A 71,667-nucleotide genomic window follows, 5' to 3' on the forward strand; every position below is an offset into this window, starting at 1 on the left:
CAGCAACTGTTACCTTTTAAGTGACCTTGAAGAGGGACCTTGAGACTCTTGTAGTTTCATTAGCTTCCTGAGCCCTGTAAGTGTCACTTACTTCCTGGATCTTTTATGTTTCATTTACTTCCTGCATGGTATGAGTTTCCCTCCTCTCTCCAAGTAGGAATGTATCAGAAAACAGCTATACAGCATGAGATAGTGACAGCACCAGCAGCCTGGATTCTTGCTGATGTTCTACCACAAATAACCTTTGTACCCTTGAGCAGGACAAGAGCAGAGAACTCTGAAGCTCTGAGTAGCTTCAGCCACCATGTGATGCAACTTTCTAAGCAGAGATTACACTTAGAGGAGAGATAGAACTCGCTTCAAGACTTGCGGTTGGTTGATGGCACAGTTGGCTGTGATGCACAGGATTTTCCTACAGATGCTGTCTCTACGGTCCCACGCCCAGAGCCTCCGTTTCCTCACCACACAAGAGCACTGCAAGGTTTATAGAAAAAGTCAAATGTGTTAATAGTGAAGAAGGCTGTTTGAAAACAGAAAATATCATCCAAACGAGAGCTTATTGGCTCCCCTGGCAATCCCACTGGAAATGGATGCTCTGTCCTGTCCCAGTGGAAGGTCATAGCTCACAGGAAGTCTGTGTTCACTCGTCCACCTCTCCTGGGGCCTGAAAACTTTTAATGGCAGTGTTGAATGGGAGCCAAGCCTGCTGTTGCTAATAAGGCTCGCTGGAACCACTTTAAAAGTTGTTCTACTAAACAGCTGGCAGTGAATGCCAGATCTGACAGTACCTGTGTTAAGGGATGTGGGTTATAGATCATCTATCTTCCTTTCTCTGTTTCACAGACTGATGAGCGTGTCATTAGTGGACCTAGCATATCTTACTTGGTCTATCATGGGGATTTAGAAAATTTTTGTTAAAGATAGAAGTAATAATTTACAATAAAATTTCTTGAAGGGTAGGAGAGAAGTGAGAGGCATTTCTGAGCTACACCTCTGTGTTCAGTGTTGGTCAGTTTTGGTTTGGTTTGTTTTGTTCGGTTTTTTTTTTCTGAGTCAGGGCTTCTTTGTGTAGCCCTGGCTGCCCTGGAACTCACTCTGTAGACCAGGCTGGCCTCCAACTCACAGAGATCTGCCTGCCTCTGCCTCCCCAGTGCTCGGATTAAAGGTGTGCAACACCATGCCTGGCTGCTGGTCAAGTTTTTTTTTAAACTTTATTTTTATCTTTATCTCTGCGCACGAGTGTGTAATGTGCATGTTCTTGGAGGGCAGAAGAGGGCATTGGATCACTTGAAGCTAGAGTTACTGGCAGTTGTAAGCCACACATGGGTGCTAGGAACTGAACTCTGGTTCTCTGCAAGAACAGTACACAGCTCTTAACCACTGAGCAATCTCTCCAGCCCCTAACAGTTTTAATATTATTCAAAAGCCCACGTTCAAAGTCTCCTCTGAGACTCAAGGCAAATTCTTAGCTGTGAGCCCCTGTAAAATCAAAACAAAGTTCCATTCTTCCAAATACAGTAGTATTCATTTCCACTTGAAAATGAGAATAGAAAGGAAAGATATGATCAAAATGTCTCGTGACAACATGTGAGCCCAAATCTACTACAGCGGCAATCCACACAGCCTCTCTCAGGCTGGCGGTGCCCACTCTCTGAAGTTTTCCCTGGTGGAAACCCCATGTCCCTGACTTTTCTAACTCCCTGAGATTTCCGTTGTGGCTTTGGCTCCACCCTAAGCATTGCCTTCCCTGGGGTCTGTCTGCCATTAATTGTTAACCATTAACTGCCCATATCTGCTTGGGGGGAGGGGTGTAGGGCGTGTGGCCTCGTGAGCCCCTCCCCCATCCGGGTCAATTTGTGCAGGTGACGTCAGCTGCTGAGTTCACATATGTGGCAGCCATGCTGTTCCGTAAGACAGCATTGCAAAGCACTCCTCATCCTCTTGGTTCTTACTTTTTTTTCCCACCCACCCCCTCTTTGGTGATGTGTCCTGGCTTTGGAAGGTCTGATATAGATGTCCCATTTGATAGTCACTTTTTCTCAGCACTTTGACCAGCTAGTCTCGACATTAACTGCTGCCCACGGCAAAAAGAAATTTCTCTGAGAAAAACAGAGCAGCCCTAGTCTATGGGTATAAAGTCCTTTAAAGACTGCTGAAAAAGCAAAAATACAATACCATTTCATTATTGGTTACTACAGCTAGCACAGTGGAGACCCTGGCAGCAAAAGTAGCTACCACAGTTAGTTAATCTTTCATTCTATTGGGCATGATAAATTTAATTCAATAGTTATATACATTTCAATTGGCTTTGAAAATTATAAATTTATAAACTCAGGTTCCATTTGCTGTTGGGATACCATCTTACAAGGACTCCAATTTTCAGTAAGGCTCATTAAGGAAGGGAATGGCTCAGTTGCCTTTAGCCTACTGGCTATGGGTGGGTTAGAACTTCTGTTGGTCTTATCTGTGTCAAACACACAGATTGCAAGCCCAGAGCCACTTTGAGATCTTTGGCAGCAGTTAACTCTGCAGCTCACACACGATTGAGCCTGTATGATAATGAGTATTCAGAGATGGGTAATGCCTGGGGGGCACTCACCAACCTAAGACAGAGCGCCTGTGTGGCCTGGGCAGGCGTCTCCATGACGGGTAAGCTGACCTGCTGACATCCCATGCAACCTAAGTCAGAAGCTCATTTTTTTAGTCAAAGGGGTACCTGTAGGTCCCTGGCCCCCGTTTTGGGTAACTGTTGCCTTGCTTGCTGACCTTGACCTTGATATCCTCCCTATGCTAATTCCCTGCCAGGTTCCACCCTCCTGAATGCTTAAGGGAAGTTCCTTGTCTGTGTATCCTGCATAATGGGTGTTAACAGCTTAGATGCAAGATTGTAAAACATCGGTAGTGAACTTCTGCCCTCCAGGGTTCTCCCATTGTGCTGCAAGCCTGTATTTATTTAAGACCTCCTCCCTCCTTCAATAAATGGCATTCAGAAAAAAAAAAAAAAAGAGTTTATAAAAAAAAAAGAAGAAAAAACAATGAGATTCTGTCACCAAAAAAAAAAAAAAAAGACAGGCATTATGGCCTATACCTTTAACACTAGAGGCAGTGGTGGTCAAATATCTGTGAGTTCCAGGCCAGCCTGATTTACTTTGTATAAATAAATAAATAAATAAATAAATAAATAAATAAATAAATAAATAAATAAAACAATCTGATTGAAAAAAAACTTGGCTATAAAACTAGGCGTGGTGGTGCACACCTTGAATCCTAGCACTTAGGAGGCAGGCAGATCTCTGTGAGCTTGAGTATGGATCCCCAGCACCCACGTAACCACCCAGAGGACAGAGCACTCAGCCTGTAATGCCAGCACTTGGCAGATGAAGACAGGGCAAGCTGGCTGGCTAGACTAGCTGTCTCCATGAGTTTGACTGAAAGACCCTGCCTCAGTGAATAAGGAGAGAGCAATTGAGGAAAACTGATTCCAACCTCAGGCCTCTAAGTGTCCATTCTTGCACACACACACACCCCAGAACATGCATGCACACCACACACAGACACATGGCAAAAATGTTCAACATCGTTAGCCACCAAGAAATGCAAATTAAAACTACTTTGAGATTCTGCCTCATTATTCCATCCGTAGTCAGAATGGCTATTAACAAGAAAACAAACCAGAGGCTGGAAGTGGCACGTGCCTTGAATCCCGGCACTCTAGAGGCAGAGGCTGGCCGATCTCTGAGTTCAAGACAAGCATGGTGTGCATAGTGAGTTCCAGGACAGCCAGGGTCACACAGGGAGATGAAGTCTCAAAAACATCAATAAAATAAAAATAAATATAAATTCTCAAAGAAAACAAATCACCCCAAGAAGTGCTGGTGAGACTTGAGGAAAGCAGGACATTTATTGACTATTTGTGGGTGTGTCGAGTGGTGCAGCCCCTGTGGAAATCAGTCTGGAGCTTTCTCAGAAAGTTCATCTCCAGGCCATCCGACACTCTCTGGCCTCTGGGGGCACCTACATACATGTGGCGCACATAAACTTATACAGGCACACACACACACACACACACACACACACACACACACACACACGAATAAAAGTAAATAAATCCTTAAGTGTTGCCGGGCAGCAGTGGCGCACACCTTTAATCCCAGCACTCGGGAGGCAGAGCCAGGCAGATCTCTGTGAGTTCGAGGCCAGTCTGGTCTACAGAGCGAGATCCAGGACAGGCACCAAAACTACACAAAGAAACCCTGTCTCGAAAAACCAAAAAAAAAAAACAAAAACAAAAATCCTTAAGCGTTCTGTGCCCTGTGGTGATTCAATGAATAATTCTCACGGAGATCCCATTACCATACAGTGAAAAAGTCAACTTTATTGTATGTTCATTTAAATTTAAAAGAAACAACCGTGGAGCTATAGATACAATCCCCACAGCTCCGAAGATTGGATATAGCACCTCTCCAAAAGTTACTGAAAGATGACATCATGTTGAAGGCAATAAATGATGATAAAGGACACAGCCATTGCGCCAACCCACTCCGGCTTCTCCCCGTGCCCAGGTTTATTTCACCTCTTCTTGACTTGTTTCCTCCCGACCACTCTCCTCTGCAGTCACATTGGACTCCAGGAACAACATGACCCGGATAAACATCTTCCTAACAGGACCGTTCATTCCCCAATAAAGACCATTGCCCTCAGTGGTGATGCCCCTGGAACAGGAGCGATCGTTATCGTGGGCACCAGACTACATCCTTCAAGCCATCACGGAGACAGGGTCTCCGGAGCCCCTGCAGAACTGAGCGGAGATAACAGCCAGTCAGACAGCCAGTCAGACAGCCAGTCAGACCAGAGCCTCAGCTCTGCCTGCTGTGCGCACCACAGCCCCCTCCTTTGTTTCCCTTTTCTGTAAAATTTCAAAGTCCATGCCGTGCTCTGAAAATGGGCTCGGGCGTCACTGACCCAGTGCTGTGTTGACTAAATCTCCTTTCTCTGCCCTTCATGGATTCTTGTCTCTTTGATTGACACATTGGGAAAGGAAGCCATGCCCAATTTTTTGGAGCCCCCAGACTGAATTTTTTTTTAGACAGCGCCTCACTATGAGCCCTAGCTGTCCTGGAACTTGCTATGTAGACCAGGCTCACCTTGATCTCACAGACATCCCTCTGTCTTTGCCTCCCAAGGCCTGGGATTAAAAGTATATGCTTCCATGCCTGGCTAGAGGTGAGGCTTTTGCCCTAAACTCCAGGATCAGTAAGAGAAAAACATGAGCTCCAGACACGGAAATCTCCATAAGGGGAAAAGGGAGGCATGCTCACACAGGATGGTGAGAACAATCCTCCCCAAGCATGCATGTGGTCGGGGAGCCTCACTATGGCTGACTCCAAAACAGTAATGAAGCCTACTAAAGTCAGTCTGACCTCTGTTACCAAATTCTGTCAGGTGTATAATAAAAACACCCATGATTTTTTTTTTCTTTGCTGGAACCTGGAAACACTTCAGTCATCTATGACACTCTCATAAAACCATCAACTGGCCCAGTTCATACTTATTCCAAATGCCATTTTTAAAAAAGTCTTGAAGTGGAGCACCCACATTAGAAAAACAATATTGGCCGGGCGGTGGTGGCCCACACCTTTAATCCCAGCACTCGGGAGGCAGAGGCAGGCGGATCTCTGTGAGTTCGAGGCCAGCCTGGGCTACCAAGTGAGTTCCAGGAAAGGCGCAAAACTACACAGAGAAACCCTGTCTCGAAAAACCAAAAAAAAAAAAAAGAAAAACAATATTGTCTGGCAGAATCCAATAAGGAAGGCATATTTTTAAAACAATAAATGAATCTACTTTGAAATGTATCTTCACCATTAAATTTAATATAAAAAAATCTAAAGAAATATGAGCTTGCATATAAATACCCTCTCGAGAAACAGTGCAGGATTATGGGGATTGTTTTCCCCTCTTCACACTGCGGAATCTCTTTATTTATTCATGTACTGGTGTTATTATATGTACACAGTTCAATGAGTGACAGTTTTCTGTTTCTTTTTGGATAGTGAGTGTTGATTGTTTGGTTTCCTGACTACTTCTGAAAATAAATATGTCATCTAGAACAGAGATTAGAGCACAACCCAATCCTGGCGTCAGAGGTAATAATAACGTTTGGAGATGTAATGAGATGCAGTTGCTTGGCTGCAAGAGTGTGTTAGGGGTGTGGCCCAGGCAATTGTCTACGGCCTGCACTACCAAAGCAGGTCAACTGCCTTGAGAGAGTGAACACGGGAGGATTGTAGGAGGAGGAGTCGCAGAAAGCTAACACATTCATCAGAGCTAAGCACTGTATTTCTAAGCAACAATTAGGAAAGAAACGAGAGGGGGGAAATAAAAGATACCACAAGACAAACAAAAATTGCAGCACAATGTAATAGACTTTAAGGTTAAAAAATTAAAAGCAAGAGAAATTCTAAAAGCATAGTGTACAGTGTGCTTACATTATCAAAGATCCTAGATAAACAGTGTCACTCTGTGAGGGTCTGTAGAAAGGATGCCATCTAGGGATCAGAAATGGTTTTGTTTTCTCCATCAATTAAAAAGAAGAAGAGTTATGGGAGATCTTGGGGAGTGGGCCTGGCAAAGCCACCGTATCATAATGGTGAAATCAGGGTCCCCTCTTGGGATTCTTAGTGTCATTAATGAGCACAATAACAGACTCAAACGGAAGTTCAAGGACAGTTTTTTAGAGTCGGAAAAGAAAAACTCCAGGGCAAACAAACTGTAAATCTCACAGCTGTGGCGAGGAGAATGAAGAAGATAAGCCAGCATGGAGGTCAGCCACATGGCAGAGAGGGGAACTTTAGGGAAAAAAAAAATCGGGAGTGTAGAAGAAATGCTTCAGCAATTGAGAGCACTGGCTGCTCTTCCAAACGACCCAGGTTCAATTCCCAGCACCCACATGGCAGCTCACAACTGTCTGTAATTCCATTTCTGGGGATCCAACATCGTCCACCAGCACCAAGCTCCCAAGTGGAGGATGGACATACATACACCTGTACATATAAAAGAAAACAAAACTGTAAAGAAAAAAAGCGAAGAAACCCAAAGCATTAGGGAGTTTTGAATAGCCTGTGGCTACTCGTGACTTTTACCATAAACAGAATGGGCTGAACTGGAGCACCAAGAGGACAGTGGCATCAGAGGTGGTACCGGTGGCCACTGCAGGGGCAGTTGTAGCAGCGGCCTTGGGGGACAGCAGAGTTCCCGAGAGCAATCAGAAGCAGAAGCAGTGATGGAGGAGAAGGAGCAGAGATGATGAGAGGTGCACAGAAGAAGGAGAGAAGAGGCAGAATCGAGACTCCAGAAGGCCAGGGGGCCAGTGGGTGACAGACTGTGGCCCTGGCCACTAGAAGAGGTGCCGAGAACTTCCAAGCCTTGAAGTCAAGGGTACGCACATCTGAGTCTCAAAAACTCCCACCCCAGCCACTGTTAGGGGCAAAGGTCCTCAAAGCTGAGCCCTGAGAGATCCAACACTTTAGCGACTGTAAAGACGGAGGATTCCAACACCGAGGCTTAGAGCCGTACCACTCCGGGCGGCTGCTTGCCTTAGCGGATGCAAGTGCCAAGCTGCAGGCGTTCGGAACCCAGAGCAGTAAGCCGGCAACCCGAGTGTCTGGAGCTGTGAGTCTGGTTTCCAAAGCCTGGAACCGTGAGTCTAGCTATCAGGCCTTGGCTCTGGAGTCCCCGAGTCTGTCAGCCCTTAATGCTTTGGCACTCGAGGGCCAGGACTACTCGCACTAGGGACTCACTCCTTAGTACTCATGATTTCCATCTGCATACAGCAAATGACCCAGCCAGCGCACCGGTAACTGTGGACTTCTCACCCCAAAATACACAAGCAGTGACAGCAAAAATAGACAAATGACGGGCTGGAGAAGTGGCTAAGGGGTTAAGAGCTCTAGCTGCTCTTCCAGAGGACCTGGGTTTGACTCCTAACATCCTCATCACAACCATCTGTAACTCCAGTTCCAGGGGATCCAATGCCCTCTTCTGGTCTCTGTAGGTACTGCACACACACTGCACAGACATACATGCAAACAAAACACTCATACACAGAAAATAATAAAAAAAGTAAACAAGTGAGATTACTCCAATTTAAGACACCTCTGCACAGCAAAAAAAAAAAAGTAATTAAAACAGCCATAGAATGAAAATATTTATAAGTCATACTCTAAGATAGGGGCTGTTTTCCCCAATACATAGAAACTTCAATTGCTCAAAAACCAAGAGCACAAATGACTATTTTTAAAATGAACAAGAGACTTGAATAAATATATATTTCTCAACATAAGACCTATGACCAGCCAATCAATAGATGAAACAGTTCCCTGTCACTAAAGAAATGCAAATTAAAGCCACAGGCTGTCACCTAACGTGTGTATACAAGTGTTACTTAGGAAAGCAAGTGATGGCGCACGCCTGGAATCCCAGATCTCCAGAGCTTGAGGCAGGAGGACTGCAAATTCCAGGCCTGACTGGGGTAGCAAGACTCTGTCTTCAAAAGGGATGGAGATTAAGACTGGATGTACCAGGCTTTCTTTCAGGCTACCAACCAGCTCCCAAATCCTGACATGGAGACTTCTTATTAGTTATGAATGCTCAGCCTTAGCTTAGGCTTGTTACTTGCTTGCTAGCTCTTATAACTTCATCTGTTTCTCTTCATCTATGTTTTGCCTTGGAGCTTTTTACCTTTCTTTCTTTCTTTCTTTCTTTCTTTCTTTCTTTCTTTCTTTCTGTATATCTTACTTTCCTGCTGTCTCCATGGCTAGCTGGCATGTCCCTCTCTTTCTCCCTAGTTCTCTTCTTCTTCTCCTCTCTAGAGCCTAGCTTTCTCCTCCTACTTATTCTCTCTCCCCACCAGCCCCACCTATCCCTCTTCTGCCTAGCTATTGGCCATTCAGCTTTTTATTAGACCAATCAGGTGCCTTAGGCAGGCAAGGTGAAACAAATGCAACATAACTTTACATCATTAAACAAATTCAGCAGAAACAAATGTAACACATCTTTACATCATTAAACAAATGCAGCATAAAAAATGTAACACATCTTTACATAGTTATAATATTCCACAACAACTGGGGTTTTTTTGTTTTGTTTTGTTTTTGTGCCAGGGCTGGAGATCAAGCACGCTACCTAGACAAGAGCCCCACTACTGATCCCAGTCCAAGACGGAAGACAAATGGGGTGGGGATATGGAGCAAAGTGAGCCCTTATACACTGTTAGTGGTGATGTAAACTAAAACAGCTAATTTGGAAAATTGTTTTAAATTCTTCAGAAATATAAATGTGATCCAGTAACCTTATCACTGGGTCTATCTATACCCAAAGAAATTAAAACCTAAATATCAAAGACATATCTGTACTCCCATGCTCATTGCAGTAGACAAGATATGGAAACGATCAAAATGCCCATCAACAGAGGAATAGATTTTTAATGTATTGTATATACTCTGTGGAATATTATGCAGTCTTAAAGGGAAAAAGGAGGACACTATCTCATTTAAAACAACACAAATGAGCCTGGAAGACATTATGCTGTTGAATAAGCCAAACACAGGGAGACAAATACAGTACGATTTCTTCACTTGCATTTCAAATCTTAAAAAAAAAAAAATCAAACTTGGAGCTGGGCAGTGGTTGGTGCATGCCTCTAATCTCAGCACTCAGGAGGCAGAAGCAGGTGGATCTCTGAGTTCGAGGCCAGCCTGGTCTATAGAGTGAGTTCCAGGACAGCCAGAGCTGTTACATAGAGAAACCCTGTCTTGGAAAAAAAAATCAAACTCAGCCAGGCACAGTGGCACACACCTTTAATCCCAGCACTCAGGAGGCTGAGGCAGGCAGATCTCTGAGTTCAAGGCCAGCCTGGTCTACAAATCAAGTTTCAGGACAGCCAGAGCTATACAAAGAAACCCAGTCTCAAAAACCATAAAAAGATCAAAATCAGCCCAGCGGTGGTGGCACACGCCTTTAATCCCAGGTGGATCTCTATGAGTTCAAGCCCAGCCTGGTCTACAGAGCAAGTTCCAGGACAGCCAGGGCTGTTACACAGAGAAACTCTGTCTAGAAAAACAAACCAAACAAACAAAATCAAACTCATAGAAACAATAACTAGTGGCTACCAGAGCTATGAAGGGTGTTTAGACAAGGAAAGGGGAGAGATTGGTCAACAGATTCAATTAGAAAGATGTTCTGGTGCTCTGCTATACACTATATTGATGAGAAGTTGTGTGGCCGGCCAGCCCTGCAGAGACTATTCACCCAGACAGACAGAGCACGGACAGGCCAAAGAAAAGAGTCTGCCTAGTCCAGCTTGAGAAGACAGTGAGTGTACTGGGTCACCTCTGGAGCATAGGTCACTCACCTCTGGAACATAGGTGACTCAGAGGCAACAACACTACCAGGAAGTCCCCTGGGCACCTTACAGGCAGCTACACCACCAATGAGTCTCATCCTAGTCTTTGCTTATCTCTTATTGAGCCCTGGGGAAGGGCAAGGCCTCGTGAGACTCTTTGAGGACTTATGAAGGCTCATGGGTTCTGGGAGCCTCCCCCTCCATGACGGAATAGTAATAGGTCAGATCTCAAGCAGGTCCTCTGAGGACGGTCCCAGGAGCTCTGACTCACGATTGTAACAGTCATGTCTGACCCAGGTTGGATGACAATAAATGACCAACATGTAGATTTCAAAATATCTGAAAGGGAAGATTTAGGTGCTTTAAACACAAATAAGCAGTAAATATTAAGGTAATAGATATGCTAATTGGCCTGGTTTTACAAAGTGTGCATGTTTCCAAACTTCACACTGTATTTCATAATATATAATTATCATCTCTTTTTAAAAATAATTTATTTATTTTTGTTTTATGTGCATTGGTGGGTTTTTTTTGTTTTTTTTTTTTGGTTTTTCTTTTTTTTTTTTGGTTTTTCTTTTTTTTTTTTTTTTTTGGTTTTTCGAGACAGGGTTTCTCTGTGTAGCTTTGCGCCTTTCCTGGATCTCACTTGGTAGCCCAGGCTGGCCTCGAACTCACAGAGATCCGCCTGGCTCTGCCTCCTGAGTGCTGGGATTAAAGGCGTGCGCCACCACTGCCCGGCCGTGCATGGGTGTTTTGCCTGCATATATGTCTGTGTGAGAACGCCAGATCCACTGGAACTGGAGTTACAGACAGTTGTGAGCTGCCACATGGGTGCTGGGAATTGAACCTGGGTCCTCTGGAAGAGTAGCCAGTACTCTTAACCACTGAGCCATCTCTCCAACCCCATAATTACCATTTCTTGATTAAAAATAGAATGTCAGGCTGAATGTGGATGGACATGCCTGTAATTCCAACACTTGAGAAAGGGAGGCAGGGCTAAGAATTCAAGGCTAGCCTCAGCTACATGGCAAGTTGAGGCCAGCCTAGGCTACATAAGATCCTGTCTCAAAAAAAAATGAACAGGTAAATAAATAAATAGAATAAAATAAGACTTTTTTAAAAAAAAAAAAAAAAACTTCAAAGTTGCAGTGACAGAAAGGTCAGTCAGTCGCCAGAAGACAGGAAGGGTAAGCTGCCAAGGAGTGCAGGGAATGGATGTTTGGAGGTGATGAGCGATCTTAGGTGTGATCGTGGGGGTGCTTACATGCCTGGAGACATTTGTCAAAAGTCAGAAAACTGTGCACTCACATTAGTAAATCCTACTGTATATGAACTTACTTCAATACAACTGGTTTTTTAAATGAATACTATACTCTGGTTTCTCTTCAGTCATATAAATCTTTCACCTTTTGAAAGTGAAAGCACTTCCTGAAATTAAAACATGAGCCTGAGAACCGAGGCCTCCAGCTTCCTCGTGGTCTTATGGTTCTCATCCCTTTTACTTAAGCTTGTGGAGATCTCTTGGAGTTCATGTCTCCTGAGAGAGAAAAGTTAGTGAAGGGTTAGTCATCTCATTCAGCTTTACTTCAGTGCGTGTGTGTGTGTGTGTGTGTGTGTGTGTGTGTGTGTGTGTCTGTGTCTGTGTGTGTCTGTGTGTGTGGTGTAGTATATGTGTCTCTGTATGTGTTGTGCATGTGTGGTATGCAGTATGTGTGTGTCTATGTGTGGTACGGTGTGTGTGTCTGTGTGTCTGTGTGTGGTGTAGTATACATATTTCTGTGTGTGTTGAGTGTGTGTAGGTGTGGTGTGTCTGTGTGTGTCTGTGTGTGTGGTGTAGTATATGTGTCTCTGTGTGTGTTGTGCATGTGTGGTATGTAGTATGTGTGTGTCTGTGTGTGGTATGGTGTGTGTGTCTGTGTGTCTGTGTGTGGTGTAGTATACGTATTTCTGTGTGTGTTGTGTGTGTGTGTATGTGTGGTATGTAGTGTGTGTGTCTCTGTGTGGTGTGTGTGTGTGTGCATGCACAGGTGCATCTATTTGTGTATATGGCATGTGGAGGCCAGAGCACTGGGTGTGTTCTTCAAGAGCTGTCAACATTGTTTTTTTGAGACAGGGTCTCTCATTGGCCAGCACGCCCCAGGAATCTGGTTGTAATTGCCTCAGAGATGAGATTACAAACACACACCGCCATGCCCAGCTTTGTATGTAGATTCTGGGGATCGAACCTAGGTTCTGGTACTTGCTAGGCAAATGCTCCAGCCTCTTGGATTTCTTTTTCTTCTGTTAAAATTGAGTAAGATAAAGTTTCGCTTGCATGTTTAGTAAAATGTGGAGCAAGATCAATTTGTACGTGGTCATTTTTTTTTCTAATCTTACCTGTTAATACTCCTCCTACACTCTCTTCATTTTGCACACAAGCAAAGAAACATACTTGAAAACACGTCAACTGGACTTACTGTTTTCGTCTGATCTAAAATGTGAGTTTTTCTAACGTATGAGCAACTGAGATCTGGTGACCACACTAGCTGTGGGGCCAGTGGAAGTCATGAAGTAGTTGTCACTGCTGACACCTTCTGGCAAAACAATGCCAATGCCAGCATCAGAACTACCTGCTTACATTGAAAGTCCAGAGACAAGGATTGAATAGTCTTTCAAAAGATGCTGTATTGCTCGCAGTCTTTATGCACTAAGGAGCCTACTGTGTTCACACAGACAAACACAGACAAACACAGGCAGAGATGGCTGAGGCAAAATGTGATTCAGGGCAGGCATAGTGATGCCTGTCTGTAATTCCAGTACATAGGAGAGTGAGGCAGGAGAATCCAGTGAGTGCATGGCCAACCTGGGCTACATGGTGAGTTCAAGTCAACCTGAGCTACAGAATTATACCTACTTTCAAAAGAAAGTGAGTTCGGAGAATTAAACCCTAAATGTGAGAATGCCTCAGAGCTATAGTAACCAACTTCATTTTTATGCCTGCATATAATATGTTAGAGAGATATATTTAGAGAAGTCAGGGGTTGCAGTTGCTAACCCCAGTTGCCAACATGATAAGATTTAGAATCGCCCAGGAGATGGGCTTCTGGGTATGCCGGTTGGGGTTGTCTTAGGTTAATTGACATGTGAAAACTCATCTATTATAGATGGCACCACTCCCTGGACTAGGATCCTGGACTGTACGGAAAAAGAGAAAGTGAACACAACCCAAGCATTCTGTTTCTTAACTGTGGATGTAGCGTGACCAGCACCCTCAAGCTCCCTCCCCACCATGATGGAATGTGACCATGAACTGTGAGCCAAAACAAACCCTTCCTGTTTTTCTCAGGGTTTTTTTTTTTTTTATCACAACAGCAGGAAAAGAAACTAAAATGCAGAAAAATTCTCTGGGATATGAGAGTACCTCAGCGGCAGTGGACCTGCTAAACATGTAAGATGTCCTGGGTTCCATCCTCAGTGTGGAAGAAGGATTGATTGATAATTTGGGTTACAGTCCAAACCTAGAATTGATCAAATTTGGTATTTATGGGAAATAGAGGTGGATAGTTTGTTGCATTCCTCTTTAAACGTTTCTCTATGGTTAACTTCTGTAATGAGCACAAGAACATTATATTTAATATTGTGTAATTATATGTAGTAGGCTATTAATATGTGTGACATCTAAAAGACATGACTTTTTAAAAAGACATAATTTGTATATGTCCATGGATATCACATAACCGATGTGTAACTTTTTCTATGTAATACGGGCTCTTTGGTATTATGACTGTGCTTTCCATCACTCTCTCAGCCTTATCCATACTCACCCACCTTAGCTTAGCCCCACATATTTCTCCACAGTCCTCAAATTTTCAGTATTTAGGCACTGACCTAGATTTTGGCGGTTCATTTCATAATGGAAATGAACATTTCAAAACCATTCTGGTGCTATCTTGAGGATTTGTCTCTCTAACACCTTCTATTTTTTCTCTCTACCTCATCCCACCCAACCATCCATCTCTTCCACTTTCTCCTCTCTCTTCTTCCTTACCTATTTCAGGATCTCTGAAAGATGAGCCTGTAGCATGAATCTTAAAAGTTCTTATTAATAAAATCAAACCTGAGGCTAGTTATTGGGGTGAATGCTGGAAGATCAGAGAAGCACAACCAGCCACAGCTACCTCACCTCGCCAGTTCCTCAGCTGGTCCTGTTTCCTCAGACTGGAAGCCTCTGTGTCCTCATATCTGAATGGCTCTCAGCTGAACTGTGCTGCTCAAAACCTAAAAGCTTAACCAGCCAAATGCTTCTAGTTCCTTGTCTTCATGCCTTATATATCTTTCCTTTCTGCCATCACTCCCTGGGATTAAAGGCTCACTTCTTGGGATTAAAGGTGTGTGTCACCATGCCTGGCTGTTTCCAATGTGGCCTTGAACTCACAGAGATCCAGAGGGATTTCTCCTCTGGAATGCTAGGATTAAAGATGTGAGTGCCACCATTTTCTAGCCTTTGTATCTAGTGGCTGTTCTGTCTCTGACCCCAGATAAGTTTATTAGGGTGCACAATATTTTGAGGAACACAATACCACCACATGAGCCCTGTGCTTCTGCCATGGAAAACAGTCCCAGCCTAAAGAGCAATTCAGGACCACGGACAGTGGCACACAGCTTCCTAGTTACAGCTGACAGTGCACGCCTTGCAAGCTAAGCCCAAGGTCTTTCTCCGAAGTGGGTAGGTAGCTTGGATGTGAGTGGCTCCCATGGGCTCATACGTTTGAATACTTGGTCCCCAGCTGGTGGAACTGTTTGGAAAAGATTATGAAGTGTGGCCTTGTTGGAGGTGGTGTGTCACTTTCAGCTTTCAGAAGCCCAAGCCAAGCTAGTGTCTCTCTCGGCCTGCCTGTGGATCAGGATGTAAATAAGCTGGCAGCCCCGTGTCTGCCTGCCTGTGGCCATGCTTCCTGCCATGATGATAATGGACTAATCCTCTGAAACTGTAAACAAGCCCCCAGTTAAATGCTTTATTTTAGAAGAGTTGCCTTGGTCATGGTGTCTCTCCGCAGCAATAAAACAGTAACTAAAACACAAAGCCAGATTACAAAATCCTCCCCCAGCAAGATACCATGGCATTGGTACTCAAAAGCATTTTGCAAATGAACGCATTGATTAAAAGTTTATTCCAGCAAAGAGCTACAGCTACAACCTAAATGCATTCAAGGAGTATCTGTCTGAGCACCTATCACGTGACATGCAGGACTCCTTCAGACAATCTTTGTGCCTGTGTTAGGTGAGATTCTCTAGATGATGAACAAAACAGATGAAATGACTCTATATACATTAAAAGAGAATTGATGGAGAGTTGGCTCAGTGGTTAAGAGCACTGACTGCCCTTCCAGAGGTCCTGAGTTCAATTCCCAGCAACCACATGGTGGCTCATGAGATCTGGTGCCCTCTTCTCTCGTGCAGGTAGAACACTGTATACGAGAGAGAGAGAGAGAGAGAGAGAGAGAGAGAGAGAGAACTGATTAGAGTGGCTTACAAGTGGTGGTCCAGCTAGTCCAATAATGGCTGTCTCCCAATAGAAAGGCCAAGAATAGGATTCTTATTTGGGCCAGGTGGTGGTGGCGCACACCTTTGATCCCAGCACTCGGGAGGCAGAGGCAGGCAGATCTCTGTGAGTTCGAGGCCAGTCTGGGCTACAGAGTGAGTTCCAGGACAGGCCCCAAAGCTACACAGAGAAACCCTGTCAAAAAAAAAAGGTTGAATGTTTCATCAGCTGGTCTTCAGTCTAGGCTGGAATTCCCAAAAAGCATGTTCTACTGTCTTTGAAGGACAGGAAATTTAAGTCGTTTTACTGGTTGTTTTTTGTCAACTTGACACAAACTAGAATCACTGGGAAGAGAGAACCTAATCTGAGAAAATACCTCTATCAGTTTGACCTGTGGCCATGTCTGGGGACCCTGGCTTGATTGTTGATTGACATGGAAGGCCCAACCCACTGTGGGTGTGCCACCCTGGAGAGGTGCCATCCTGGAGAGGTGGTCTTGGGTTGTAAACATGCTCACACACTGTGCAGGCTGAGCAAGCCAGGGGAAGCAAGCCGGTAAGCAGCATCCTTCCGTGGCCTCTGCTTCAATTCCTGCCTCCAGGTTCCTGCCCTGGCTTCCCTCAAGGACGGACTTTAAAATGGAAGTGTAAACCAAATGAACTCCTCCTTCCCTCGTTAGCATGCTCTGTGTTTATCAAAGCAACAGAAAGAAAACCAGGAGAGGATTAAATCTTGAGATCAAAGGAAGCACTCTAAGGAAAAGGCAGGAAGAAACAGGTGGTAAGGTGGCTAAGGCTAGAGAGATGCTTGGCATTATAGAGCCACATGTGCATTGCTCTTACAGAGGACCCAAGTTCAATCCCAGTTCCCACATCAGGTGACTCACAACCATCTGTAACTTCAGCTCCAGGAGATCTAGCATACTTCTCTGGCCTCTACAGGTGCTTATACTCACATACACATGTCTCAACACAACACACACACACACACACACACACACACACACACACACACTTAAAATTACATATTTTAGAAAGTCATAAATAAACATGGTTATTTCAAATGCTGTGGTCTGAAAAGGTTTCTCTGAAAGAGAGGATCTGGGCACAGTGAGCGAATGGCTAAGACACAAATCTAGGGGAGAGGCTCCCAGAGAAAATGCAGAGCAAAGGCCCTGATGTGAGAACAACATGAACCCAGTGTGGCTGTGGTGGTTCAGAATGGGGACGAGTAGCACAAGATGGATTTGAGTTGGTGTGGTTATGCAAGCCTACGAGTCCAGAAGGTAAGACAGGAGGACCGTAAGTTCAATCCCCTCCAAAAAAGAAAGAAAAAGAAAGAAAGAAAGAAAGAAAGAAAGAAAGAAAGAAAGAAAGAAAGAAAGAAAGAAAGAAGGAAGGAAGGAAGGAAGGAAGGAAGGAAGAAAGAAAGAAAGAAAGAAAGAAAGAAAGAAAGGAAGAAAGAAAGGAAGAAAGAAAGAAAAGGGGGAAAATAAATCTTTTTTTGCCATGCTGATTGAATATATATTAATCACAGGCCAACTGTGAATCACAAGGAAAAAGATGAAGACTCTTAAGGAGTATCTGGTCTGGTCCCCCTCTTGCCCAAGTCCCAGCCACTTCGTTCCCTTCCCGAGTGGTACCCACTGGCTTCTTGTGTGGTCTCCACTTGGCTGCACCGAGCCCCTCCTCTGTAGAGATGGTATTGTCTATGCACTGTCTTACCCTGTGTCCTTGCCTCCCTGCAGTGTCCGGTGGGGAGCTGCTGTGAAGAGAACCAGCTCTCAGCAGCTCAGGAACTAAAGGAGGCTGGAGTCCGTGACTGATCACACAACTGACTTTTTTATCTGAGGGGCTGGCAAAAAAGAAAACACACACACACACACACATACACATCTTCAACATGTCAAGGTCTCTCTATTTTTCTCTTTACCTCTTCCCTGATGTTTCCCTTCACATCTTTCCTAATGGTTTCCTTCTAAGTCTTTTTATTTCTTTTTCCCTTACAGCTTGTATACCCCAGCAAAATCTTTCAAGCAGTATAAAAAATTACAATGTGGTTACATTCCATTTTTCAAGTGAATGATTACAGTAAATGCAAGTAAAAAAAAAAACCAGCATGTTTCTCATTTCCCTTACATGATTAAACAGTTTATGTATTACAGGTGAAAAATAAATTATTCCCAAGGACCCACATACATTCATGTCTAAGCAAACTGTTACAGATTAAAGTGTAAGCAAGCAAGGTCTTTTTCTCAGCCAGTTCTTTTACTGGCAGGCTACGGTTTTGTAGTTACAAAGAAAGGATCAATCATTTCATTATTTATCTCAAAAGGTAATCATATATAAAATCTTAAAAGAATCACAAATCTTAACTTTTTGTTTTGTTTCATTTTGATTTGGTTTGGTTTGGTTTGGTTTTGGTGTTTCAAGACAGGGTTTCTCTGTGTAGCGTTGACGCCTTCCCTGGAACTCACTCTGTAGCCCAGGCTGGCCTCGAACTCACAGAGATCCGCCTGACTCTGCCTCCCAAGTGCTGGGATTAAAGGCGTGTGCCACCACCGCCCAAACAAATCTGAACTTTTATATTTAAAAAAAAACAGTCATTTCTACTTTAAATCCTCAGGGCATACCTACTCATCAATGTTTTTTTTTTTTTTATTAAATCCTATCAGGAGGTTGAGGGCAGAAATGGGTACAAGGAATTAATCATCGCCTTTGGTCACCAAACCCACCTTTAGCAAGAAAATCATGTCAGCTAGTGATAACCAGGCCGCCTTTGTTCTTGTTCCTTGACCTCAACAAATCCCTCGCTCAACTAACAAACGTGTGCCTTTCTAGACTTTAAATTGTTCCCCAAGATTTTCTACCTCAAAGTCATTAACAAAAACATCTTAACCTAACTTTACTAACAATCTACATGTCTAAATTCTTTCTAAGGGTGGGGGTTGAATCATTAATCTGCTCCAGCAGCAATGCTTGGAAAAAGGCAATCTCTGTGATTGTAAGTACCAGTGACACTGCCCAGTGAGGGGCTAGGACCCCCTTAGAGTTTTCATACAACCCATAGATTATGAGGGACGTGACCGTGAGGGCGGTAAGCAGAGCTGTGTGCAATAACAGCGTGAGGTCCTCAGGACACTGGTCCTTGGGACACTGGTCCTCGGGACACTCTGCCTCCCTAGGGTTCACCCAGGGTGTTTGTGCTGACCACCGACCACATTCTATGAGTTCCAAAGCTGCTTGCTCTTCCTCTTGCACGGCCCCTGACAGGGTAGACTGTGGAGATGCTCTCTAGCTTTCAAAGGCCACCCTGCTGGAGGACAGTGATACTTTCCATCTCTGTAATGAAAACTTGCCATCCCTTACATACAAGGCCAACGCTTTGGAATAGGATCAACCAGGGTTCGAATTCTGACTTCTTTCATGCTCATAAGGTGATGACTTTGGTTCAGATTTTTCACTTTCTGTGTCTGTTCCTTCACTTGCAAAATAAGGACAGTAATGCTGTTGTGGGACCTGGGCTGATGGCTCAGCAGTTAAGAGCACTTGCTGCTCAATCATGTGGACCAGAGCTTGGATCCCAGCACCCAGAGCAGGAGACCCACAGATGCCTGTAACCGCAGCTCCAAGGATTCTGACGTCATCTTCTCCCTCCAACGGCACCCACACACATAAATGTGCATACACACAGAAATACATGCATACACATAAATAAAATAAAATATTAATAAAATATTTCAAATAATTAGTAAATTATTATATTAATTTATCATAATAATATAAATATAATTAATAAAATATTAAAAATAAAAAATAATAGTAGCCAGGCATGATGGCACACAGCTTTAATCCCAGCACTTGGGAGGCAGAGGCAGGCAGATCTCTGAGTTCAAGGCTAGCCCGATCTACAAAGCAAGTTTCAGGGCTACACAGAGAAACCCTGTGTAGCCTGAAAAACCAGAAATCATTTCATTAATTAATTGAATTTTAATTTTAATTAATTAATCAAAAATTATTTGATTCATTAAAAATACTATTGTGGCAATCTTTGGGGAAAGATCAAATGTGAAAATGTATATATCTGGCCCAAGACTGTAATAATGCTAACAATGTTTGACATATTCCCAGTGCTGCTATGCCCTGGGCTCTCTGCTGAGAAGTCACATTTTCTTGTTCTGTACTCACAATCCCAAAAGAGAGGGACCACCATTTCCACACACACAGAGGAGTACCTGACAAGCTAACAGTAAAGAAGAGGGACAAGATTCAAACCCACGATTCTCTAGCGCCAGAGAACCTCCTGGTGCTAAACAAATGTAACTATTACCATCAGCATCACTGTTACAATCAGCCACGCCCACCTCCATTCCCCACTCACTCTATCCCTCTGGGCTCCTCAATAGACACCCTTGGGCACCAGGCACTGGCAAGGTCTGCTCTCTCTACGAGTTTTGGGTCAAATGAAACCATAAAATAGTGAGCAGGCAATACCCACACACGAGAGAAAAGGTGGGAGGAGCCATGACAGATCACGGAGGGCAAGTCCATCGGCCACACTCAGCGGAAGAAGGTCACGGTGTCCTTGACTAAATTATAGAGTGAATGGGCCTGGGTGGTGAGAAATAACATGGGGAAGTGGGTTACGGGAGCTGATAGAGGGTTGGAGTGCCAGGAAAATGGGGCCAGTTTTTATACAGAAAGAGAGAAGCCGGGTGGTGGTGGTGCATGCCTTTGACCCCAGCACTCCGGAGGCAGAGCTCTGAGTTCTGAGTTCGAAGCCAACCTGGTCTACAGAGCGATTTCCTACAGAAGCCCGCGGGAAGAGAGCCGTGAGTTCAAACACAACAGCTTTTAAGTGAAGAGTTAGGAGACCAGGGAGCCATCAAGGTTTCTGGACCAACCCAGACACAAAGACAAGGACTGACTGACTTAACCTTTCTGAGGCACAGGCTGGCTGGGGACACAGGTCATCAGCACCTGGTTCCCTACATACAATGTCTCCCTTAGAGTGTCCCTGAGCCCCAAAGACCCTGAGGGGAGGGACCCCAGGGACAGGGTCTTGTGTTTCCTGGGAGAGGCCATAGGAGTGTTAGGTAAGCCCATTGCAACAGGGACTAGGGTAGGGCGTGGATCATTCCCGGTGCCGACTACAGGTGGGCGGAGTCAGAAGTCCACTCGCAGCACACCACGCCCATGACCTAGAGGCTCAAGGCAGGGCAGAGGCAGGGCAGAGGCAGGCAGACCCTGGTTCAAACCATGGTTCTTCCTCCAACCAAGAGCTCTTATACACTCAAACTCTCTGAACCCCAGTTTTTCCATCTGTAAAGCATCAATTACAAGACCAACATCCTGGTTTTCTATGAGGATTAAAAAAACAATAGTGGATGCCAGGCGGCGGCGGCAGCGGCGGCGGTGGCGGAACATGCCTTTAATCCAAGCACTCGGAGGCAGAGCTAGGCAGATCTCTGTGAGTTCAAGGCCAGCCTGGTCTACAGATCGAAATCCAGGACAGGCACCAAAACTACATAGAGAAACTCTGTCTTGACAAACCAAAAAATAAAAAATAAAAAAGACCAATAATGGCTACAAAAGATAACACAAACTTGACTGTACACCCCTGCCCGTTCTGTAGTTATGCTGTGCGGTGTGACAGCGAGGCTCCTCCCCTCACAGGTGAACTCTGTTTCTCAGGGGGCCCTCGAGTTGATGGCTTGTTCTGGCAACGAGACAGCAAAGTGATTCAAGAACAGCCTTGAGGACTGATAACAGCAGATTTCTTGATTTCTTGGATGTGCTTTTGGAAGCAAGCGCCACACTAGCAAGCCCAGGCTGGTCCGCCAGCTGGTAAGAGACACGTGGCCCCGTTACCTAGGCCGCCCCCCTCAACAGCCAGCAAATGCAGTTGACCGCAGACCTGCTCGTCTGCAGAACAGGGGAAATGGCAGCGGCCATTGGAAACCCGAGCGGAAGTTATGCTGCAACATCCCGTCCGATAGGCTTAGACTCCTGCCCAAGATGAATAATAGCAACCAGACTTATCTTCCGCCTAACGATCAAAATACCCAGGCAAGAATCTGGGCAGGGGTGGAGTAAGGGGGCAGCTAACAAATTACCACCTCTCCTGAGAGACAAGAAAAATAATAAACAATGTGAATTCTAGGAGAACCCCAACTTCCTGGCTAGAAAAAAGGCTCCAGACCATGGTGCAGATGAGGGGAAGCCAGAGGGAGCCAGGATTACCTGAGCTCAGGACGTTAACAGAGCCCGGGAGACGAAAGTGGCCAACCACTGAAAAGCCGGGTGCTATGCAGAGAGAGCAAGCCCCAGAGGCGTGCAGGGGTTTCCTCCAGTACTCAACAGAACACGGAACAGCACAGGAGTGTAAGGAATACCTGAAGCTTGAGGAAGGTTTCCTGCATGGAGCCTGAAATAACAGTGAAGGGATGAGCATCCTTCCAAACCTGCCTAACTAATGAAAACAAGGCCCAAAAGGACCAGGCTGTTATCAGACAATGGCATTCAGAAAACCTAACTAAAATTCATGGGATGCTTGCTGTGTTCCAACGTCTTTACCCATCTGCAAGCACTTTCTATCTTACGACGTTTTTATTGCCCTGTAATAAAGAGATGCCATTATTACCAATATTGTACAAATGATAAAGTCTAAGGTAGTTCATAGGCAGTGTTGGGGGCTGGAGACACAGCTCAGGAGGTAAAGTGAACACGGGGAACCTGAGTTCAATTCCCAGTACCCACATTAAAATAAATAAATAAATAAATAAATAAATAAATAAATAAATAAATAAATAAGCAAGCTGGGCATGGTAGCTTGGGTTTGTAATCCCCAAACCAAGGAGGCAGAAACAGGTGGATCCCTGGCCAGTCAGGCAAGTCTAGGCAGGAGAGCCCCAGGCCAGTGAAAGATCCTGTCTCAAAAACCATGATGAAGGGCTGGAGAGATGGCTCAGCGGTTAAGAGCAGTGACTGCTCTTCCAGAGGACTCGAGTTCAATTCCCAGCACCCATATGGCAGCTCACAACTGACTATAACTCCAGTTCCAGGGGACCTGACACCCTCACACAGACATACATGCAGGCCAAACACCAATGCACATAAAATTTTAAAAATAAAAACACAATGGATGGTTCTTGAGGATAAAACCAGCGATTGACCTATGACCTCCACATGCATGCACATATATAAACACACACACAGCTTAAAATACAAACCTAGCAAATAACACATTCAATACGTGACATGTCCACCTTTGCAAAACCCCAAATGGAATGACTTTTCCTAGTTGTACATCCATTGACGACTATGGCCTTTTAAAAGCCAAAAAACATCGTTCAGGAGAGAATAATTTTCAGGCTCTGGGAGGGGGTTCTAACACAGGAGTGCCGCTTCCAGCATGATGTTGCCACTGCGGTTCAGTGCAGGTTAACCAACCAGCGCGCTTGAGCCTGTCGGGTTCTGTGCTGCACTATTCACTCAGGCCAGAAGATGGCGCTGCTTCTCCGCAGGTATTCAAGTACGTTCATTTCTTGAAGTTTAATGGTTTGAGAGTTTGTATGTCTGGGACAATGGGGATAGAGGCACAGGTAATATACTACGCGGGTTACAGGACAGAGATGGACCTCGTTTTCAAGAACCTGACATTGTAATCACAACGAAATGTGAAATTGGAACTCCTCCGGGTAGAAGCCTCAGAAACTGCCAGGCACTGTGCTAACCGATATAGAATCTTTCATTCCAAAATCCCAAGTGTCTTGCCATAGACCAAAAAGTCATTTTTTTCAGGAGCTGGAGGGATGGCTCAGTACCCAAGACTTGCAGAGAAAGAGAGTCAGTTCTCAGCTATCTCATCAGGCCGCTCACCTGTAACCCCAGCTCCCGGGGATCCCACGCCCTCTCTGACCTCTGCAGACACACACACACACACACACACACACACACACACACACAATTTAAAATAAAATACATTTTTTTTAAATGCTAAATATCATTTTTTCAACCTGATGTAATGATGCATGGCTATAATTTGAGCTACTAGGGATGCAGAGAGAGTAGAATTCCAAGCCTGAGGTCAGTCTGGACAAGTCAATGAGACTATCTCTAAAGAAAAATAAAATCAAAAAGGGCTGAGTTTGTAGTTCAGTGGTAGAATGCTTCCACAATGTACACAAGGCACTGGGTTTCATTCCTAAACTGCCACCACCAACAAGAACAACAACAACAACAAAAAGATGTTATGTGTACTATAAGTATGTGTAACTTTTATTTGTTCACTTAAAAATACATACAAAAATAAAAATGGGCCAGGCATGGTAGTTCATACCTTTAATTTCAGCACTCAGGGGGTAGAGGCAGATAGATGAATCTCTGTGAGTTTGAGACCAGCCTGGTTTATGCAGTGAGTTCCAGGCCTGTCAAGGATACAGAGTGAGACTCTATCTCAAATAAATACATAAATAAATAATGATAAAAGGAATAATGAGGGGCTGGAGAGATGGCTCAGAGGTTAAGAGCACTGACTGTTCTTCCAGAGGTCCTGAGTTCGATTCCCAGCAACCACATGGTGGCTCACAACCATCTGTAACAAGATCTAGTGCCCTCTTCTGGCCTGCAGGCATACATGCTGTATACGTAATAAATAAATCTTAAAAAAAAAAAAAAAGAGCACTTTGCCAAGTCTTCTCTCTCTCTCTCTCTCTCTCTCTCTCTCTCTCTCTCTCGCGCGCGCGCTCTCTGTCTGCCTTTCTTTCTTTAAAAAAAAAAAAAAAAGGAATAATGAACCAGGGACTAGTGTTCAAGGACGGTAAAAGCACGAAGCTGATAGTTACAGATTAGAGTTCCACTTCTCTGTGCCCTTGTGAGCACAGGGTACTTGGTTAATGATCAACAAAACTGAATTTCAATTTGTCTTAGTAGGTTTTCTATTGCTGTGAAGAGACACCATGACCACTGCAACTTTTATAAAGGAAAACATTTCACTGGGACTTGCTTACAGTTCAGAGGTTCAGTCCATTATCATCATGGCAGGAAATATGGCAGCATGCAGGCAGGCATGGTGCTGGAGAAGGAGCTGAGAGTTCTACATCTTGATCCAAAGACAGTAGGAAAAGACTGTGAGCCACTAAGCCTGGCTTCTGAGACCTCAAAACCCACCCCCAGAGAGGGCACTATCCAAACGCTACGTGGAAAATGAGGTCTTAAAAGACATGGCAAGAAAACAGTGTCTGACCCACAGCAGGTCCTCTCCCGACATTTGCTAAAATGTGAGTGAAGTCCTTCTGCCTACAGTATCACTCTCTGACAATAGTTCTCATCCCCATGTCACAGGTGAGGACATAGGCTGCCCATAGAGGCCCAACTTGATGAGTTTTATAAACAAAGTTTATGACCCAAACTTTAAATAGTGCAGACACAACACCCAGCCGGTGTGATGGGGCATGCCCTTAATCACTTAAGAGTTAAGAGTAGGGCTGGAGAGATAGCTCAGAGGTTAAGAGCACTAGCTGCTTTTCCAGAGGTCCTGAGTTCAATTCCCAGCAACCACATAGTGGCTCACAACCATCTATGAGATTTGGTGCCCTGTTCTGGCATGCACTGTATACATAATAAATAAATAAATCTTAAAAAAAAAAAAAGAGTTAAGAGTAAGAGAACCTGTTCGAGGCTACCCTGGCCTACATCGCAAAGCCAGGGTCATACATAAGGGTTGCTAGTCCTCACATATTCTTCGAAGGGGCTGTAACTTGGAAGCAGACAAAGGAAGAAAAAGAGTAGCATTAGTGGCATTCATTTGAATTTCATAATTTTGCAATTCTTTGTATTTCATTTGCAAATTTGCATTTAGTTCATGTCCATCACTTAAAGAGCTCTGTGCACACATCAACACCTGGTTTATACTCAAGTAATATAGTCTAACAAAATTAATTTAGCACCAGGATAAGTCATTCCTCAGCTCGAGCTGGCCTTGAATTTGTGATCCTCCCGCCTCAGCCTCAGGAATGCTAGCTAGCATCGGAGGCAACACCACCACACCTGGCTCATTTTTTTCCATCTAAAAGATTGTGTGGAGCCGGGCGGTGGGGGCACCAAAACTACACAGAGAAACCCTGTCTCGAAAAGCAAAAAAAAAAAAAAAAAAAGACTGTGCGGAACCAGTGAGATGACTCAGTGGAGGGAAGCACTTCCGGCCACGACGGAGGTTAATCCTTGGGACCCACATGGTGGGAAGGGAGAACTGACAGCTTCTACAGTCGTCCTCCGACCTCCACACAAGTGCTTTCACACACAAAAATAAATAAATAAATAAATAAATAAATAAATAAATAAATAAATAAATGTAATTTTTCATTAATAATAAAAAATATTGTATACACAGTGAGGCTAGAGACACATGGATCACTTTGCTTCTCTGAAGAGTGGGCAGTAGCAAAGCACAGAGGAGCAGAGTCAAGACAAGGCCTTGCCTTCCAGGGACACAGACACTAGGAAGTATTGACATATCCAGTGTATATAACCAGTTGCATAACTAGTTACTAGTCATGTATCTATATAACCATGATGGCACCTTAAGGGAGGTAGATGTGGCTTAAGGAATGAGGGAGTCCTGAGCATGTGGTGTGTGTGTGTGTGTGTGTGTGTGTGTGTATAAGACCATCACACCCACTCTCTCCAGAGCAGTTGTCCACTCTGGTAAGTGCAAGGCTGTCTGGGAACCACCTTTGTCTGCCACAGGTCAGCATCTCAAGGAATTCAAATATGTGTCACTGAGAAAGACCAACAATCAGTTTTCAAGTGTGTTTTCCACTGAACGTGTGCTGCTTTTGTACCTATGTGGTAGAAACATCGAAAGACCTTAAGCCATCGTATGTTAGATTCTGCCTTAACTGAGGTCCGAGGTCCCACACATTGGGCATTGCCATTCCCTGGGTTTGGGTCCCAGCCTATGAGTGTCAACTGGGGTACGAGCTCGGAGGACACACATGCGTGGGTCCCTCTCTGTTCCTGACAGTAGATGGGACTGACTGCTTTGAGCTTTGGCCTCCTTGTAATGATGGGCTGTAATCTAGAATTAGAAGCCAAATGAACCCTTTCTCCCTTGGCTTGCTTTTTGCTGGTGTATTTTGTCACAGAATGAAACAGAAATAGAAACAGGTAGCTAAGGGGTGGGGTCTTTTCTATGATAGAGTTGTCATGTGGCTTTTAAGGCTTTGGAACCCTTTTTTGTGGGGAATGTGAAAATATTTGGCGTATTGGGTTAGAAACGCTGGAAGAATTTGATTCTAGCAGGAGCTTGAAAGACAGTGATTGTGAAGGCCCAGCTCTCGAATCCAGCGGGATAAGAACTTTAATAGGGACAGGGACAGGGACCATTTACAAGATGCGCTGACCAAGAATCTGGATTTATTCTGCCTGACCTGAGACTCTGAATGAAGCTTCATTGAGCGATGGACTCCTTTGTTTGGCAGAAGGAATTTCAATACAGGAGAGCATTCTGGCCAATGCTGAGAGAGCAGCCATAATCAGCACCGCAGACGTGAAACATCCAGTGCCATACTGGGACACTGGAAAAGATGTCCTGAGGGAAGGCCCCCACTCATCAGAGGCTCCCTCTTAACGGGGATCTGAATTTGCTCAAAGTGAAGGGGTTCTCTGCTGCTCAGAAGTAACTGCCTGAGAAACCGTTTCTCCAGGGCCGACACCAGGAAATGGAGACAGCTGAGGTCCAGGGGGCCAGACTTTATCTCAAGCTCGCAGCACAAGTTGGTGGCGTCAAAATCACTATCCACATGGTACTGGCTTCAAAGGCAAAGACACAGGATTAAAGGGGTCATGGAGACAGGCTGAGGCCAGGCACTCTGTGACAGGATTCTTGTTCCGGCAGAGGGAGGCCCTAAAAGGATATTGTATGGAGATGTGAGGGTGAAGCCATAGTTGCAATAGAGATCTCGATATTGGAGATGCCAGGACCATTGTACGTCTGCCAGAGCAAGCCGCAGGTGTGGCGTGTACACAATCTAAGCCTAAGAAGCTGGGGTGGGGGCTGCAGCTGCCCAATCCCTTTGGAGCCCAGACACTGTATTACAAGATCCAGATGTTGGACACTAGAACTACAAGCTTTGACGCTATCCCTGCTGGGTTTCCGTTTTGCTTCGGTACACTGCCTGTTTGCTTTGCCCCTGGCCTTTCATTTTAGAATAAGAAAGTTTCTATGTTCCATTGTATGTTTAAAGTATAAAACTTGTTTGATTTTATTTGAGCGCAAAATTGGGAGAGTTTAGACTTTTAAAATATTGAATTTTTGTTGTTGTTTTGAGACAGAGTTTCTCAGTGTAGCCCTGGCTGTGCTGAAACCCATTCTGTAGACCAGCCCAGCCTCAGATCACATAGATCTACCTTCCTTTGCTTCCCGTGTGCTGGGATCAAAGGTACACACCATACTCTTCTGATGGTTACTTGGAATTGTCAGGAGGTTGTCACAGGGGTGTCTAGATTAAGTTGGCACGTGGGCATGTGAGTGGAAGACTGTCTTTACTACTTTGAGGTGGGCAGAAACTCCCCCCTCTCCCCGTAAGGAAAGCACAATCCCTGGGATGTAAGTGCTGGATTGTCCTGGGTCTTGGTCCTGGGTTGTACAAGAAGAGGGGCTGAGCACAAGCCAAGGGGCACACATTTAGTGCCTCTCTGCTCTTGACTGTGGGTGCCAACTAGCTGCTTCCAGTTCCTGCCTTGCCTTCGCTGTGATCACCAAATAAACCCTTCCTCTATTTAAGTTGTTTTGTTGGGTATTTTACCATAGAAACTGTCAACTTGACAGGATCTAAAATAACCTAGAAGGCAAGCCTCGCCAGGGTCACAGAGATAGGAAGACCAACCTTAACTGTGGGCAACACCATCCTATGGGCTGGGATCCTAGACTCAAGAAAACACAATGAGATGGGCATGAGCATTCCTCCTCTGCTCCTGGCAATGTGACCAGCTGCCTCAGGCTCCTGGGACCACAAGTTGAAGTCATCCCTTCCCTAAGTGGCTTTGGTCAGGTATTTTTGTCACAGCAACAAGTAAGTAATACAGTTAAAGCAGGGAAAGAAGCCAGGTGGTGGTGGCATACACCTAGGCAGAGGCAGAGAGATCTCTGTGAGTTTGAGGCCAGCCTGGTCTATAGCGCAAGTTCCAGGACAGTCAAGGTTATACAGAGAAACCCTGTCTCAAAAAACCAAACCAAACCAAACCAAACAAAACAAAACAAAAAACGGGGAAAGAAAAACAGGACTTCGGGGCTTCAGTTCCTAACACAAAACTATGGGATGACTTAATCTGCCCTGGAAAAGGGCCCGCTCAACACATTCCCGGGTGTCTGATGCTCAGCATTTGAAGTAGCAAAGGCCTTTCTCAAAACTTGTTTGTAAAGACCAGAAGACGTTGCACCCGCTGTCAACATCAGCGCTCTCGGTGGCCTACATCTCGGGAATACGTCTCAGCCTTGCCATCATGTACTTCACAGGGACCCTGTCCTTCCACCAGATGTCACACTGGTCCACTCCATGGCCGACACTATACCCAGCGAGCACACAGTAGTACTAGTAAGATCACTGCACTTCACAGGAAATCCAGTTACTAATACACGAGACTTCAGTGCAGTTTCTGGGGGTTCAGTAGCCTAGGTGGGCCATGTCAAGATTTCCCTTCCAAAGTCAAAGTAAAAGTCAGTTGTTGATTGGGCCGCTCACAGCAGAAAACGAACCTTGAAGACCTGGGGGCCTCTTTGGAGTCCACATCTTTGTCACTCGTGGCCTGGGGTTGCAGTGCAGTGGCACAGTGCTTGTCTAGTTGTCATGAATGAGGCCCTGGGTTCCATCCAGGATCACACCAAATGGTAATCAAAACCCTCCATTTGTAAGTGGCCTGCTCAGTGAGCTACCCAGTCACTGAGGGTCCCCAACACCGCTGGATTGGAGGCCATCCCGAGAGAGGCATCTCTGTGACAGGTCTGGGCTTCTGTTCCGGTGGCTGTCACTGTGCAGAGCCAGTGACAGAGCGGCTGAGCCCTGAAGGCCCCCAACAGGACTCTGTCTACCCTTTTGTACACATGCTGCACACCTTCCCCTCCTTCCCCTGGTCACCTGCCCTAGTAACGTGTTTAGAACAGCTAACTTCACCACACGGCTGGAGTCCCCAGATGGAGGAGAGAGAACACTCAGGGGCTCTTATTCCCAGTTTTACACAGAGCGCTGCGCTCTTACAGGCAGAAGTGAGGCTGTTTCCCACTGTAGAGATTGGGTTTACGGAGCTGTGTGGGGACCAAGCAGAAAAGACGCACACTGGGATGATCCATCACATGGAGCTGGCTGAGCTTCACCAGTTACTTCGAAACTGCAGGTTGCTGTGAGGAAGCCATTTGGCAGATGTGACTTAGTCAGCTAACAATATGCAAATAAGATTATCCTGGCTAAGGCGGATCTCTGTGAGTTCGAGGCCAGCCTGGTCTACAGAGTGAGATCCAGGACAGGCACCTTGTCTTGAAAAACAAAACCAAAAACAAACAAACAAAAAAAAAACACAAAGATTATCCTGGGGGGGGCGGTGGTGGCACACGCCTTTAGTCCCAGCACTTGGGAGGCAGAGGCAGGCGGATCTCTGTGAGTTTGAGGCCAGCCTGGTCTACAGAGTGAGTTCCAGGAAGGGCTCCAAAGCTACACAGAGAAACCTTGTCTCAAAAAATTGTCCTGGCTACCAGGAAGCCACCTATGAGAGGCCCTGCCTGAGCTCCCAGGCTGTCTTTTTCCGCAGCCTGCTCTACAGACTTCAGCCTTGCCCAGCCACCTCCCACAACTGCATAAGGCAATTCCTTGCAAGGGACTTAGTAGGTGACTGACAGACAAGACAGATTACTAGTGCTGTTGGCTGTTTCTAGAGTAGAAGTGACTTTTATACAAATCGTCAAAGACAATCTCGCTTCCCTGGGAAGATGAAGATTGTTTTCAACAAAGTAAGACCAGACGTTTAACAAGCATGGCTAGTCCCAGGAATTCAAAGGACTGTGTTGATGTGTGGCCACACTTCTCAAATACTCCTCAGCACTGTACTGGAGTATTACACAGCCACTTTCAGTGATGCCCAGGACCAGCTGCTTCTAAAAGGTTGGAAATACCAACTATCCTAACACCAATTGTGGCTAAAGTGGGGAACCCACTGGCTGCAGAATAGAGGGAGAATTCACCTTCTGTAGTTCTGGAATACCGAGTCCTGTGAAGACATCTGATTGGGGGTTGGCCAAGTGTGGTCCAGTCACATCCAGCCTTCCTGTCGGTTAAAGGAGTACCAGAATCATGATGCTCATTTATTTACTATCCATCACTGCTTTCTGCTACAATGGCAGTGCAGTAGATGTGATAACTACACACAACTGCAAGATTCCCACACAAACACATGGACATAAATGCTCATAGCAGCACAATTCACAATAGCAAAAAAAAAAAAAAAAAAAAAAAAACCTTCAACAGATGAACCAAATGTAGTGAGTCTATTTAATGGACTAGTACTTGGCCAGAAAGATGAGGCATTTGACAAATCATGAAAATACACCAAGAAGCTAGACTCAAAGGCTAGCTTTTGAATATTACTTATGTGAAATGTGAATAGGCAAATTCTGAGACACAAAGTAGATTAGTGCGCTGGGGAGATGGTTCAGTCTGTAAAATGCTCGCCATACAAGCTTGAGGACCTGAGCTTGATGTCCCAGGATCCATGTTTTTAAAAAAAAAAAAAAAAAAAAAAAAAATCAGGTGCAGGAACTGGAGAGAAGGCTCGGCAGTTAAGAGCACTGGCTGCTCTTCCAGAGGACCTGGGTTCAACTCCCAGCACCCACAATGTAGCTCACAACTGTCTGTAACTCCAGTTCCAGGGGCGCCAATATAGGCACCAGACATACACATGTTGTACAGACATGCATACATGCAAAACAACCGTAATTTTTAAATTTTTTATTGAAAAAAAGAAACAGATGCAGTGGCACATGCCAGTAACCCCAGCACGGGGGAGGCAGAGACAGGAGAAAACCTAGCCAAATCAGCAAACTCCGGGCTCAGTAAGACTGTCTCAAAAATTAAGAAAAGTGGAGACACCAAGTGTCAACCTCCAAGCTCCACATATGGATACACACAGCAGATTAGTATTTTCTAAAGGCTGAAAGAGTGGGAATTGACTACCAACAGCTGCAGGGTTTCTTTCAAGGGTATGTTTCGGAGTTGATGTTGCACAAGTGTGTGTCTGAGATATACTAAAATCCACTGAGCTGTGTACCAGCAGAGTTCCGTAGGGGACCCAGAACCTAGCGACAAACCAGTCCCTCCTGCTACCTCAAACCAAGATCAAGGCTGCCTGTAAATCAGTTGTCGGAGTTTACACACCCCTTGTCCTGGCATCCACGTGACCTTAGATGTTTCTGGTCCTGGACTTCCTCCCCTCTATGTGTGCAAATGTGTGGGGAGGGGGGAAGCTCGCACAATGTGTGTGAAAATGATCTTGACTCCCCCCGGAACTGTCTCCTCAGATTTCTTAGGCAGACACCTTCATTTCAATCCACTTTAGGGAAGCAGCGTTTTCTTCCTATACAGATCATGGACCAGAAAGGCCAAACGACTTGTCCATTTGCATAGTGGACATGGGCTGGGGCTAGGACAACCTCACACATTTCCCCCCAACACTGTTTTCACATGTTGGGCTCTCTAAAAAGCCTAACCGAGGTAGACATGTATCACAGACAGGCGGCCACAGCAGGAACCTGGCACTCTGGTCCTCTTCAACCTTTTACAGGCCTCTACGAGCACAACAATCATCCACGGAGGATTAGGGCTAGGCCTAAACCTTAAGGCGTACCAATGAGAACCCCGCCACCCATGCCACTTAACCTGAACTCTGGCAACGCTACCAGCTGAGTGGGTTCCGGACAATTGGGTTCGCTCACCCAAAAATCATTTGACGGATGACCACTTTTGAGGGCTCGAGCAATGTTTTAAAAAGGAAACTCATCTTATTCCTCTTCCAGAGCTGGCAAACAAGATGGTCTAAAGCTTGCTATCCCTCCAAGATTCTTCCAGAAGGCCAGGTGACCCGCATCAAGGGGGCTGCCATGACTGGCGAAGGCTGTTTCCATCTGGCCAGGAAATACTTTTCCAGCACTTGCTACAGATGGGCTCAGCAATGCTTCAAGATAAAGCAGTAGAGGATGTGGGCGGAGAAATAAGCAAGGCGGGTTGGCAGAGGCGATGCAGAAAGTGGTCAGGGTAAGGGTAGGAGGAGGGCACACCATTATACATGATGTCCAGGAGTCTATATTTGAGCAAAGACTGACAGCTACACCTTGGGCCTAGGCTAAAGGTTCCTAGGGCTCAGGGACGGGGATTGACAGCAACACACCACAGTGGACATTCCTCCCACTGTTAGGCTGTTGTCTCTGCCAGGTACCCTCCATTCATCCCCAGTGCTCTTGTACTCTAGAAGGAGGGAACTGACTCCGAGACCCTTCTCAACTGGCTAGAGGCAGCCGCAGGCCTGGGAAAGAGTGCAGATACTGATGCCCCTTTTCTCCACTCCACCTGGACGCAGCTTTGAGTGGCTGTTTCCTCTTCAAGAATTTCAGTTCCATCTTCCTCTCATGTGGCCCTATTTATCATTCCCTTCCAGGCTCCACAAGATGGGACTGGTCGCCAAAAGTCCTGCACAATGAGACCAGACTTACCTATGTAAGTAATGTTGTCACGGGTGTCATTTGGAACAGAAATAGACGACTCTGGGCCCTACAGTGCCATCATCACAGCTGAACTGTGAACTGAGGTCCTGGCACACCTCAAGGCTCCAGCTGTCAATTACTAACCAGAAAAGGCTGAGCAACAAGGCGGGGGCTTCAGTCCCTTCTTAATTGATCCCTTGGTACCTCACTGTCGCACAGGCAGTCTTCCCAAGAGCCAGCAAACCAGCTTCGAACCTGAAGCCCTGCCTACCTCCACCACGCACTGGTCACACACTCCATTCTCTTTACCTTTGGAAAGACCACCCTACCCCACCCACTATGTGGCACCAACAGCACCAGGCCAACCAACCCCTCACACCCCCAAAGAAACCCCAACAGCTCAGAAGTGCATCAATCGACCTTTAATGTCCAAAAGAGGCGTGGATGCAGAGCATAGATGTAGCAGGGTCTCAGCCCCTGCACCAGAAATGAGAGATGAACAAAAACTAGACACTTCCAACTGGCCAGAGTCTTGGAGGGCAGGGAGAAACACACATCTGGACATTCGTTAAGAAAAATAAAACCGGCCGGGCGGTGGTGGCGCACGCCTTTAATCCCAGCACTCGGGAGGCAGAGCCAGGCGGATCTCTGTGAGTTCGAGGCCAGCCTGGGCTACCAAGTGAGTTCCAGGAAAGGCGCAAAGCTACACAGAGAAACCCTGTCTCAAAAAACCAAAAAAAAAAAAAAAAAAAAAAAAAAAAAAAAAAGAAAAATAAAACCTAAAATCAAACATTCAATCTTGTACCCAATGAAAGGTTTGAACAGGGAACTCAGTCACTAGTTCCCACCCTCCCTGCCAGCACTGAAGAGAAAAAAAAAGCTCAACACACACTAAGGGCTTAGGAGGAAGGGACATTCTCCTGCCTTCCCCCACCCTCAAGGATGGGCTGGGAAAAAAAGAGCTAGATTTCCCCACCCCGTACAGTGTCAACCCTACTCCATGTTCTGAATGTGATTCATTAGAACCAGCAGCTCAATTGGCAATGACAATCCCCACCCACCCCATCAGGTCAACAACAGCCGAGGTTTCCCTTGCACTCTCTGGAAGGTCCTCCCACTCACAGCCCTTCTCCACCTCCTGACTCACAAGCTTGTTACTGTATTTCAGACCTGTTCCAAGGAGCCCCTCTCGGTCGGCCCTCACTTCTTCCATTCCCACTTCCCACAAGAGGCCGGGACCAGCCAAGCGTTGTCCCTGCCCCCAGATCCAACTCCAGGGCAGATGGCAGTATGGCCATCTTGTCCTGGGTGACCTTCTCAAAAACTTCCCCAGGAACAGCCAGCCACAGGGCAAAGCAGGGTGTCCACACTAGATGGCTGAGGAAAGGAGGATGGTGTGACACCAACCTGTCCTCACCCCAACAGGTAACATAGAAGCCCACTTGGAACTAACTGTGCCCCCTACGTCCCCGTACACCCTACAGAGTCCACCTATCCTGCCCCTCCCCTCCCTTCTACCCCAGACCCACCCCACACACGCACACAGACGAACACAAACACACAGGAAGAATCAAGGGGACGCTGATTTGGTTTGATCGCTAAGACCTAACTAAGGAACTACAGTCACCAGGAGTTCCCTTGCCAGCCAACAGGGCTGTTCTAAGAGAACTGAGGAATGAGAAGAACCGAGGGCTAAGCAGGGAGCGGATGGAAGAAGGGAAAGGGGAAGAGTCAAGCTAATCCTACTCCCCACAGCCCCCCATGTCACGGTGACCGGAAGAGTAAAGAAGGGAACCCACAAAGACACAGCCCTTACTTAGAAACCCTGACAGACAGACAGCAAGACGAGTCTGCTCCCCAATCCCACACCACAAACACATCTCAGGGCTCTTAAAGACTGCACCCACCCACCCTGCCCCAAGCCGTAATAAAGTCACAGTTCAGTGGAATATTCTCCCTGGTACTAGAGCAATCCCCCACCCAACTTCCTATCCCTCTCCTTGCCAATCCTACCACTGTCCTCACAGCCTCGGCCCCTCCTCCAGCAGCATCACCCCAGGAAGAGGCAGCTGCAGTGAGGTCTCCACCTCCAGAGACCTGGGTCTAGCCCTCAGCCTCCTAGTCTCTCGGGCTTTGCTGAGGGCCTTTGATTTTATACAGGGAGAGAAAGAGAAAAGGAGGGTGGGAGAGACTTCCTAGTGCAGTACAACCAAAAAATATGTTTAAAGTCTTAAAAAAAATAAACATAAAGCAGCCTTCTTCCCCAGGCAACTAAACAGAAAGAAGTTTGGTTTTTGTTTACTGCGACACACACATGAAATCGAGTATACAGTCCATGCAGTAGCACAGCCATTGGAGAGGACTTCCTGATGCTGGCCCCAGTGCAAAACAGTCCCAGCAAGGCCGCCTGTGGGCCATCGCTGCCGCCGCCGCCACTGACACCCTCTCCTCGGCCCCTAGCCTGACTTGAAGAGGAGGATGGCCACTTGACCCAAGTAAAAATAGATGAAGTGCTTCGTCTCGTGCGTGACGTAACTGCCAAAATTCCGGCCCACGATGCAGTGCCAGGTGGGATTATATTTCTTGTCAAACTCCTACACAGGGAAGAAAACACAGAGAGGGGTGGTCAGGGCTGCGGACGGACGGCGACTCGGGACGGGGTCCCTCCCAGCAGTTCCAGCGCGTGTATCTAGTTGTTCCCACCCACCTGGGCCGGTGTCCAACCCCAGCCCTGCCGCCCCAGCCCAGGGCCTCAGGGCTCAGGTCTAAGACTGGCAACGGTACTCCTCCCTCATCAATAATGGAACGCCACAAAGGCTCCATTATTCCTCTCTGCCAAGCCTCTAGCACTCTACACCCTGACCCTCTCTCCATCCTCTAGTCGCCCCACACCCAGACCCGCCCACTCTGTGGATGTCATACAGCACAGGAAAGTGGGACCTGGTCACTCACTGTCTCATACATTACTAAACCACCACTCCACCCAGGAACAAACGGGGATACTGAAGTACCAGGGAACAGTTGTATGGCACCATGTGTGATATGCCCACTAATTCCCTCCCTCAACACAATCCATATACTTGTCTAACTTCCTAAAAGCACCCACACCACACAATTCCAGGAGGTACTAAGGAACAAAGAAAGCCAAATGTAACTCCAATCCTGATTCTAGACTGTCTGAAGGAGGAAAGCCATCACACACTCACGCACACTCTCTCTCTCTTTCACTCACATACACACACCCCAGCCACATAAGGGTTCCTCCTCCTCCTCCTCCTCCTCTTGTGCTGAGAGACTATGAGTCTATTTTCTCCTGCTGGGTGAACTAGCAAAGACATCATGTAGGACTGACTGTGTACCCCTAGCTCCATACAAAGGGAAGTTTTCATGACTTCCATGTCTGATTCTATCCTTCAAGGGTAGGAGAACAAAAGTTCTGTGAAACTGGAGACCCCACTGAGCACATCTTACTACTAATGCATACTGCCACCACACTCTTATACATCCTTTTTAGAAGTCCAAAGCTTAGAGGACCAATGACTGGGCCTACGCCTCTAGTTAAGACATGGGTCTTGGGGGCTGGAGAGATGGAGAGCAGTTAAGAGCACTGGCTACTCTTGCAAATGCCCCAGCACCCACACAGTGGCTCGCAGCCACCTGGAACTCCTATTCCAAACAACTTAATCCCCTCTTCTGACCTCCACAGGGACCAAGCACACGTGTCAGACAGACATACATGAAGGCAAAACATTCATACAATAAAAGATATAAAATAAAAAAAGAACAAAACACATGGGTCTTGACTGGAAATCAGGGGCCCATGCTATTACCCCTGGTTCAGCTGCCTCTTCAGTGGTAACCATTTCCACTCAAGTATTCATTTAGGACTTTTTCTTCTAAATGTTTACATTCACTTGTTTATTTGGGGGTGGTGGAGTATGCCACAGCACACAGGTGGAAGTCAGAAGACAGCTTGCAGGAGTCCAGTTTCTTCTTCCAACCATGTGGGTTTCTGGGATCAAACTCAGGTCACCAGGTTTGGCAACAACCCCCCTTGCCCAGTAAGCCATCTCACTAGCCCCATTTAGGAATTTTTCAATAACCGAACTCTAATGTTGAGCCATTTTTATAAAAATTATACAGTCAGCCCTCTACATCTGTGGGTTCTAACCAACCATACATTTAAAATATTCAGGAAAAAAAAACTACACCTATGTTGAACCAGTACAGATTTTCTTCTCTATCATTTCCTAGTAGTCCCTACAGAAATCAAGAGACTGAATATTCAAGGTCATTGGTTGGTTGGTTTTTTTCCCCCCTTGGCTTTTCCCAGACAGGATTTCTCTGTGAAACAAGTCCTGTAACTTGCCATATAGGCCAAGCTGGCCTTGAACTCAGAGATCTGAGAATGTAGGGAGGGGGTTGTTGGAGTTGGCTCAGCAGTTAAGAACACTTGTTGCTCTTCCAGGGACCTGAATTCAATTCCCAGCACCCATATAGTAGTTCACAACCATCTGTAACACCAGTCCCAGAGGTTCTGATAGCCTCTTCTGGCCTCCACAGGTATCAGTCATGCACTGTGGTACAGAGACATACACACAGACAAAATACTCATACACGTAAGATAATCTTTTAAAAATAAGAGAACATAGGGAGAATAGTAAATATTGCAGATATGCAGACCCTAAGTCTTTTTTAGGGAAAAGGAAATGGTTCATATCATGAGGATTATAAAGGATACACCACTGTAAATGATGAAGGTCCCTAAAAATCTGTTCAGAATCATCCAGTATTCATTTAATGTTATTTAATTTTGAATACTGAATAGTTCTCATTACTGGGACAGTAATATTAGTGCTGAGGTTTCTCTGCACAGTATTCCCTTCCCTAATGCCTTACAGTGACATAATTATTTGTAAAACTAACCCAGCGTCAGCAGAGCTCTTATCAAGAATCACTAAGGTGACTGCTTTGGCAATTCAGAATCACCCCACAATCCAGCTGCTTTACACAGCTGCAGGGTTTTGTCTGAAGAGCTACACCTAGTTTCTCAGAGGCTGCCTGCCCCGACCCCCACCCCTCCAATGCAGCTCAGCTGTCGATCCTCACTCATGCTCCTGGCTTACCTTCTTGATATAGGCAGCAATGTCCTTCTCTATGTTGTATTTCTCCATGGCCTGTGTGGCGCAGTCAACGGCATCCTGTTGCATGTCCTCAGACATGTCTGCGTTCTTGATCACTGCCTTCCGGTCAGACATGGTGACACTGCAGTGGGAACAGAAACGTAAAGCTGACAACTTCTCAACAGTGTGGCCAAGAGACTGAGGTTGGGAGCCTCAGGGCTGGAGAGTACTACAGAAGGTGGAAATACAGGAAACACAGACAAGAGACATCAAGAGGAAGCTTATGCTGGGCATGGTGGAGCACACCTTAAATATCAGCACCTGCGAGACAGAAGTAGTCGGATCTCTGAGTTCAAGGCCTGCCTGGTCTACAAACAAAGTTCCAGGCCAGCCAGAGCTACACAGTAAAAGCTCCATCTCAAAAAAAAAGGGGGGGGGGTGTTGGGGGGGGGTAAGACACTTACAAGCTTTCAGCAGAAATATGGTCTTTACTTCTTGGAAATACAGGGCAAGTTTAAACAGAAATGTAGATGTAAGATGTCATGTTTTAAAAACACACAAAAATAAATGGTCTCACTCTTAACAGATATGTATTTCACACACTCTGAACTGTAGCACAACACCGATTACACCCCAACTGTATCCTTCAGCAAGTTCATTACCTGTGTGTTTTACGCCACTGTCTAGAAAATGGGATTGCAGCGTTACACTAAGGATAAAACCAGCTGCTAACACCCAAACAGATTAATATCATTGGTCTCACAGCAGAAAACACCTGCTAGAAATTAGTGTCCCTGGTCTCTGGTCCTGCCTGTGAACACTTGAAGTCTCGAGGTCATCTGGCCTTCTGTATCGATTACTTCCATTTTAGCAATGAGGTCAGCTCTCAATTGGAGGTTGTTTAAGAATTAACTAAGGTTATACGAGAGCATCTGCAAACAAGGAGAAGTCTGTGCAAGAAGGCTGTCTGTCCATCAGCCAGACTCAACCAACACCTGTTTTTATAAATCCAAAGTTTTATAGGAAAACATTACAACAGCAGAGCTGAGTCCTAAAGACTATTCTGCCCCCAAAGCCTAAATAAATATAAAATACTCACTGTCTCCTCATAGAAAAAAAGGCCAACTCCACTTTGGTACAAAAAAAGGAGCTTCATACACAGGGTCTAGTGGCAAAGAGGTAATCATGACCTCTTTAATTATTGGGGGCTGGCACACTTCTAACTAGAGAATCCGTCACATGCCATCACACCCCATCCTTCCTCGTTTCCACTCTCCTTACTACCATGTTCAATCTTTAAAGTGCAATATAATTGTGGAATTCCAGAATTTAGTCACAGCCCCAACAATGATTTGTCATTTCTCCGAATTTTTGCTTCCTCATGTAAAAATTATTTTTATTCATTCCAAAAGCATTAATGAAGGGAAAAGTTGGAGAAACATCTTATTATCCTGACAGGAAAGCCGAGAACTTTCCCTTAAATAAAAACAGGGCCAGGTGTGGTGGTTCACACCTGAAATTCTAACACTTGAGGGGAGAGAGGTAGGAAGACCAGGCATTCAGAGCCAGCCTCAGCTACCATGAGACCCAATAAAAACACAGGACCGAGGACGGGGATGGAAGAGGGTGCGCCGCTGACATGTGAGGACTAAGGAAAAGGTTGTTAATATTTTTATAGCCTTGTTTCACGGCCCGGCTTTCTGGGTCATGACATTCACCATCCAGCAGGCAACCAGAGTTCCCAAGCTGATCCTGCATGGACCCTTCTACCCTGGCAGCCTCTGGTTATGTGAGCTACTTTGTAACAAATGAAATGAGCCACAGAATCCTGCCCCTGTCCTTGACCAGTCCCATCATCAAACACAGCAGTACTGATTCCCCTCACCTCAAGTCCAAAAGCGCCACTGGCTGTGGTCTAGCCCAATGGAGGAAAAAAAAAAAAAAAAGATGCTATCCCCTGAGTCAGCCTGACACCCGGCTACAACGGAGCCTGACTACTCCGGGAGAGATTCCTGGTATGGTTCCAAGCAGCTACTTATCTGAGTCCACACTACCCACTGGGTGAGATGAGAAGAACTCAGAACACCAAATGCACAGAATGTACACATGACGGCTGCCAGGCAAGGCAACCCTTGACTGAACCCAAGGCACCTTGGCTTGACACTGTCAAATGAAGACTTCTTCCACTTAAGCAGACACTGGCTAGTGTTTAGATCAGAAGGCCCCAACCCCTTACCCCAGAGAAAATTTGGAGCTTCAAGGAATCTGTGGCGGTGAAGAAAAGGTCAAGAGATGCTGCTGTTCAAGGCTGACTAGCTCTATGACCTTGGGCAAACAATCACATTTAAAAACAATGGCTGGAACGAGAGAAACGGGGCGATCTCCATGAGGTTCGAGCAAAGCAAAAGGCATCGATGTGTCTAGACCTTTCTAGAAGTGAAGAAACAACAATGTCACCCGGTGGCCTGTTCCAGGTTACCACTCAGAAGGGGGCACTGTTTACAAATCCAGAGGTTGGGGGTGGAGCCTGGCTACAGACAACGAAGTATGAAATTGGCACCATTTTGCCAAAAAAAAAAAAAAGCTCACCTGCTTCACTGCCTCATTCAAGTCCAAAGGATCAACTTTGTCACAGTAATTAAAAGCTATTTTACTCTCCGAGAGAGAGCCTGCGATTACATAATGCTGGTCTTGTGACTACAATGCCACGATTCTTCACCCCTGGCCCCTCAGGCGTCGCAGAAAGGTGAGGCCGAGCCCCAGCAACCCCTATCCAAGGTGCCAGAGAGAAAGGAGAGGGAGCTGGATGCCCAGCTAGCCTTTCCTTCCCGGGGGAGGGGGAGTGGAGAGGGGGGGCAGCTGGGCCTCCAGATAAAAAGATGGCCAAAGGGCCCCAAGCCAGCTTCCTGAGTCACGAGCCAGTAGCTCCTGTGAAAACGAAAAGGAACACTCCAGGACAGTTCTCATCCTGTCCCCGGTCTTGCGACAAAAAAAAAAAAGGCCAAGCCTCCAAATGCCACGGGCTGCCTTGCACCATTCCTTAACATGTACAAACGTTATCGCTTCGCTTTGGATTTCCAGGGGGGCCGTACCCCCCACACCCCCACCCACACCCCCACACACCCCCCATCCCGTCCTCCAGAGGGCAGCGACCACGAAGGGCAGCAGCATCTGGGGATTGAAAGAGACGCATCCGCCGCCCCGCCGGGTCCGCAAGGCCGCGGCCAGTCCTCCGCCCTCCCCGCGCCAGGCCTGGAGCGGCGCCGGAGTGACCGGGCGACCTCTCTCTGCAGGAAGGACGCCCCGGAGGGTGGCGGCGGCGGCGGGAGAAGCCGCGTCATTCCCGAGCCCTCTCCACCCGCTCGCCTCACACCCCTAGAGGCCTCCCCGCACCGCGGGCGGGCTCCCCCGGGGGGCTGCGGGGGCCTCCGGAGCTCGGGCCGAGCAGGGCGTAGGTAGGTAGGTAGGACTGGCCCCGGGGGCCCCCCCGGCTCACCGTCACGCAGGGCGAGTCCGCACAGGCCCCTGGGGAGCAGCGCTGGGCTGAAGCAGAGCGCGGGGCAGGGGCGGTGTCCCCTGGGCTCGTCCTGCAGCAGCAGCCACTGCCGCCGCGGTGTCCGCCTGCTCCCCGCAGCCCCGGAGCCGAGCGCTCGCGCCGCCGTCCGCCCTCCCGAGCTCCCCCGGCCGCCCGCGCTCCGCCTCGCGCCGCCCGGCAAGCCCGCCCGCCCGCCCGTCCGTCCCCGCTGGTGCGCTCTCGCCGCCCGCTCCGCTCCGCCGCTGAGCGCGGCCGACGCGCGGCCCTGAAATAGAGCCCCGCCCCCGCCCCCCGGCCGCGCGCGCCGCCGTCCGCGCTCCCCATTGGCTGCGCCCGCCCGGCCCCGCACTGCGGGCTTCTCCCCGCGCCGCTCTCGCTCCACATCTTGTTTCCTCCCACAATGCCTCGGGGCGGAGGAGGGGGTGGGGAAGGGGAGCTGGAGGAGGTGGGGCGGGGGGAGGGCGCCACGGGGGCCTTTGGAAGAGGAGAAAGGAGCATGCCGATCCCCCTCCCCACCACCACCACCACCACCTCTCTCGGCCCAAGCCTGGAGAGGCCAGTCTGGGGAGGTATCAAGAGAGGAGGCCCAGAAAGGGGGAGAGAGAAGGGGGGCGTGGAGACCCCAGATTTCAAGGGAGAACGGGAGAGTGGAGGGGTGGAGATCTCAGACTCAGAAAAGAAGGCCTCCAGGTCCCAACTTTGGAAAGAGGCGGGGAGGGGACAGAAACCACCAGGGATGAAGGAAAACACAGGACGCTGTCTGCCTCGGCTGACACTTGTGAGCAGAACAGCCAAACCCCATGGTAAAGGCATAAGCAGTCCTCAAGGGCCCCCCTTGCCCTCACATTCTGGAAAGGTCTCTTGCTTCTAGCTCAGCCTTTGCTCACGAATCTCATGGCCATTCTCCCTACCTGTAGCTGGGACCCTAACCACTATCTTCAAAAACAGTGGAGGTACAGCCGCTGCAGTTTATGGCCCTTGGGTTCTTTGGGGATAGAGGTGAGAACCATCAGCTGTCAGTCATCCCCACTTGTCCAGTTAAACAGGACCAGAAGGAACTGAACGGAAGGCTTATAGGTATGAGCTCTGAGGTGTCTTTAAAACCTTCATCCATTGGTGGCGCACGCTTTTAATCCCAACACTCACTTGGGAGGCTAAGGCAGGTGGATCTCTGAGTTCCAGGCCAGCCTGGTCTACAGTGCGAGGTTCAGGACCACCAGGGCTACATCAAAAAACCCTGTCTCAGAAAAAAAAAAAAAAAAAAAAAAAAGTAGACAGTACACAGATTCAGACCCCTTGCCAGGTCAGTTCCCTTGGGCTACAACTGGAAAACTTCAGGCAGGAGACACTGTGGGGTGTGCATGTGTATGTGTGTGAGTGTGTTCTGTTCTCCAAGGTTTTTTTCATGGTATTCCAACCCAGAAGAGACAGACACCAGGAAATGTCTTTTTTCTTCCCAAACCTTGATTCACAAAGGGTCTATCTAAAGGGTGTGCGTAATAGAGCCTTCAGCGGGAGGTCAGACATTCTGGCCACTCTGGATGTTAGCAAATTGCCTGGCACAGCTCCCGTGTCCATCTTTTTCTCCCCCCTGACCTAAACCGTGAGTGAGAAGTCAGACTTGCTCTGGACTTGCTCTGGCCTTAGCCCGCCCTGCTTGGGAGTATCATAATTGAGTATTCATTATGTGTCAGACAAAATGGAAAATCATCCCCTCGGGTTTCTGCATTCCACAGCTCTGTCTTTTCCCATCTTCAGTCAGGGACTCAACCGGGCAAAGGCCTGGGGTATCCCTACATCCAGGGGGTATTCTGATGTAAGCCTGTGTTAATGAATGAGGGGTGGAGTACATGTGGGGAGGGGCTAGAGGATGGATCATCCACCTGGGGCTTTTGTGGAGTAACACTTAGGGACTTCTTGGAGAAAGAGAGCTAATACCCTCTTTCCCCAACCTTCATTAGCTTCCAGCCCCTTCTAAGGTCTGAAGGTCACAACTGTGATGTATGGTTGTGCAAGATGTTCACTGCCCAAGGACATCCAATGGAGAGAGCAAGTGGGAACGAATCTATGGCATACACTTGCTTCTTGGCATGTCTTGATACAGGCCGGCCAGCATTCCACCAAATGACCTTTTCCAGGGTGCACAAAAGTGATTATGAGCTTTGATGACCCTAGTGTGTTCTCCCTGTGCCTCTTGCCTGGAGTAGAGCAGAGAGAGATTAATTATTCTTACTGTGGATTAAAATGGGTTGGAAATAGAAGATAAAACTCTCAACAAAAGTTAAACTAAGACGTGTGGCCCTTCAGAAATTTCGGTATTGAAGTGTGTGTGTGTGTGTGTGTGTGTGTGTGTGTGTGTGTGTGTGTGTTGGATGAGACTTGTTAAAACAGTATGGTTTAAGGTTTAAGGTTGGGGATGTAGCTCAGTGGTAGAGTGCATACTTGCCCAGCATGCTCAAGGCCCTGAGTTTGATTCCCAAACAGTAATATAGTTTATAGATAACAACTAACCTGTCTAGAGCCCTCACTCTGGCAGGTTCTAAGTGTTTCGAATGGAAGACATTCTATTCTACCACACTACACTGGTTTTCAGGTGAACTATTACTGTCCCGCTTTGGGTGAGTTGCTGTTAGCTTAGTGTAGGTCGGTAGTTTGCCTAAAGTCACCCAGCCGGTCATCTGCAAGATTTAAGCCCAGCCTGTCCCAAGTGCTGACAACCTTAGCCATTAGACTACTGTGCCACCTAACAGTGAGCTAAAAGTATAGAGGAGGGACTTGGCTCTCGGCCATGGTCCCCATGGAGGCTAGAAGAGAGTGTCAGAGCCCTGGAAGTGGAGTTAGAGATGGCTGTAAAATGCCATGTGGGCGCTCGGAATTGAATCCAGATCCTCTGAAAGAGCAGCTAGTGCTGTTAGCTCCTCAGCCCCCTCCAAAGCCTTTCATTTTTTTTATTTAAGACCATGTCTCACTACGTAGCTCTGGCTGTTCTGGAACTCACTGTGTAGATCAGGCTGGCCTCAAACTCACAAAGATCTGTCTCCCTCTGCCTCCCATGTGCTGAGTTTAAAGTTCTTTTTTTTTTTTTTTAGCCCAAACATTAATATCTCCAGGAACAGAGTTTAGGAAACTTCTACTATACTAATTAATGCTATTTATGCAAAATGCTTACTACCTAAGATAATTACTAGGCAGCATTGCAACTATGGTAATTAATATATTCCCCGAACTTGGTAGATGTCTCTTTGCCAAGGCTCTTTGAAATTGCCTGGTTTCCTGTTTCTTTGCGATCAGTCATGTCTTTTGACTTAGAAGGGGTTGATTTCTGTCTCGTTTGTGGGCCCTTAACCCTCCGTCTGTTTTGATTTCAGGGGTCCTCAGATCAACCCTCAACTTACAAGTTTCACCCATATTCATGTTTTTTAACTATGGCCTGGAACCTGGACGCTCTTCTCATCCTCAGATTTCTCCACACAGACCCCGCAGACTCTACACACACACACACACACACACACACACACACACACACACACACCACATCTGATGGTTAGCAGTGTTGTTCCAGGAATGGATTCCTTTGATTCTAACCCCTTTCTTTCCACCATTCAAAGCTGTGAAATGTGCAGATTTGGCCAAGCTATTCAGATCACAAACTTTCCTTTTCTTCATCTATAAATTGGGAATTATATCTGCTTTAAAGAGTTAAGGGGGGAAATGCATGAAAACCCAAGTGCCTGGTCCACGGAGCTGGCAAATATTAGCTGTCATCACATTGTTTCCCTTCCCTGTAGTTCTTATCTCCACTCAAAGCCCCATGCACAAGCCAGAAAGCAGGGAACCTCCCTGGATTCGCATCTTCCTCTTAAACCCACCGCATATCCATCATGTTCTCCTCCTGGCTGCTTTTCCAATGCCTTACATCCAGCCCACTCACTACTCATCACATCTTGGTTCCTTGCCTTTTACTCTAGCCCAGTGGTTCTCGGCCTTCCTAATGCTACAACCCTTTAATACAGTTCCTAATGCAGACCAGGCTGGCCTCAAACTCATAGATAACCACCTGCCTCTGTCTCCCATGCACTGAGATTAAAGGCGTGCATCAGCACCGCCCCTCGAGTTCACTTATTTTCTACAAAACCTAAGAATATAATGACCCCCAACCATACAATTATTCGATTGCTACTTCAACTGTAATTTTGCTACTGTTATGAATCGTAATGTAAATAGCTGATATGGAGGATCTCTGATGTGCAACCCCTGTGAAAGGATCGTTTGACCCCCAATGGTCTGCTCTACAGTAGGAATCTACAGCAGACATCTCTTTCCTGTTCAGAATAAGGACTTTGCCCTTTTCCATAGCATGCCCCCCCTCCTTCTACACACACACACACCTCTCTGTTTGCCAGGTCTCCCCACACTTCCCATCTCATGCCTGCTGCTCCTCTAACACCTCAGCTGCCTGCATTTCCCACATGCAGATTCCACAATCTTTGTTCAACTAGCTCTTCCCCGCTCCCTTTCCTTCCTGGCTCGCTTTCCTTCCTGGCTTACTCTTAAATCTAAGATGCCTTCCTTCCCCAAAGCTCACAGGGGATGTGTACCTGTTGTGGGCTCTGTAATTTCCAGAGCTCATCACTAACCACTTCCTATTAAACTTGTCAGTCTTAGGTCGGCCTGTCGTTTCTTGAGGCTAGGGGGTCACGTGAAAGTTCTGTGTATATTGAAGGACCTAACACAGTTCCTGATGGTTAGCAGTGGGAAGTTTTCCTAGGTGTTAGGTAAACTGGGCATGCCCATCAGCGGCTGAAAAGCACAAGTGGAAGAACACACCTCCTCTTCCAGGTGTCCAGGCTCCTGTTTTCTCTCTCCCAGAACCAGCAATGCATGCTGTTTACACTGGGCTCTGCCTGCCCAGAACAAACTGCTAGCTAAGATAAATCACTGTCAGCACTGGGGAAAGTCCAGCCTTGATTTCTAAACCGACTTCCTCCTCACTTTCTCCTGACGGGTTAACTGGGATCCTTAGGTAAACTCCAGCTGAATGAGTCACCCACAGGTCCAGACCACAGGCTGTGGAGGTGATAGAAGTCATTTGCCAAGCCCTTTATCAGGTAAATCACTTCAAAGGCTACAGGAAACTGGAGAAGGGTATGCCTGGGCTACATAGTGCGTTCTGGTCCCAATGGTGCTGCAAAATGAAACCCTTTCTTAGAATGAGAGAGATAGAGAAGAAGGGAGAGGAGAGGAGGGTGAGACGGAGGGAGAGGTTATGAATCATGATAAGGGAGACCTTGTCCTTACTGTCATGAAAACATACACACTTTCTTATCCTCAGTCTCAGGGTGAGACGGGAACAGTGAGATGGGCTCATAAGAGATTTGTACAGGCCGGGCGGTGGCGCACACCTTTAATCCCAGCACTCGGGAGGCAGGGGCAGGCAGATCTCTGTGAGTTCGAGGCCAGCCTGGGCTACCAAGTGAGTCCCAGGAAAGGCGCAAAGCTACACAGAGAAACCCTGTCTCGATAAACTAAAAAAAAAGAGAAAGAGAGATTTGTACAATCCCCCCCCCCCCACACTCTCTCTCTCTCAACAATGCTGGAGATTGAATCCAGGGCCTCACACATGCCGAGCAAGTGCTCTGCTCAATAGTATCCCTAGCCCTTCCGTCTTCCTTGTTTGAGATACTTTAAAAAAAAAAATTTCTGTTCTGGGCATCAAACCCAAGGCCTTGCCCATGCCAAGCAAGAAGTCTATCACTAAGCCACACCCCCAGCCTTCTTTTGAGGATAATTTTGAAAAACATAAAAACCAAATAAACAAACCAACCTGAAAATAAACACTTTGATTCGTCAGGCATACTAAAATGTAGTTAAGCTAGCAAAGACCTTGGGGGGGGGGGATCTTTTCACTAGGAAAATGGAGGCCTATTTTACATTTCAACATAAGGTAGCCCTGCTTTCTTTTTTTCCACATTTATTCATGAGTGAGCCCATGCTACAGTGCTCATGTGTGGATGTCAGAAGGCTAAGTGGGCAGTTTTTGTCAATTTGATACAAACTAGAGTTACCTAGGAAGAGGGAAGGAACCTCAATTAAGGGGTTACTTCCATCACCTCGGCCTGTGGGCATGTCCGTGGGTCATTTTCTTGATTAATGATTGATGCGGGGCAGCCCCGCCCACTGTGGGCGGTGCCACCCCTGGCCCTGTGCTAAGAAAGCGGACTGAGCGAGCCATGGAGAGCAAGGCAGTAAGCAGTGTTCCTCCTCGGTTCGGCTTTAGTTCCTGCCTTCCATGCCTGCCCTGATTTCCTCCGGTGAAGAACTGGTGCCTAGAAATAATGAAATAAGCCTTTCTTCCCCACGCTGCTTTCGGTCATGGTGTTTTTCACAGCTATAGAAACCTAATACATGAACAAGTAGCAGGAATCATTCTCGCCTTTCACCATATGGGGCGCGGAGATTAAAGTCAGGTGTCCTGGTTGGCCACAGGTGCCTGTACCCACTGAGCCATCTTGTCAGCCCAAAGCTAACATCAAAAAAAAAAAAAAAAAAAAAAAAAAAAAAAAAAAAAAAAAAAAAAAAAAACTTAAGGTGCGTAAGTTAGTGACTTTAAATATGTATTCAGCCAGGCATGGTGGCGCACGCCTTTAATCCTAACACTGGAAGGCAGAGGCAGGTAGATCTCTGTAAGTTCGAGGCCAGCCTGGTCTACAGGACAGTCAGCGCTGTTACACAGAGAAACCCTGTCTCAGAAAACAAACAAACAAAAAACCAAACAAATAAATATGTATTCATCTATCTTTGTAGCTGGCACCCTATCAAAATTTAAAACTCTTCATCACCCCCAAGAGAAGACCTTCTGGGTGTGGTAACCCGTGACTTTAATCTTAGCACTGGGAGGTAGGCAGATCATTGAGTTCAAACCCAGCCTAGTTTACATGGCAAGTTCCAGGACAACCAGGGGCTACGTAAACTGTCTGAAAACAGCAACAACAACAAGAATCATTACCATTGGCAGTTACTCTCCCATTCCTTTCCAATCTTTGCCAACCTCCTTTCTACCAATCTGGACTTGCTCCTTCTGGACCTTTCATATCAATGGAATCATACAGTATGGGCTCTTTTATGGCGATTTTGCTAGGAAAATGTTTTCAGGTTTGCATGTTAAAGTGTAAGCCAGTACTTTATGTTATGACAGTGATTCCACTGAACGAATATACTATACTTTGCTTTCCCAATCGTTGATGGACATCTGAGTTTTTCTGTTCTGGCCATCAAACCTAAGGCCTTGACCATGCTAAGCAAGAAATTCATCACACTTTCTAACTTTTTGTTGTTGTTGTTGTTGTTTTGTTTTTTGTTTTTTGTGAGACAGGGTTTCTCTGTGTAGTTTTGGTGCCTGTCCTGGATCTCTCTGTGTAGACCAGGCTGGTCTCGAACTCACAGAGATCCGCCTGGCTCTGCCTCCCATGTGCTGGGATTAAAGGCGTGCGATACTGCTGCCCTGCTACTTTCTAACTCTTATAAATAGGCTGCCAGAAAGAGTAGTGTGGCTAAAGTCTTCATTTCTTTTGGTTATGGAATTCCCCTCTCTCTAGGAGTGGAATTGCTGGGGTTTTTATGGCAACTTCATGCTAACCTTTTGAGGAATAGCCAGATTGTTTTCTCAAGCAACTATACCATTTTACATTGCTACAGGCCGTGTAGAAGATTCCAGTCTCTTTATGTCTTCATCAAGACTTATTATTTGACATCTGTTTTTATTTATTTGTTTGTTTGTTTATTTGAGACGGGGTTTCACCATATATCTCTGGCTGGCCAGGAATTCACTATGTAACCCAGGGTAGACTGGAACTTACAGAGATTTGCCTGCTTCTGCCTTCTGAGTGCTGAAATTAAAGGTGTGTGCCACCACAGCCTGCCATATATGTATGTATGTATACATGTATTTGTTAATTTTGAGATAGGGTCTTATGTAGCCCAGGCTGGCCTCAAACTATGTTTGTTGCCAAGGATAACTTTGAATTTCTCATCTTTCTGCCTCTACTTTCCAAGTGTTTGGATTACAGCCGTGTACCACACACCACATTTTAATTATTGGACTTTTAAAAAAAGTGTGTGTGTGTGTAAGTGTGTGTGTGTGTGTGTGTGTGTGTGTGTGTGTGTGTGTGTGTGTGTTAAAGGACAATTTGTGGGAGTCAATTCTCTTCTTCTATGATGTGGGACCCAGGATCAAACTCAGGTCATCAGGCTTATCTGCTGGACAAATTATGTAACCTCTTTTTAAAATTTTTAAAAAAATTGTTTTGTTTTTTGAGAAAGTATTTCTCTGTGTAGTCCTGGCTGTCCTGGAACTAGCTCTGTAGACCATGCTGGCCTCAAACTCAGAGATCTGCCTGCCTCTGCCTCCCAAGTGCTGGGATTAAAGGTGCGCACCACCACCACCTGTCAATGTTACAGACAGTCTGATGGCTGTGAAGTGGTATCTCATTGTGTTTTTCATTTGTGTTTCTTTGATAGCTAACAGTGTTCATCATCTTTTCTCATGTGTTTACTATTTGTATATCTCATTTGGAAAAATGTTTGCTCACATCCTTTATCCATTTTTTAATTGGATTATTAGCATGATAACTTATTGAGATATATGTATTTTAAATTATTTTTATTACTTTTAATTATGTGTCTCTGTATGTGAGTGCAGGTGCTTGCAGAGACCAGAGGAGTCGGATCCCCTGGAGCTGGAGTTACAGGTGGTTGTGAGCTGCCTGATGTGGATGTTGAGTGCTGGGAACTGAACTCAAGTCCTCTGGAAAAGCAGTATGTGCCGTTAAGCTCTGAACCCTCTCTCCAGCCTCCTTGTAGTCTTTATATATTCTAGATACTAGACCCTCCTAAGACCCATGGTTTATAAATGTTTTCTCCTTTTCTGTGAGTTTTATTTTCAGTTCCCTGACAGTACTTTGAAGCACAAAAGTTTTAAATTTGGACAAAATACAATTTGTCTGTGTTGTGAAATATTAATTTAAGATATGTTACATTTGTTTAATGATGTAAAGATGTGTTGCATTCTTTTATGTTGCATTTGTTTAACTCTGTGAAGCTGTGTTACTTTGCCTGTCTAAAACACCTGATGGTCTGAACGGCCAATAGCTGGGCAGAGAAAGGATAGGTGGGGCTGGCAGGCAGAGAGGATAAATAGAAGGAGAAATCTGGGAAGAGGGATTGAGGGGTGAGAAAAGAAGGGGTCAGCCACCCATTTAGACATGGAATAAGAAGGTGAGAAAAGATGTATAGAAATACAAAGAGGTAAAAGCCTAGAGACAAAAGGTAGATGGGATAATTTAAGAAAAACTGGCAAGAAACAAGCCAAGCTAAGGCTAGACATTCATAAGAAAGAATAAGACCCCATGTGTTATTTGGGAGCTGGGTAGTGGGTGCATCAAAGAGCCAAAGAGTTTTAAAAAGACAAAGCAGCAACATGTCTGTGTTTTCTTTTCCACTTATGCTTTGAGATCATGTCATGTGATCCCCAAATCACAAAGATTTACTCCTGTATTTTCTTCTAAGAGTTTTAGTGCTTCCGTTTTTAGGTCAGTGATCTGATTTATTCATTTATTTTTAGACAGGGTATATAGTCGTGGCTGGCCTGGAACACACAGAGATCTGCCCACCTCTCTGCCTCCTGAGTGCTATGTTTAAAAGACCTGGCCTGGGTGAATTGTTATACGCATGTAAGGTAGGGTCTATATCCTTGTTTTAGATGTGATATCCAGTTATCCTGTGTCGTTAACTGAGAAGAGCTGAAAAGACCTGTCTTGAGACCCTTGTCAAAAATAATGACTATAAATGTAAAAGTTTACTTCTGGACTGTCAGTTCCAACGTACTTCAATACGTTGACCTAGTACTGGCCCTTCTGCTGTCACTGAACTGTTTCCATTACTAAGCAGCCAATGGGCTCCCCCAGCTTTGCCTTTCTCAGGGTTTGGTTGGGGGAAGCAGAGCAGGCTTAGCTGTGCACACTTTGGCACCTGGGAGACTGAGACAGAAGGAGCATGAGTTCCAGGCCAGCCTTGGCTACATAGAGAGTTCTAGATGAGATTGGGCTGCATGGAAAGACACTATTTCAAACACAAACACAACCCACTGATCCATTCTGGGTCTTTTGAATTTATAATTTATCAGTTTATATTAGAAACTCTAGTTGAGGGGGGTGAAGGGATAGCTCGGTGATTAAGAATGCTTATTGTTCTTCCAGGGGACCAGTCCACAACATCTACACCAGGCCACTCACAACTGCCTAGAACTCTATTTCCAGTGGATCACACATACCCTGGTCTCCAAAGGCACCTACATGCATAAGGTGCACATAAACTCACATAGGCACACAAATAGACATAAGTAAAAATAAATCTTTTTTAAAACTCTAGTTAATATTTTAATGGGGATTGTATTAAATCTGGGAAGTACTGCCAGCTTGGCAATATTAGTTTTCCCATGTTCTCAAGATAGTTGGAGACATACATATCAACACAGGTGAGACTCCACTGAGACATGTGACTAGGAATAAGCCAAGTGCTCGGAAGGCACAGAATTGGAGGCAACCACTTTGCCTGAAGAACCGGGGAGCAGAAGAGCTGACATTTGATATAAAAAGTGGACGGGGTTTAGGGGGAAAGGAACGTTCTTCAGATAGAAGCACGTGGACTCAAGCAAGGAATGGTGGAAGCCAGATACATGAGGAGCGCACTGTGCAGAGGAAAAGAGTGGATGAGAGGCGAGAGCCGGACCTTGACAGGAGCCAAAGGATGAGCCGAGGAGCTAGAGTCTAATCCTAAAGAACCTACTGCAGGGCTCTGAGCACAGAGGTGCCATGATGAACCTTCCTTAGGAGTTATAGCCTAGATCTTGAACGCCCCTCCAAAGGGCCACATGTGGAGGGTTTGGTGCCCAACCCCCGGAGCTGTTAGGAGGTAGTGGAGACTCTAGAAGGTAGACCTCGTAGAAAGAGGTTAGGTCATCCGGGATGCACTCTTGGAGGGACTACTTGGAAAGAGCATTGTTATTTGGTTGGCTCACCCCCTCTGTCTGTCTGTCTGTCTCCCCTTCCTGACTGCATGAGGTACCACACGCTCCTGCCATGGACTGGCACAGGCCCAAAGCAGCAGAACCAACTGACTGGAATCTCTGAAAACATGAGCCAAAAAACCAAACCTTTCCTTGCTGTAAGTTGATAACTACAGGATTTTGTCACAGTTTCAGAAAGCTAACCCAGGAGGAATAGAGACAGCAGAAACCGAAATTTGTTTTCTGGGGCTCCATGGTGGTAGAAGCCAGCAAAAATGGCTGCCTGCCTTCTCCACTGTTAGTCAGGTTCCTGTCTGATCTCCCTCCCTTCTGTGGGCTTCTGTGACCCGGCGCTGCCCTGGCTTTACCCTACCTCTCTGGTTACTCCCTCCAGTTTCCTCTGCAGGCTCCTCTTCCTCTGCCCATCCTTCAAATGTGGTGCTCCTCAGAATTCTGTTCTGGACCCTGTTCTCTTCCTTAGTGATCTCACGTTGCCATGGTTTCCTAGCCAGTCATCAACTGGTAACTTCAAGTCTATTGACAGTCTTCCCAGACCAGTCTTTTAGATTCGTCAGTTTTAACTGACCATTGGATGTTTTTATATTTACCAGAATTACGTCCAGTTGTGAGCAGAGGAAAATTCTATGTCCAACAGTTCAAATAAAGTAGGACCTTGTGTCTTTTTTGTAGGGGAGGGGGCTTTCGAGACAGGATCTCTCTGTGTCACCTTGGCTGTCCTGGAACTCACTCTGTAGACCAGGCTGGCCTCAAAACTCAGAGATCCGCCTGCCTCTGTCTCCTGAGTGCTGGGATTAAAGGTATGTGCCACCACCGCCTGGCAAACCTTGTGTCCTTTTAAAAAATATATTTTTAAATGTGCATATTGGTGTATTAGTGTGTGTTTGTGCGTGCACACATGCACACATGCTGCAATATGAATGCAGATACCTGAAGGGGCCAAAGGGAACACTAGATTCCTTGAATTACAGACAGTTGTGAGCTTCCTAATGTGAGTGATGGGAACCAAACAGGTTCTTAACAAAGCAGTACCCATTCTTGGCCATGGAGCCATCTCTCCAACCCTTAGACGTTTATTTCAATTTTAGATTAAAGGAGGCCAGAGGTGCTAAGTCTGAGTCTGGTGTAATGTCTCCCTAGTCTCAGGGTCTCAGGACCCTTCTGGTTTCCTGCCACCTTCACACCCTCAGCTTTACTTCATGATCCAAGATGGCTGCTCAGACTCCAGAATGCTTTGTCCTTAGAGACAGTTTTCCACAGTCATACCACATGTGCTTATACGCCACCAACTATAACTTAGTAAGAAGGCCAACACAGCTATAAAGTAGACTGATGGATGTTTTTGCTTATTCTGAGTGGCCATGTGGCCAGTCACACAATTAGACAGGTGAGTATTGAACATCAGTTTTTATGTCTGTATCGTAGATTCTCCATCAGTACCACATGTCCAGGGGCTGGAGAGAGTAAAGTGCTTGCCACGAAAGCATAAGGGCCTGAGTCCTCCTCCAGCAGGTGTGTGAGAAACAGGCATAGTGGAATAGAGTAGTAATCCCAGCACTGAGGAGGGAGAGATAGACAGATCCCTGAGGCTCACAGGCTGCCTAGCCTAACCAACTGCCAGGTCCCAGGTACCAGGGAGAGATCATGTCCCAACAAACAAGTGGATGGCTCCTGAGGAATGATACCCAAGGCTCACATACATACCCACATTCATGTGCACCAACATTCACATGTGCATGTACTCATAAGCACACACACACAGTTGGGGAAGGAGTTAAGGCATCTCAGAACACAACATCTCCACCCCATCCATACCCACTCACCCCAAACCTCTCCCTGACTTCTCCACCTTAATATGGTCCCAGCAATCAGCTGGTTGCCTAAGGCAAATCCTGAGAGTCCTAGCTCCAAACTATCCCCTTGTCTAGCTCCTCAAGCTGCCAGCATCTCCAACAGCATGCCGGGCCCCCTTCTCTCTTTGCTCCTCTCACACATTCTGTAGATCCACATTATTCAGTCTGGGAGCAGTAACCATGCGGCTCTTCAGTGCTCAGAGGGAAACTAGTTTAATTTGAAACGTGTTTTGGGGGCCGTGAGATTGCTCCACGGGGTAAGGGCACTTGCCACCAAGTATAATGGCCTGAGTTTGAGCCCCGGGACCCACAAGGTGAAAGGAGAGAGCTCTCACAAGTTCTGACCTCCATGCATGGGTAGCGGTGCATGAGTAACCAATTATACACACACAATGAATAAATGTAATTTTAGAGAAATGTGCTGGTATAAAATTCATGTCAAATTTTGAAAAATCAATATGAAAAATCTTATACTATATTGATTATATGTTAAAATAATATTTTAGCAGTCAGGCGGTGGTGGCGCAAATCTTTAATCCCAGCACTCAGGAGGGAGAGGCAGGTGGATCTCTTTGAATTCGAGGCTAGCCTGGTCTACAGAGCAAGTTCCAAGACAGCCAGGGCTACACCGAGAAACCCTGTCTCCAAAAATAAAAATAAAAGGAATAATTCCACCCAAATCTGGCTTGAACCAATGAGTATATTGGGGCTACTTACAACTTACAGGGAAGGGTTATTTACAGGATCGTGGATGGCTCCAAGGCAGGTACATCATCAAAAAGCCCCACCCCAGCATAGATAAGGACCCATGACATCTGCATCCTGGAGCTCTCTACAACGTGGAGGCAGCTGGGTCCTCTGGAGTGCCTCCTCTCACCAGCTAGTCACAGATGATACAACCTTCGGGAGAGGCCTTGTGAATTGTGCACCTTTTTGAGCCTTCTAAGTTTCCTTAAATTCCTGAACTATTCTAGAGTCTTGCAAGCCTCCCTCTGGGAGGGAGTGTTTCCATGAAGGGGAAATACCTATACAAATCTACAACTCTCGTCTCTCTACCTCACTTTGTCCCACAAAGGTATCCCCTTTCTTGGACAATCAGAACTCCGCCTGCAGCCTTCACCGTGGTATCACCAAACACCACTAGAGCCCCAAATATCTTGGACATGAACTTTACCACTGACCCACGTGCAAGGCCTCAAAATGGGTGGAATGCACCCTGGAGGCCCTTGCTCCTGGTCCAGGCTCTGAATGACTCAGGCTTTATCAGCCTTGCCTCCACAGCCCTGTCAAATCACACAAAGCAATCAGTAGTGCCTGAAGCTCCCAACCTGGAAGGCTGCAATCCCATCCCCAGCAGCTGCCTGGAGCAGCAGAAGAGACTGTTGATTACACACGCAGCTTTGTAAGCTGCTCTTCACTCATCTATGAATAGTCCCTTCCCTTCCTTTCCCAGGATGCCTTGGAAAAGGCAATGGGAGGCCGGAATCCTTCAGAAAGTGAGTACTAACTCCCTATGTTGTGGAATATTAGTTTAAGAATGAATGTCTTACCTTCATTTATACTATGGAATATTTGTTTAATGATGCAAAGATAGGTTGCATTCTTTTATGTTGCATATGTTTTTTGTTTGTTTTGTTTTTCCTTTTTTTTTTTTTTTTTTTGGTTTTTCGGGTTTTTCGAGACAGGGTTTCTCTGTGTAGCTTTGCGCCTTTCCTGGATCTCACTCTGTAGACCAGGCTGGCCTCAAATTCACAGAGATCCGCCTGGCTCTGCCTCCCAAGTGCTGGGATTAAAGGCGTGCACCACCACCACCACCAGGTTTGTTTTGTTTTTCCAAGACAGCAAGACAGGGTTTCTCTGTGTAATAGCCCTGGTTGTCCTGGAACTCACTTTGTAGACCAGGCTAGCCTCCAACTCACAGAGATCCACCTGTCTCTGCCTCCCAAGTGCTGGGATTAAAGGTGTGCACCACCATGCCTGAATGTTGCATTTGTTTAACTCTGTGAAGCTCTGTTGCTTTGCCTGTCTAAAACACCTGATTGGACTAATAAAGAGCTGAATGGCCCATAGCTAGGCAGGAGAAAGGATAGGCAGGGCTGCCAGGCAGAGAATAAATAGGAGGAGAGAAGGGAAAAAAAAGGAAAGGAAAGAAAAGGAGGAGAGGAGGACGCCAGGGGCCAGCCACATAGCTACACAGCCACACCAGCCACACCAGCCACACAGCCAGCCACAGAGTAAGAAGGAAAGAAAGAGATATAAAATAAAGAAAGGTAAAAAGCTCAGAGGCAAAAGGTAGCCAGGATAACTTAAGAAAAAGCTGTCTAGAAACAAGCCAAGCTAAGGCTAGGTATTTGTAAGAAAGAATAAGCCTCTGTGTATTTATTTGGGAGCTGGGTGGCAAGTCCCCAAAGAATAAAAGAGAAAAAAAAAACCCTACATTCATATTATACAGTTGGGGGTGAGGGTGGGCCCTTTGGACAAGTCTTTGACCTTGCTATGATTCAGAGCCATTCAGTCATATATGCATTCCTTCACTCAAAACACATTCACTGAACCCCTAAAAACAACAAAAAATGTTGTGTGATAGGCAAAGCGCAGAGCAAATCCTAAGCAGAGAAAGGAAATGTTGGTAAGGGCAGCTGTTTCTTGAGATGCAGTTTAGTGTCGTGGATAAGAGCATAGGCCTTGGAGGCCAAATCCTGACTTTGTAACTTATTAGGTGCACAACCCTGAGAAGAAGCAGGGATACTTTGAGGTTATTGTGGGGTTAGAATAGAGTAGGTGCCCGATAAAGAGCTACCATAATGCCAGGCGGTGGTGGCACACGCCTTTAATCCCAGCACTTGGGAGGCAGAGCCAGGCGGATCTCTGTGAGTTCAAGGCCAGCCTGGTCTCCAAAGCGAGTTCCAGGAAAGCAGGAAAGGCGCAAAGCTACACAGAGAAACCCTGTCTCGAAAAAACCAAAAAAAAAAAAAAAAAAAAAAAAAAAGAGCTACCATAGGAGGGAGGCAGTGTGTCGCGGGCGCGGGGTGTTCCTGGGCAGCAGCAGGAGGGCAGGGTGTGTTGAACAGTGACGAAGGAAGAAGATGCAGGATTTATATGCAATTCCCTTTGGCCATTGCACACCCTGTGGACAGAAGAGGAGGCCAGTCCACTGGGACACTGAAGGTTACGAACAGCTTAAAGAACAGTACGATGACACAGACAATTTTCACAAGACAGCACGCACACCTAGCACCAGCTAACACTCCCTAAATTTAGAGTCACAGTCGGTGAGGTCAAATGACAGGGTCTCCAAAGTTAGGGAGCCAGCTCTGGGGATTTGCTTCGCTGTTGGCCTGTGTTCTAGACTCTGCTCATCTAGAAAGGTCCATTCCTGCTGTCTATGGCTGTGATAAAATGGACCAAAACCAACTTGAGAGGAAAGGGTTTATTTGGCTTATCTGTCCAGATCACAATCTATCACTGAGAGAAGCCGAGGCAGGAACTCAAGCAGGGCAGGAACCTGGAGACAGGAACCGAAGCAGAGGAATGATGCTTACAGGCTTGATCCTCATGGCTTGCTCGGTTTGTTTTTAAGACATCTGAGGACCACCTGCACAGTGGTCATGCCACCCACAATGAGCTGGACCCTTCTGCATCAATCATGAATCAACAAAACGCCCTCACCACAGAGTTGCCTACAGACCAATCTAGTGGAGGCATTTTCTCAGCTGAGGTTCCCTCTTCCCAGATGACTTTAGCCTGTGTCACTGACAACAACAAAACAAACAAACAAAAAACAACAAAAACCTAGCCAGCATACTTGAGTGTCCCTGGAAGCAGTTGAGCCCTGGAACCAAGAGGAGCCATTTCCTTTCATAGGAACTGGAGAACACACATCTCCAGAAAGCCAGAGTGAAGCTAGCTTCCAGATTAGGAGAGGGCCGAGCGTGGTGGTGCATGCCTTTAGTCTCAGCCCTTGGGAAGCAGAGGAAGGTGACTCTCTGTGAGTTCAAGGATAGCCTGGTCTACATGGTAAATCCCAGGACAGTGAGGACTATGTAGAGAGACCTTGTCTCCGAGAAGAAGAAGAAAAAAAAAAAAAAAAAGACTAGGATAGGCCTCTAGTCAGGTGGCCAATGAGGAGATGGACGCAGAAGCCCCAGACAGGCTGATCAGGTTCATGACCACTGTCCCGAGCTTCTTTGGTCCTATTTGGAAGTGAGGCCCACTGAGGGCAACGACTTTGCCCAACACAAATGGAGCTGAGGAGAATCTTTGCTGGGAGGATGCGAAGGAGAGCAAGGGTCAGAAGCCGTCAGCCCCAAGCTAAGGACAAGCAGGCACTGAGGCTCTGAGGGCCATTTCAAGTGAGAGGAGCCTCACTGGAGGAGCTGTTACTTGGGAGGACGGGGGTCAGGGCGCCTCCATTCTCGCTCCGTTGACTTGGCTCACTTCGTGCGACCTCTCCTTGGCCTCTGTTTGTTTTCAATAAAAGAAGATGGTTTTATTAGGAAGACCTCAGAGGTCCTTCAGAGTTTAGAATTGTGACGTCTCAACTCTACCAATGCCTGAGCTCTTAGGACTTGAAGTGTTGGGATGGGATCTGAATACTAAAAGGAACTCCAGAATAGCTAGGTCTGAGAAAGGGTGGGATGGTTAATGTCAACTTGATTGAATCTGGAATCACCTGGGAGACAGGCCTCTGAGAATGCCTATAGGGGATTCTCTCTTTCTCTCTCTCTCTCTCTTTTAGATTTATTTTATGTGCTTTTAGTATTCTGCCTGCATGTATGTGTGTGTGTACCTTGTGTGAGCCCATGAAAGAGGGTGTTGAATGCCCTGAGATGGGAGTGGTTGCTACCTGTTATGTGGGTACTGGGAATTGAACCTGGGTCCTCTGCAAGAACAAGTGCTCTTAATGGCTGAGCTATCTTTCCATCCCTATAGGGATTATCTTGACTGCCTTAATTGAGGCAGAAAAACCTGTCCACTTGGGTGGCACCATTCCCTGGCTGGAATTCTGGACTGTATTTGTGATAAGGAGGCTGAGCAGCGGCAGCATCCATTTCTCTGCTTCCAGATGGATGTGATGTGAACATCTGCTTCAAGCATCTTTTATCTTGATTCCTCACCATGGGGGACTGTACCCTTGAACAGTAAGCCAAAGGTAAGCCCTTTTCCCCTTCAGTTGCTTTTGTCAGAGTATTTTAATTACACTAACAGGTAAAGAAATGAATACAAGCCGGGCGTTGGTGGTGAACGCCTTTAGAGCCAGCACTCGGGAGGCAGAGCCAGGTGGATCTCTGTGAGTTCAAGGCCAGCCTGGTCTACAGAGTGAGATCCAGGACAGGCACCAAAACTGCACAGAAAAACCTTGTCTCGAAAAACCAAAAAAAAAAAAAAAGAAAGAAAGAAAAAAAAGAAAAGAAAATGAATACAAAGGGCCATTCACAGCTCTCAACCCTCAGGTCATGTGAGTGCTTCCAAAGATGTAGGAAAGGAATATGGGGAAAAAGTAATGGAGGCAGGTAAGGCAGATGGCCTGCCCAAGCTCCTGACACCTCCAGAGCAAATTAAGTTAGCTTTCTTTCGTTCTTCTCCTAACTCATGCTACCTCGGGAGCCCGTGGAAAAGCTGCATTATAATCGATAGCCTCATAAATAAGTGAAGAGGCGACATAAAACACCGTGCTTCCAGTACAGGGCTTCCTGGGGAGAATGGACCTCGACCCACTTCTGCTCAACATCCTGACTTTGTTCGGAAGTTTCCAAAGGGAGAGAACTCTTAAGAGTCATCTCAGGCATGCCTCTGCTTCTGTGCTGGCCTCTATGCGCCCTCATCCAAGAGGTCAAGAGCTGAGAAATGCGCTTTTTCCTACCACGCCACCCAGGTAAGGACACCCTCTCTTATCAGTCTCCCATAGGCAGGCTGCACCCACCCTTCGTCATGGCCTCCTTTATTCTCTCCCTCCTGGTACGCTCTGCCCTCTGTGTTCAGCTCTGGCCTTCTGCTTCTCACCTCCTCAGACTTCGTGACTTTCTTTGGACAATGCCTTAGAGCACATAGAATCAGCAGGAAGAGGAAAGCAATTGACCCCCACTCCTCTGTCCCCCATTATAACCACCTCAGAAGCCTTCCTGTGGATTGTAAACGAGAAGGTCTGAAGGGGAGAAATGCATTTCTGAGCATAAGACACTAAGACTCCAGTAATTGACCTCACAAAACAGCCGCGTATGAGCCAGTGAGTTGACAGGAAGGCTTTTCTTTTTGTCCATGACTTCTCGACGGCTGTAGAAGGCATGAAGGTCTTTGAGCTCACTATAAGCACTTAGGGAATGTGGAATGTTAGCACACAGGGTTGTTCCTCAAGGAGAGGAATGCAATACATGTTATCTGCCCAGAAAGCTGGAGCAGATGTGCCCTAGCCCGGTGATCTCTGCACTACTGTGTGGCCAGAGATTTTTTCCGTCACCAGATCTTCCCCTAGACCCTATCATAAGCTTGTTTTTCTCAGTCAATCTACAGAACCCATCTTGATGGACTTTACAAAGAGTTTTGATGGAGTCACGTCTGGTGTGTGTTTAGCTGACTTTGTTCCTCAAGGAGATGTATGTATGCTTTGTTGTGCATGAGGGATTGAGTTAATCATCAGCAGAATAGTTTTCACCAAATTGTCCTGTGCTTAAATGTGTTTAAAATAAACCACTTGGCTCAGACTCCTGAAGTTTGAACCAATGCCGGCTACTGAGTCGCATTAACCCTTTTGCTTTCTTGCTTCTCTACAGCCTGGTAAGGCCAAAGAGACCCCTGAATACTGCAACAAGAACAAACCTCCAACAAATCCCCCAGACCAAAATGGTGACCATTCCTGTGTGGAGACAGACAACAACCTTCTGAGTGCGCCTTGAAACTCCTCAGAGCTCTCCTCTGCTTTGCTGCCTCAGTTTCCCCTCTACTCTGGCCATGGCGCGAGTTGCCCCCTAGAACTAAAGGCTGTTCAGTGTTGCTGGGATGGTTAGCATGTAGAAAGGAGTTGTAGGGTTATGCCAGCCCTCTTTGTCCTCAGTTACTCTGTCCTGGTGAATTCCTTTAAGTCTCTGACTAGGAGACCTCTCACTTGCTCTCGTCTGATCTGTGCATGTGATGTTTGGAATGAGGTTTCCCTGTGAGTTACCATGGCAGGGTTTTACTCACGTGGACCATCCGATGCAACATCCTAAGTCATCTATCCTTTTGTTTTTTGTTTGTTTGTTTGTTTGTTTGTTTGTTTGTTTGTTTGTTTTTGGGGGGTTTGTTGTTGTTGTTGTTTCGAGACAGGGTTTCTCTGTATAGCTTTGCGCCTTTCCTAGATCTCGCCCTGTAGCCCAGGCTGGCCTCGAACTCACAGAGATCCGCCTGGCTCTGCCTCCCGAGTGCTGGGATTAAAGACATGCGCCACCACCGCCTGGCTGTTTTTTTGTTTTTTTGTTTGTTTGTTTGTTTGTTTGTTTGTTTTTCGAGACAGGGTTTCTCTGTGTAGCTTTACTCCTTTTTTCTGGAACTCGCTTTGGAGACCAGGCTGGCCTCGAACTCACAGAGATCCGCCTGCCTCTGTCTCCCGAGTAATGGGATTAAAGCTGTCCTCTTATCTGAAGGAGGCCATCAGGATGATGTCTCTGTAACTCCCCATCAGCCCTCCCCAGCACACATGTGAGCAACAGTGTTGTTCTGAGACATCTATACTGTGCTTCCCAGCCCCAGCACTGAGGATGTGGGCTTGATTGTCCCAGGATGGTGCTCTGCCTGGGAGGCAGATGGCAACCAGGCATTTGGCTCTGGCTTGACCTGACAGAAAGTAGCTTTAGTACCCCCAGGAAGTGGCATAGAATTATCTGTCTGGTCCCTTGCAACAGGCAAAAGTGGCCAGTAGCACAGTTTAGCAGACCTGGAAAGCTGGTCACTAGTTTACAAAGCTGCTTTGAGACCTGCTCCATTGTAGCCCAGGCTGGCCTTGAATTCCTGATCCTCCCAACCTCAGCCTCCTAAATGCTGAGAGTACAGGTGTGCATACCATGTCTGGTAGTAAACAATGGATTCCTGACCCTACAGTCTATAATACCTGGACCTAGTGGTCCCTGCCCCTAATCCCAGCACTCAGGAGGTGGGTACAGGAGGACCAGGAATCAGAAGTCAAGCAGGATTACTCAGTGAATTCAAGAGTCTCAAAGAACACCAAGGACTAGAAATGAAGGTTGGTAGGAGGGTACCTGCCCAATACGCCACAGCAACACACACACACACACACACATACACACACACACACACACCCAGAAACAGACACACAGACACACAGACACACAGACAGACAGACATAGAGTGACACAGCAACATTTGGTCTTAGCTCTTACAGCCAAAAGTTCCAGGCTACTCTAGCGCAGAGGCCCACACTGAGAGTGCCCAGCTCTTGCTCTCCAGTAGAGCCCTGAGGTCCAGCCCCAGGCTCCTGGCTCTACCCAGAAACACAGGCTGGGGCTGGCGCCCAACACATGGGTTGTGGCTGTCACCAGAGAGGAGCTGGCAGCCGACACAGCAGACTATGTTTTCTTTGCAGGCTGAGGGTAACCGGAGGAAGCTGAGAAGTCTGCTCTGCTTCCAGGATGAGAGGAATAGAGGATCAGAGCACCAGGCAAGGCCAGCAGCTTGCCGAAGGGAGGAGTCCTCTAACTTCTAAGACAAACATGGAGTGGAGACCAAAGATGGGTGGGGTCCTGTTAGGAGCTATTCAAGTGTGTCCTGGTGGTAGCTAGCACTTATTAAATGTCCTGCGCTAACCACTACTCCCAAAGCTAGGTTATACTAGGAAGTCAGTGTGTACAGAGGCTGAGAACATCAGCCTACCAACACACAACTGGGCTCAAGTCTTTGACTTTGCTCTTCACTAGCTCTGTGACCTTGAATAAGTTACTTAAGGACCCTGTGTCTCACTTGCTTCATTAAAAGAATGGGAATGCTAATAGCAGCACCCATAAAAACCAAAGATCAAGAGCATTGTCATCCATAAAGCTCTTAGGACATTGCCCGTAGTAAGCTTTGGCTATTCTGATTCTGTTGAATCTTCACACAAAGCTCTGAAGTAGACCTCATTAACTGTGGAGGCTCCGGGAAGCAGAACGACTCTCCTGAAATCCCCAGGTCTGTTTGATTGACAGAGCATGAGTGCCCTTCTAAGTGCCCCTAGCTGTCCCCATCTTTAGGAGGAAGTAGATTCCCAATAGATAGCTCCCCTTGTGTCCCATAGCCTTTCTGGCTTGGAAACCACTGCCTCTACTCCAGACCTGGAACAAAAGTCATCTCCACCCGGCCTCGGAGGCCTGCCGGATTGCCCCCTGGGCCCAGCCCGCAGGTCCCTCCCACTGACTATGGCAACAGCCAGAACTGGGAGCCTCCTAGGTGCTACACCTGCATCATCAGCCCCAGGCCTCCCTTAGGGCCTCTACCTTCAAACCACAGCATCCCCCACCCCACCCCACCCTCACCCCAGGTGGGTTGCTGGCGGCTCAGCCTGGAGGGACCCTTTTAATTTCCAGGATAAACAGACTGTCATCCTGGCCCAGCCCTCCGCGGGCTTGCTGCTCCCCGCCCCCCTTAGTCCGCAGTGCACAGCCCGCTCTGTTCTCCTGCCAACTTGGCAGCTCGCTACTGCTGCTGCTGCTGTTACTATCAACACCTCTGAGGGAAAAGGGAGAGAAGTCGGCTCTGATCGCCTAGTGCACTGAGCCACAAATTCACGTTGAGCCAGAGCACTCTGGAATGTCTCCCAAGCTCCGAAGGCTCCGGGTGGGGCAAGGTGGGATCCGTGTTACAGAAAACAGATAGGGCTGGAGATCAGCCCTGGGTCGGATCCGAACAGCCCCCTAGCAGGGCCACTGGAACCAGGCGAGGACACAAGAACCCTCCCCCGGCCGCCGCCGCCGCCGCCGCCGCCGCCGCCGCAGCCCCCACCAGGGAGTGCCGGGCTGGGTGGGTGGGTGGGTGGGGGTGGGTAGGAAGAGCTGCTGAAGGCTGCGGCTGGGGCCTCGGAGGCAAAGGCGGTAAATGGATCTTGCTTTCACCTCGGCCCTTGCCACAGTCCAAGGAATGTGGATGGCTTCAATTCAAGAGATGGTGGATCAGGATTTTGTGGTCTGAATAGGAAAATGTTTTGTTTTGTGGTCGTTTTTCATTTTTTTTTTTTCCTTTAGACTGTCAGTTTAGCAATGTGTAGACTGGGTCCTTTCGTCATCCTTGGACTCCTCTCCCAGTTTAGACTGGGAGGCGGAGGGAGCTCACTTTCTTAACAGTTGGAAGCTTTCCAGGGTCAACCTTATCTTTTACCCCCTCACCCCCTCAGCGCCACGCAGGCCCAGCCCATTGACTTCAAGAAGCTCCTGGTGCCTGTCTCTGTCTCCGGCTAGGGCTCCCGGGGGGGGGGGGGGGGGGGGGGGGGTCCAGTCGTCAAGAACCAATAACTTCTTCAAGGACACAAGGCACAGTCCGCTGATAGGTCAGTCACCCATGTCCTACAGGACCAAGAGGTGGTCTCTGTGCAGCCTTTCCCAGGGGGGAAGGTCTTTCCAGCATTCTCCCTGCTAGCTAAGGTAAAGCCTGTACTTCCTGCCCCAGGGCCTTTGGTATCAGCCACGGTGATTGGCTCAGGGACGCACCTAAATCCTATACCAGCAGGCTGCCCAATCCACCCAAGAATGTGGTCCCCGTTCCTAGCCCCTTATAATCAGCCTGTTTGCTTTTCTATAACACACAGAGAACTTCAGGCACCTCAATGGGCTACAGACTACAGGGATGAAAATGATGTCTGTATACTGACTGCGTTGTGCTCTCCCCTGCGTTCTTCCCTCTGCCCTCTCCAGATGTGCCCTCGCCCAGATGTGAAACTGATAGTAAGATTATTTCCAGCCCCAGGCATCTGAAAGCCCTCACCCTCCTGCTAAGAACTACCCAGCTCCCCAGAAAACCTTCAGACTATCCCGGGGCCTGGCCACAAGAAAGAACTCACTCTGCAGGCTGGAATGGAAATAAACCCTGAGAGGCTGCGCCATTCCAGGCTGCACCTGTGAGCAGCCCCTCAGATGATGCCCTGTCAGCGTTTCCATGACAAACTCATATTTCCGGATGCTTCTCTTCCAGCTTGAAGAGCATGCCTCTCGGCGAGGCTTGATACTGAAAATGCATTCATAATTTTTTTCCCAAAAAAAGATTGCACGCTCCATAAAAATTTACACTCTCCGTACATGTTTTTGCTCTTTATTCTGAGAGTTTTGGAGTTTAACATTTGTTATGGGTTACATGAAGATATCTGAAACACACATTGGCAAGGGCTGTGGTGCAGAACTACTGATGAATATCTTCTACACAATGTGGTAAGACTTACCCCTGCAGGAAGACATTTTCTGCGACCATTTACTTGTCTCAAGGCCTGAAATTCCAGTAGTGTTTTCTACTTTTGTGCTTGAAAGAGTCCCCAGCCCCAAGTGTCCCCTGTAACAATGCACATCCCTCTAACAGGCTTCTCTGGAAGGCCACCAGCTCCCAGCTGATAAGGATGAGTAGAACAATTGTGAGGCATCTGGAAGGTCAGGGGAAGGGCAGAAAGGGCCGTAAAATAGAAGATGGAAGTTTCTGGACAGGTTACATATTTTATAGTTTGGTAGGCTTACCTCTAAGACACGTGTATGCATGCATTCACATGCAGAGACACACACTTGCATAGAGAGAGGCAGAGAAAGAGGTGCACACAGAAAGAGACAGAGGCACTGGAGCAAGCACACGTGGAGAGGTGCTCGTGCACACACGGAGATGCACTCGTGCACACAGAGACAGAGACGAAGGCAGTGACATGCATGCATTCACTCACCACAGAGAGAGAGAATGGTCCTCCGCCCTCCACCTGGGCTGCGTCACACTGACCATTCCCACAGTTAAAAAAAAAAAAAAGTTTCAATAACTGAAAGTAACTTTAAAAGGAATTTCAATCATTTCATCTTTTAAATTGTTTTAGATAGTCTCATGTAGCCAGGCTGGCTGCAAACTCTGTTTCTCCCACATCCACTTCCAAGCATTACACATGAGGGGGCTACTACATCCAGCTTAGGGTTTGTTTGGTTTTTTTGACACAGGGTTTCTCTGTGTAGCCCTGGCTGTCCTGAAACTCGATTTGTAGCCCAGGCTGGCCTCAAACTCACAGAGATCCACCTGCTTCTGCCTCCCAAGTGCTGAGATTAAAGGTGTGCGCCACCACCGCCCGGCTCCAGCTTAGTTTTGTGTTTCCCTATTTGTTTTCTTTTCTTTCTTTTTTTTTCTTTTTTTTTTTTTTTTTTTTTTTTGGTTTTTGAGACAGGGTTTCTCTGTGTAGCTTTGCAGCTTTTCCTGGAACTCACTTGGTAGCCCAGGCTGGCCTCGAACTCACAGAGATCCGCCTGGCTCTGCCTCCTGAGTGCTGGGATTAAAGGCATGCACCACCACCGCCCGGCTTTCTTCTTCTTTTTTAAGTTAGTTAGTTTAGTTTTATCTTTTGAAGTGATAGGGTCACTTTGCAGTGTTTTCTTATAGTTCCTTTCTCTCATATCCAGAGCTTTCACATGCCCAAAGCTACCATTCTCTAGCACTCTAGCATCTCCACAAGGTCAAAACAGAAAACTCAGTTATGTCCCAAAAGAAGACCAAGTGAGCCATCAGCAAACTCCAGCGATTCTGGAAAAGCCTTTCCCTACCCTAAATCCACATACATTCCCGATCCCATGCCTGAACTGATCACACTTGAGCACACTGTCTTCGGGCTTGACACACCATTGGAAGGGAAAGGTAACTTTGCCTTAAGGCCAAGTGTAAATATGGCTTCCTGAAAGAGGTTCAAATTGATTAATATTTCCATTATGTGCAAGATGCTGCACTAAACCCACTGGACGATGTTTCAATCCTAGCTCTTACCCTCGAGTATGAGTACATTGAGTTCCAAGAGAAGGAAGAAAAAACGCCGAGAACTGGGGAAAGATGTACCCAAAGTGGGGCTGGGAGGACAGGTCTGTCAGCACAGTGCTGGCCCTGCAAGCATGGGGTTCCGGGTTTGATCCCCAGCTCCCACATGAAAAGCCTGCTGTGGCGGCAGCCACATGCTGGCCATACCACAGCTGGAGACTCAGAGACAGTGGATCCCTTCCAAATCTGTCAGCTATCTCGACAAAAGAACCCTGCACCGCCGGCTGTGGTGGCGCACGCCTTTAATCCCAGCACTCGGGAGGCAGAGCCAGGCGGATCTCTGTGAGTTCGAGGCCAGCCTGGTCTACAAAGTGAGTTCCAGGAAAGGTGCAAAGCTACACAGAGAAACCCTGTCTCAAAAAAAAACAAAACAACAACAACAACAACAAAAAAAAAGAACCCTGCACCTCGCCGGGCAGGCGGTAGTGGCGCATACCTTTAATCCCATCGCAAAAACACAGAGGAACCCTGTCTCGAACCACTCCCCCCTCTCCCCCCCCCAAAAAAAAAAGAACCCTGCACCAAAAAAAAACAGCTAGGCAGCTCCTGAGGTCAATGTCTCCATTGACCTCTGGCCTCTGCATGCATTCACATCTAGGGTGCGTGCACGTCACACACATACATACACAAGTATCCATGCACATGCACACAGAAGCCCAGAAGGAAGAAAGACTGCTCATTCTGGGCTCTGGAGAGGCTCTGGCTTAGAGAAACAAACGGGAGGCAGACGCAGACAAGGTCACACAGAGGATAGAGAGGAGAGCAGAAGATACACAGAGTTAAACCCGAGGCACACTCTTATCTTTCAGGACTAAGAAAAGGGAGAAAGAAACAAGTCGTGGTGACTCACGCCTTTAATCCCAGCACTCAGGAGGCAGAGGCAGGCGGATCTCTGAGTTCAAGGTCAACCTGATCTACGAAGTGAGTTCCAGAACAGCCGGGGCTACACAGAGAAACGCTGTCTTGAAAAACCAGGAAAAAAAGAAAAGAAAAGGGAGAAAGTGGTCTAGACAAGCAGGTAGAGAAGGAGCAGCGAGTGAGGCAGGAAGGTGACTCCAGAGTCCTGGGAGCAACTGAAGAAGTGATGAAGACAAAAGGATGGGTCAAGCAAGAATGGAAAATGAACCCTCAAGTCTGTCAACATGGAAGTCGTTGGGGACCTCAGGAAACGTGGTTTGATGTCACAGCTGGGACAGAGGCCTGCTTGGAGTGTAGAGAGAATAGAAGTGAGGAAGTAGAAACAGTATAGATATATCTTTTCCTTTTTTAGAGATTTATTATCATTTAAAATCTTTTTATTTATGTTATGAGTGTTTGCCTGGGTGTGTGTCTGTATACCTCAAGCATCTCTAGTGTCCACAGAAGCTAGAAGAAGGTATCAGCTCCCCGAGGAGCTGAGTTATAGACGGTTATGAGCAGCCATTTGGGTGCTAGGAATCAAACCCAGGTCTTCTGGAAGAGCAGCCAATGATCTTAACAGTTGAGCCATCTCCTCAGCTACTATTCTTATCATTTAAATTTTTGTGGTGTGTGTGTGTGTGTGTGTGTGTGTGTGTGTGTGTGTGTGTGTGTTTGTGCATGTGTGCAGGTGCTCATAGACCACAGGGACATCAGATCTTCCTGGAGCTGGAGTTGGGAGCCACAGGATGTGGGTGCGGGGAATCAAACCCAGGTCCTTTGCAAGACGCCCTCTGTGTTCTGAGCCATCTCTCCAGCACCACCCCCCCTAGCATAAATTGGCTGTTGTTGTTTGTTTGAAATAGGATCTCTATGTGTTGTCCAGACTAGCCTGGAACTCACAGAGATCCACCTGCCTCTGTCTCCCAAGTGCTGAGATTAAAGGTGAGCATCACCATGCTCAGTATAGCTATTTTTAAACTATGGTTAATTGTGGTTAGCAGACAAATGGTGACGTGAATGAGGGGGAATGGAAGGGTTTTTTTTTGAAGATGAGTTTTTATATCCCATTAGTATGCTGATGAGAACAATCCCCTTGAGAGAGAACATTTGATGATGCAGATGAGAGGGTAATTGCCGGAGTGATGCCTGTAATAAGCAAGAGGGAAAGAGAATCCTGTACAAGGGGAGGGGCTGGCCACAGACAGACATGTGGATGGTCCATTCACAGCACATGGAGGGAAGACATCATGTGTGGGTCTGCTCAAGGGAAGTAGGTATTTTTGGTGTTGGATAAGGACTATTTTCTGATTTCTTTATTCTAAGTGGGAAGAAAATGATGTCATAAGCTGAAAGTGAGATGTGGGAAGAGCCACATGGAGGCCTGGGAAGAGAGGATATGTCATGTAAGCAACCACAAGGATTAAGAGCATTGGTTCAGCATGGTGGTACACCCCTTTGATCCCAGCTCTTGGCAGACAGAGGCAAGTGATTCTTTTTAAGTTCGAGACCAACCTTGTGAGTTCCAGGACAGCCAGAGCTATGTAGAGAACCTGTCTCAAAAAACAAAAAATGAGAGAAAGAGAGACTGAGCCATACCTAGTTTCTGTGTAGTGTTTAAACCCAGGGCTTCATGCATACCCAGAAAGCATTCTACCCAATGAGCTACATCCCCAGCCCCTCAAGTACTGCTAAATGATGAAGATACATTCTGAAAGATGTGTCATTAGGCAATTTTATTTTATAGAGTTTACTTGATGATTATGGTGTCACTAGGTGATATAATCTTAAGGGACTTCCACCCTATGAATGGCCCATCATAGATAGGAATGTCATTTTATCTGTGCATGACTATAAGGTTGAATGAAATCACAGAGGCAGGACTCTGCTCTGATAGGAGTTACGTCCTGTGTGTGTGTGTGCGTATGTGTGTTATACACATTTGTGTGTATGGCTAGATGTACCCTTGTGCACACATGTGGAAGACAGAGAATGATTCTGATGTCTTCCTCTATTACTCTTTATTATAGTTTATCTTAGTGGTTTTTGTTTGGCTAGTTGGTTTGGGTATTTTTGTTTTGTTTTGGGTTTTTGTTGTTGTTGTTGTTTGTCTTTTTGAGACAAGGGTTCTCTGTGTGGCCCTGGCTGACCTGAAACTCTTCTGTAGATGAGGCTGGCCTTGAACTCAGAGGTCCACCTGCCTCTGCCTCCTGAGTGCTGGGATTAAAGGCATGTGCCGCCGCCACCACTCAGATGTTTTTGTTTTTTGTTTTTTTTTTTTTGAGAGAGAGAGGGTATCTCAGTGGATTGCTTACTTTTGGCTAGGTTAGCTGCTGGCTGGTAGAGCTAGAGCCCTATCTCCACCTAACCCTCAACACAGGTGACAGGATGTGTAGCCATCCCCAGCTTTTCTGTGGGTCCTAGGGATTTGAACTCGGGTCCTCCTGCCTTCACAGTAAGTGCTCTTACTCACTGAGCCACCTTCAATAAAGCTGTCCTTTATTTTATTTCATTTTTA

The 71,667-nt window shown here is 46.7% G+C and overlaps 1 protein-coding gene across 3 annotated transcripts; it reads right to left on the bottom strand.

Moving 5' to 3' along the window:
* Positions 1-35,947: 35,947 nt before the first annotated feature.
* On the bottom strand, positions 35,948-53,866 carry Dynll2 (dynein light chain LC8-type 2). 3 transcript variants are annotated; one of them, XM_059271479.1, is made up of 3 exons: positions 53,759-53,866; positions 38,792-38,930; positions 35,948-36,259 (listed from the first exon to the last, which is right to left on the bottom strand). In XM_059271479.1, exons 2-3 carry the CDS (start codon positions 38,921-38,923, stop codon positions 36,122-36,124), a joined length of 270 nt encoding a protein of 89 aa, XP_059127462.1. In that variant the 5' UTR covers positions 38,924-38,930; positions 53,759-53,866; the 3' UTR covers positions 35,948-36,121. The 3 variants fall into 3 exon arrangements, with proteins under 3 accessions (XP_059127462.1, XP_059127461.1, XP_059127463.1); XM_059271478.1 differs by lacking the exon at positions 53,759-53,866 and adding an exon at positions 42,285-42,438; XM_059271480.1 differs by lacking the exon at positions 53,759-53,866 and adding an exon at positions 41,378-41,511.
* Positions 53,867-71,667: the final 17,801 nt, after the last annotated feature.

Source organism: Peromyscus eremicus, chromosome 8a (assembly GCF_949786415.1).
Source record: "Peromyscus eremicus chromosome 8a, PerEre_H2_v1, whole genome shotgun sequence".
Classification (NCBI taxonomy): Eukaryota; Metazoa; Chordata; class Mammalia; order Rodentia; family Cricetidae; genus Peromyscus; species Peromyscus eremicus.

What these genes read in the sequence shown, in the direction of transcription:
- Dynll2 (XM_059271479.1), bottom strand. Translation starts at nt 38,923, where the DNA reads ATGTCTGACCGGAAGGCAGTGATCAAGAACGCAGACATGTCTGAGGAC. An exon ending in TTGCTGCCTATATCAAGAAG is followed by an intron (nt 36,260 to 38,791) that starts GTAAGCCAGGAG and finishes TTCCCTGTGTAG; the next exon opens with GAGTTTGACAAGAAATATAA.